This window comes from Lactuca virosa, chromosome 7 (genome assembly GCF_052849685.1).
Source record: "Lactuca virosa cultivar CGN04683 chromosome 7, Lactuca_virosa_CGN04683_v6, whole genome shotgun sequence".
Lineage (NCBI taxonomy): Eukaryota > Viridiplantae > Streptophyta > Magnoliopsida > Asterales > Asteraceae > Lactuca > Lactuca virosa.
The window spans coordinates 7,747,115-7,819,203 of NC_136432.1; the positions used below are offsets into that span (position 1 = coordinate 7,747,115).

A 72,089-nucleotide genomic window follows, 5' to 3' on the forward strand; every position below is an offset into this window, starting at 1 on the left:
TTTCCCGATTTCTGATTCGTGATGATGTAGGACTTCTAATCGAACACATCAATTTAGTCCTGGCTGGGCCCAGCACATAAGTCAACACCAAATCATCGAGGGGCCCACATATATCGCTTTTCCGGTTAGGGCAAAAGGAACGAATAAACGTTGACTCATATGCTTGTATCTTTTACTCATCAAATTATGCATGACAATACGTTTTATAACACCAAGTTACTGATGCGTTTTCGTATCACCAATGCATGACCGACTTGTAAATCACAACTCATCTATCTTCGTTTCAATATTACAAGATATTATCGTCTCAGTATTACTCGTGATGAATTCCATGAAGTAATACTCTGAGCGAGGGTATATCCAATACTCAAATCTCAATTTCTGAGTACTCATGAACGTTGCAGCAATTCTATTGCCATGTCTATCCTTAGACAATCTGCAATCCAATTCATGACAGTCTTAATTCACTACTTACTTCCAAGAGTACGAGCGACTGTGGAGTTTGAATAATCTCATTATTCAGGAAGTAAAACATGCAAAATGTGAAACACAATAATAAACAATTGACAAAAGGTAGTAGCCAAACTTATAAATAATACTTTATTATTTAATCACCAAAAGTCAATTACATTTACTTTGTTACAAGTTTCAAAAACTAATCTAACTACTAAAACTAATATCATCTTTCAGTCCTATGCTCCGAGCATGCTGAATATGCTTAGCCCTACTCAGACCCTTTGTGAGAGGATCTGCTGGGTTATCTTCAGATGAAACCCTCTTTACTATAAGATGGCCTTCTTCTACTCTATGTCTGATGAAATGGTACTTTCTGTCGATATGTCTGGTCTTACCATGATCTCTCGGTTCCTTTGTCAAGGCAACCGCTCCTTCATTATCGCAGAACAGTTCCATAGGCTCCTGGATGGTTGGAACAACTCCGAGATCCCCGATGAAGTTCCTCAACCAAGCTGCTTCTTTCGACGCTTCACTTGCTGCTATGTACTCTGATTCACAAGTAGAATCAGCCACCGTATTTTGCTTGGAACTCTTCTAAGTAACTGCTCCTCCATTCAGTAAAAACACCCAGCCCGATTGAGAACGGAACTTATCTCTATCCGTCTGAAAGCTGGCATCACTGTAACCATCTACTCTCAAAGTATCACTGCCACCAAGCACAAGGACCCAGTCCTTTGTCCTTCGCAAATACTTGAGTATATTCTTAACTGCTATCCAATGAGCTCTACCTGGGTTTCCCTGATAGCGACTGACCATGCTCAAAGCAAATGCCACATCAGGGCGAGTACATGTCATAGCGTACATGATCGATCCGACAGCGGAAGCATAAGGTACACGACTCATGTCATCTATTTCAACATCTGTACTCGGGCATTGAGTCTTACTCAATTTGGTATTGCTCTGGATAGGTAGCTCTCCCTTCTTGGAATTTTCCATACTAAACCTCTTCAGTACCTTATCCAAGTATGTGCTCTGACTAAGTCCAATTAGTCTCTTCTTTCTATCTCTCAATATTCTAATCCCAAGAATATAGGCAGCTTCTCCAAGGTCTTTCATGGCAAAACACTTTCCAAGCCAAGACTTAACTTCTTTCAAGGTTGGAACGTCATTACCAATGAGTAATATGTCATCGACATACAACACCAGAAAAGTTACTATACTCCCACTAGCCTTGATATACACACAGAACTCATCTTCACTTCTAGAGAAACCAAACTCTTTGACTTTCTCATGGAAGCAAAGATTCCAACTGCGAGATGCTTGTTTCAATCCATAAATGGATTTCTCAAGCTTGCACACTCTATTGGGGAACTTTGCATCAACAAAACCCTCTGGCTGACTCATGTAAACATCTTCAGCCAACTTCCCATTAAGGAAAGCAGTTTTGACATCCATCTGCCAGATTTCAAAATCATGAAAGGCAGCTATGGCGAGCAATATCCTAATAGATTTAATCTTAGCCACTGGCGAAAAAGTCTCATCATAGTCAACCCCTGGGGTTTGAGTAAAACCTTTTGCAACCAGTCGAGCCTTGAATGTATGCACATTCCCATCCATGTCTTTCTTCTTCTTGAAGATCCATTTGCACCCAACTGTCTTGCGACCTGGTGCACTATCAACCAAATTCCAAACTTGGTTGTCATACATGGACTTAATCTCGCTGTCCATTGCCTCTTTCCACTTGGAAGCCTCTGGGCCTGCCATTGCTTCCTTATAAGTGACTGGTTCATCTAAGTTTACCAGTGTTCTGTCACTTATGAATGTGTCACCATCTGAAGTAAAATGAAAACCATACAACTCAGGTGGCACACTCACCCTAGTGGATCTTCTAAGAGGTAATGAGTTATCAATTGGTTCAACAGGAACTGTTTCCTCTGGTTGAGTGCTAGTGTCATCTAAGGTTCCTTCATTGGCTGACTCTTGAATTTCTTCAAGGTCAATAGTGCTCCCACTGTCCTCTTTGAATATGAGCTCTCTTTCAAGAAAGACTCATCTTCGTGCTACAAAGACCACGTTCTCACTAGGCATGTAGAACAAATATCCAAAAGACTGCTTTGGGTAACCAATGAAAACACATTTCTCACTTCTAGCTGCTAGCTTGTTGTGAGTCTCTCGTCTTACGAAAGCTTCACAACCCCAGACTTTAATATGTGCTAACGAGGGAACTTTCCCTATCCACATTTCGTGAGGTGTTTTGGCAACCTTCTTTGTAGGGACAAGATTGAGGATGTGGGCGGCTCTCTCTAAGGCATACCCCCAGAAGTGAATAGGAAGCGAAGCCCGACTCATCATAGAACGAACCATGTCTAACAAGGTTCGATTGCGACTCTCAGCTACACCATTTAACTGTGGTGTCCTAGGAGGAGTCAATTGTGAGACTATCCCACATTCTTTCAGATAGTCGTTAAACTCGATACTAAGATACTCCCCGCCTCTATCGGATCTAAGTATCTTTATCTTTCTGCCCAATTGATTTTCGACTTCATGCTTAAACTCTTTGAACTTTTCAAAAGTTTCTGACTTATGCTTGATCAAGTAGATATATCCATATCTGCTATAATCATCAGTGAAAGTCACATAGAATCGATTAGCATTTCTTGTAGTTGATCTGAAGGGCCCACACACATCCGTGTGTATGAGATCCAACAAACCTTCACCTCTTTCACAAGACCCTGTGAATGGTGATTTTATCATCTTTCCCAAAAGACAAGATTCACGCATATCATCTGACTTTAGGTCAAATGATTCCAACACTCCATCCTTTTGGAGTTGGGCTATGCGTTTCTTGTTAATGTGTCCAAGACGACAATGCCACACGCATGCCTTGTCTACACTATTAGACAAGTCAATATTAAGTACACTATTTCCTAGGCTATCAACACAAGTCACTGTTTCATACACACCATTACAAGGCAAAGCTTCAAACATAAAAACACCATTCTTATAAATAGAAATTGAACCATTCAAATCATTAAAAGAATATGTAAAACCTTGTCTGAACAATGCATGAAATGAAATAATATTTCTCGTCATCTCAGACAAATAGCAACAATTTATTAAATCTAATCTAACATCATTACTAAGCAGAAGCTGATAAACTCCGATCTTGGTTACTGGTGAAGACTTTCTGTTTCCCATGATCAGGTTTATCCTTCCTCGCTCTATCTCCTCACTTTCCTTTAGACCCTGCAAATCAGAACAGATATGAAAACCACATCCTGTATCAAGGACCCATGAACGAGAAGATAATGAGTTATTAGCAGAAATAGTGTAAATACCTGCCGAAGATGGCTTCACTTTGTCATCCTTGATATCTTGCAGATATTGTGGGCAAGATCTCTTCCAATTCCCCTTTTGGTTGCAGTAAAAGCAAACTGCCTCTTTTGGATCAGAAACAGGGGGAGTGGAACCATTGGGCTTAGCCTTTGGGCCATTACTAGATGACCCAGCTTGAGCCTTGCTCTTCCAGTTTTGCTTGGGAGTACCTTTCCTCTTTTTCCCCTTTCCCTGTCCAATAGCCAAAACAGGGGCACTCGTAGGTGTGGAGGGTATACTTTTACCCTTCATCCCTGCCTCAGCTGTCTGCAACAAGTTGTGCAATTGGGCCAAGGTCTGCTCAGTATTGTTCAAATGGTAAGTTAGAATAAACTGACCATAACATTCAGGAAGTGAGTTCAAGACCATGTCAATGGCCAATTCCTCATCAAAGTGAATATTGAGCTTGACCAAACTCTCTATGTAGCGTTGCATTCTTTGCACATGTGACACAATCGACTCCCCATCTTTCATCTTGCAAGCCATGAGTGACTTGACTACTTCGAACTTTTCTTGACGAGCTCGCTTATGGTACTTTTCCATAAGGTCCTTATTCATCTCGAAAGGCCAGTAGTCCTCATAGTACCTCTGCAGTTCTGGGGACATAGTTGCCACCATGATGCATGCCACTTTGGTAGCATCATCGTAATGTTTCTTGTATGCAGCAAGATCTTCAGGAGTAGCTTCATTCTCATCAAGCTCTTTGAGCTCCTTTTCAAGAACATATTCTTTGTTCTCGAAACGAAGAGCCATCTTGATGTTGCGCATCCAATCGTTATAGTTTGAGCCATCCATAACGACTTTGGAGCAGATATTGAGCAAAGAGAAGTTTTGGTTGGAGGAGGATGAAGCAGAAGTGTTTCCAGGAGTAGACATCTGAAAAGAAAGAAAGTTTTAGTTAGATTTCAAGATACCTTAATAGAATAACCCAAAGATATAATATCAAGGTTAGGATCCAACTATGAAGATTCACAACTTAGAAATGGGATGCCGAGATCCAGGTGTAAATTTCATAAAGGTAGGTGAATGACGATTCACCAATTCCACCATTAGACGAAACAAACGAAGTGAAATTCCTAATTCTTTTGAGATACATTGAAACTATTCAATGGCATGTTTTAATCTCAGATTATGCTCTTCTATTTGTGACTGGGATGCCGAGGATCACAAACAAGATGTGAATAATCATGCAAATGTGCTTGGTAACCTCATTGTCTTTATCATTAACTATTGATGTGCTGGTAAACCACACACGCTCCATCAAAATGACAATTATGAGATACCCATTACTACTCTTTATTAGTGCCTTTTAGTGTGCTGGTTAACCACACACGCTCCACTAACGACCAATAAAGCATAATGTGCAATTTCATGGATTAGCATACTTTTCACATTTTTCCTAAAGTAACTAGAGTTGGGATTTTGAAAATAATGTTCTAGTACTTTCTTTAATATCATTATACTTTTAATGAGAAGTAGTTGTCCTATCAAATCCGTTCTGCTAACGACCCTCCACTAATCAAGGAAGCGGTGGGTGAGAGTGGACACCCATTCAACTACCATTTTATAGGCAGTTTCCTTATACCCCCCTTATAGATTAGCTTCGTGAATGAGGCATACTAGCGATTTGACTGACCATATTCTTATACATATATAATATTAAACTTTTAATTATAATATATATATAAGGTGTGTTTTAAAACATTTTAAAACTTCAAGGGTTTATAAATTTCGAAATTTAAGCTATTAAATTTAAATTTAAATAAACCAATTAACTAGATTTAATATTTATCTTTTAATTAACTATTAATCAAATTATTAAATCTTGTAAGGATTATCTAATTAAATTAATCCATTAATTTAATCCTAATCCTTATCCCTCTCAATTTCGAAAAATAGGGTAAGGATAATTATCTAATTAATCTAATTAAGTAACAATTATCCAAAACAAGAAACCCTAGTTATCCTCTAGCATATTTCGAAATTCACAAGGGAGTAGGCTAGGGTTTTCAAAACCCTAACCCTAATTTCGATTAGGGTTCTTTGGAGGCTAGGGTTTTCGAAAACCCTTCAATCCAAAACCCTAATTGCAAAAATTTGGCCTTTAGGGTTTAATGGCTATAAACCCTAATTTGCAATTCAACTATTATAACAATTCAATTTAAAACAAACAATGTCTCTGATACCACTGATGGGTTTTAGGTGAAACAAATAAACTAGAAAACAATTCCTAAGTTCACATGCAACCTACTTTGGATCTATGTTTTAACTATTGAACATATAACTTTGAATTGCAAAACAAGAACCCTAGAGGAGAGAGGCTATTTTCGAAAATAGTAAACTAGGGTTTAGGGTTTACATACCTTTCAATTGTTATAGCAAACAATTGATATTCCCTTGATCTTGATCTTGATCTTCTTGGAAGCTCTAGCACCACAAGTGTAATGCCTCTAATGGAATCACACCCAATGACTAGCAAGAAGGAAAGTAGAAGAAGAGAGAGGGGAGGGAGTATGCAATTTCGGCCACTAGGGTTTCTTCCAAAGAATGAGTACCCTAAAATGTGAGCCAGGAGGCTCCTTAAATAGTTGAGGGAACTAGGGTTTAGGGAAAACCCTAGTTATCCTTTGCTTAGGGCCTAAGCAAGACCCAAGGCCTTATATTGGACCCCTTGGACGAATTCTCTAGGGTTTCCCCTAGGGTTTTCGTCCACCCCCTTCCAAGGGAGTTCTGTATCCTTCCCTTCAACTATCAGTTAATTGCAAACTAGTCCCTGCACTTTATAATTAATTCTTTTAACCCCAAAATCAATTCTGATTAATTTCTGGCTAACAATTAATTAAACATAATGATTTCTAATTAATATATTAATCTTTTAACATATTAGTAAATCATTTATATTAATTTATTAATCTTATAAATTAATATCTCTCCTTTCATAATTTCCTTGTCCAGTTGCTAGGTTGAGGGCAACCCAAAAGGACTGTGCTGCTATCAATTCAAGTACATACCAATTATAGTTATGGGCTTAGACACCTAATCCAACACTAATGACCCTGAAACGGCTAGACGCAGGTCTATTTGAGTCAAACTCTAACACGAAGGATACCTTCCTTCATGTTCTAATGTGTTATAATCACATTCTAGTATGTAGCATTTCTACCTAAAGGCTGCTTAATCCTTAACGGCGAATGCGATTGATAGTTTCATTTTATTTACTTCTTTTTATAGTTTATTTTAGCACATTTCATTCACATTTTAGTTAATTTCCATGCATATTTTCCTTTTTGTTATTTTATGACCACCTTCGGGTACTTTCTAGTTTCGTGAGTATAATTGCAGATTTTAAGGAAACTAGCAGAGTGGGATCTTTGGGAAGCAATTGGACTTGAAGGACTACGAGGATTTTAGGCTTGATGGCTATGGAGGTGATGCATGGAGTGGGCCTGTCAATTACTTGAAGGCTTGGAAGAATTAAACTTTAAATTTGCGAGATGCGGGAGAATTTTCGAGTATGCGAAGATTGATGATCGGGCGATTACGGAAGCTATGGATTGTTTAGCAAAGAAAAATGGGCTAGAAGCTGTTTGGACTCAAACTGGGCCAAAGGGCTAAGCTGTGGATTCCCAACATTTGAAGAAGCCTAATCTCCTGTAACATCCGGATTTCTAGGTACTGTATTTATCTAATTGTTTTTGAGTTTTGGAGAGGGACTCGGCGAGTAGGCGCTTAGACTCGCCGAGTAGAGCCGCGCATTGTTGGACTGGATTAATGACTGGACTCGGCGAGTCCATACGTGGACTCGGCGAGTCCACGCTGTTTAATGAAACCCTAATTTCTTGGGTTTGGGACCTATTTAAAGGCCCTTAGGGCCGTCACTTGCGGCTACCAAACCCCAGAGAGAAACCCTAAAAGAGCTAGAGCGTTTGTGAGAGGAAAGGAGCCATTTCTTGATCTTTGTGATTGATTCTTACAAGAAGGAGGTGATTCCAGCTTGGAGGGGACCAAGGAGGTTGTGCATCTGGGGATTTCGAGCAAAAGACTTTATCTTTGAGGTATTATGTCGCCCCTTTATCTGTTCTATTGAAGGAATCCATAGATGTAGAGTTTTTATGTCTTTTATTGGAAGGAGTTGTGAGAATATGGCCCCTATTCACTTTGAGACTTCGGATCTGGACCCATAGTGGTCTAAAGAGCTTATTCCAGCTTGTTTTATGTTGAGCTATGGAGGCAATGAGCTCAGGTTGTTGTTTTTGGGGCTAAATCACCAAGTAAAGCCTCCTAGGCGTCACATGAATGTCAAGATCCAAGCTTTACGTGATTATCAGGCTTGGGAAGGTCAAATCTATGGTTCTAAGGAACAGATCTGACCTCAGGAGGTCAATTGAGTTTGTGCATGACATGAACTCGCCGAGTCCAAGGGCAGACTCGGCGAGTAGGGTTAGGGTTTCCCGTGAATCACACAGTGAGTGACTTGCCGAATTGGGGGAATGACTCAGTGAGTCAGAAGGGGGATAGAGGACTCGAGTTCACGACTGAACTCGCCGAGTCACATTTGTGCACTCGGCGAGTCTGGTCAAGGGTTGACCGTTGACTTTTGTTGACTTTTTGGGTTTGGTCAACAATGGAACTTGTGGACTGTTTGAAGGGTAAAATAGCCTTTTAGCCTTTTTAGAGGACATGTGAGAGTCTAGTCTAGCCTAGAGAGTCGTGATTGATTGAGATGATTATGTTATGTGTATAGGCAGAGGCTAGATCAGTATATACACGGGCGAGATATTATCCGAGACATCCGAGGTGAGTCTTCTCACTATACATTACCTAGAGTGGTATTTATGTGTAGACCAGAGGGTCTTGTATGCTATGTGTATGTATGAGATTATGTGCATTGTGTTATATGTATGCTATGTTTTGTATAGACCGGACCGGAGGGTCCAACGATATAGATCGAACCGAAGGGTCCAACGATATAGACCGGACCGAAGGGTCCAACGATATAGACCGGACCGAAGGGTCCAACGATATAGACCGGACCGAAGGGTCCAACGATACAGACCGGACCGAAGGGTCCAACGAGCTATGACCGGACCAGAGGGTCCAACGAGCTACGAGACTGGAGGGTCCCGCTGAGACACATCGGACCGGAGGGTCGTATTGTAGCCTCGAGTGGCGTATGTGTTGTATGTGGTATATTGGGGAACTCACTAAGCTTTTATGCTTACAGTTGTTGTGTGATGTGTTTCAGGTACTAGTGAGGATCGCGGGAAGGCGTCGGCATGATTCGTACACACGAGAGAGGATTTATTTATATGAGATCTTGGGACATGTTTTGTGATGATACAGAGATTTATTATGATTTTGTGATTTTTATGTGGTGGAAAGTATGTTTTGAAATGAAAAATTGGGTGTTACAAGTTGGTATCAGAGCCTTCGTTTGAGGAATTTGGGTGCATCTTCGGATGAATCCGAACTCAAACTGAGGAGATGAGAAAGTTTTCATAAAATAAACAATTTTTCTAAAAGAATAAAAGATTTTGAGAAAGGCAGAAGGAAGCAGTGTGTACGATCAGCCAGCGCCCGAACGGTGATTTCCCAAAATACCCTTACCTTATGTGTTATGAGATATTATGAGATATTATGCATGCTAGAGTAGGCTAGGTGATCATATTAGGACTAGAGTGGCCTGATCTGTGATGCCTTAGCCTAGGAATGATTTTGCTGCTATATGATGCTTGAGAGCGAATAGGTAGCAGTGAGGAGCTGTTGGGAGGCCTACCGAAGGGTAGCCTATGCCAGTGAGATGTAGTGTACTTGTGATCTGGAATCCAAGGAGGAGGACTTAGAGTGAATGCAGATGCGGTGTGGACGGTAGTATAGGGCCAGTACTACTAAAGACACCGGAGCAGTGTGCACCCTAAGTAAGAATCCATTGGGTACTAAGGAGCAAGTAGGGTTGAGTTATCGAGTGCGAGTATACTCGAGCGAGTCTCTGATATCTTGTGTTGTATTTCAGAGAGACATCATGGTTGGGACGCGCCACCGGCCAGGGACTAGCGAGGGGGTTGTGAGCGATGAGGAGCTCCGCCAGATGATTCATGATGAGGTGGCTTCTGCCATCCGCGCTGAGATTCCAGAGATGGTCGGGTCTATCAAGACCACGATGATGGAGGCTTTTGATGAGCGGTACGCCGCTCTTACTGATGCAGCTGTTACTGCGGCCACCGCAGCCGTTGCTGCTGCCATGCCGCAGGGGGGTGACTCGTTGCTGTACAGAGAGTTCAGCAACACGAAGCCACCAGAGTTTGATGGGACGCAGGATCTGATTGCTGCTATGAGATGGATTACCGATGTTGAGGGTTGTTTCTATACCTGCTCGTGTCCAGAGCATCTGAGGGTTCGGTTTGCGCTGAACCAGCTTCGCTTGGGAGCGAAGGACTGGTGGAAGTTTGTGACGGCAGACTTCACTACTGCAGAGCTGACTGCGGTGACCTGGGAGAGGTTCACCATGATGTTTCGAGATGAGTATGTTCCTCCGGTGGAGAGGGAGCGATTGGCTCAGGAGTTCTTGACCCTCAAACAGGGTACTGATTCGGTTACTGTGGTTACCCAGAAATTTCATGAGAGGGCGATGTTCTGCCCTGAGCAGGTGTCTACTGAGCAGGCACGTATGAGCCGGTACTTGGGTGTTTTGAGGAGGGATATACGGGAGTTCGTGTCAAAATCGACTTATCGGACATTTGCTGAGCTCCAGGCAAATGCCCGGAAGAGGGAGATTGAGCTGGAGACGCAGGCCAGGGAGGAGGCCGAGTCTCAGAGGGTGGATCGGCGACCGGTACAGTCTCAGCCGGCAGCCAAGCGGGCAAAGCCCGCTGATTCGAGATCTGGGGGTCCGAAGGGCCGCACTTGTGGAAAGTACGGCAAGAGCCACGAGGGGACATGCAGAGCTGGGGTGTGTTATAAGTGTGGGAAGGAGGGGCATTATGCGAGGGACTGCCCCAAGGGATTTACGGTTTGCTTTCATTGCAACCAGACCGGCCATCGGAAGGCCGAGTGCCCACAGCTACTGCAGAGATCAGCGCAGGGATCTGCGCCTGCTGTTCGAGCTACAGAGAGTCGGCCGGCGAAGGCCGAGGCGCCGAAGGCTCGCGGGAGAGCCTTCCAGTTGACAGCGGAGGAGGTCCGCGCAGCACCCGATGTGGTAGCTGGTATGTATTCTTTCCTCGGTTTATATTAAGTTTGTGATATTATGCTTATTTTGAGGTATGCATAGGTACATTTCTTGTGTGTTCTGTACCTGCTTTGGTGTTGTTTGACTCGGGTGCGAGTCGGTCATTTGTGTCGATTGCGTTTAGTCGACACATCAGTGTTCAGCGAGAGGCGTTGAGTCGACCTCTACGAGTTTCTATAGCCGACAAGCGAGCAGTGTATGCTACTGATGTGATTCGAGGATGTGTACTCGAGATCTTCGGTGTCGAGTTCCCGATAGATCTGGTCCCGATTGCTATGGGGGACGTATGTGTCATAGTAGGCATGGATTGGTTGAGCCGATTTGGGGCTGTGATAGACTGCGAGCGACAGTTGGTGACGATACGAGACCCCAGTGGGGGAGTACTTACGGTGTACGGCGAGGGTACCCGTTCTGGCTCAGCATTTTGTTCGGCCGCTAGAGCGAGACAGAGTCTACAGCAGGGCTGTAGTGGGTTTGTGGCTTATGTGGTGGATACGAGAGTAGATGCAGAGAGACCGAGGTCGGTCGATGAGGTTCCGATAGTGCGTGAGTTCCTGGATGTTTTCCCCGAGGAGTTGTCGGGTGTACCTCCCGAGAGGCAGGTAGAGTTCCGTATTGACTTGGTTCCGGGGGCAGCGCCTATCGCAAAGGCGCCCTATCGCCTTGCGCCACCAGAGATGCAGGAGTTATCCTCGCAGCTTCAGGAGCTGCTGGGGAAGGGGTTTATACGGCCGAGTAGCTCGCCGTGGGGAGCGCCGATCCTTTTTGTCAAGAAAAAGGATGGTTCACACCGGATGTGCATTGATTACCGGGAACTGAACAAACTGACGGTCAAAAACCGTTATCCCTTACCGAGGATCGACGATTTATTCGATTAGTTGCAGGGAGCGTCTTGGTTTTCCAAGATCGACTTGAGGTCTGGATATCATCAGATGAGAGTACGAGATGAGGATATCCAGAAGACAGCATTCAGGACTCGTTACGGGCATTACGAGTTCGTGGTGATGCCTTTCGGGTTCACCAATGCACCGGCGGCATTCATGGATCTCATGAACAGAGTATGCAGACCGATGTTGGATCGTTCGGTGATCGTGTTCATCGATGACATATTGGTGTATTCGAGATCCAGAGAGCAGCATGAGGAGCATTTGAGAGAGTTGCTTGGAGTTTTGAGATCGGAGAGGCTTTATGCCAAATTCTCCAAGTGTGATTTCTGGTTACGAGAGGTCCGGTTCCTAGGGCACCTCGTTAACCAGAATGGGATTTTGGTCGATCCGGCCAAGATTGAGGCAGTGATGAGTTGGGAGGTGCCGAGATCCCCCACCGAGATCAGGAGTTTCCTCGGGTTGGCCGGCTATTATAGGAGATTTATCAGGGATTTCTCCAAGATCGCCGTGCCACTCACCAGATTGACCCGGAAGGGTGTTGCTTTTTCATGGGGCCCAGAGCAGTAGGCCTCCTTCGAGACACTTTGCCAGAGACTGTGCGAAGCCCCGGTGTTAGCCCTTCCGGAGGGAATGGAGGACTTTGTGGTGTATTGTGACGCATCGATATCGGGGCTGGGAGCGGTGCTAATGCAGAGAGGGCATGTGATAGCATACGCATCGAGACAGCTGAAGCCTCACGAGGCGAGGTATCCCACCCACGATCTGGAGCTGGGGGCAGTAGTGTTCGCCCTCAAGATCTGGCATCACTACATGTATGGGGTTCGGTGTACCATATACACGGACCATAAGAGCTTGAAGTATTTGATGGATCAGCCCAACCTGAACATGCGTCAGAGGAGATGGTTGGATGTGGTGAAGGACTATGATTGCGAGATCCTGTACCACCCGGGCAAAGCTAATGTTGTAGCTGATGCCCTGAGTCGCAGGGTGGAGAGTGCCCCGATACGAGATGTTTGTATGAGATTGACAGTGATGACTCCGGTGTTGGACACCATTCGAGGGGCGCAGGCTGAGGCCATTAGGCCGGAGAACCGGAAGAGAGAGCGGGTTATCGGACAGGTATCGGAGTTTGTTACCGATGGTCGAGGACTTATGACCTTTCAGGGTCGGATTTGGGTACCGTTCGTGGGTGGAACGCGTACCATCTTGATGGAGGAGGCGCATAGATCGAGGTTCTCGATCCGTCCCAGGGCCACTAAGATGTATTTGGACCTGAAGAGAGAGTATTGGTGGCCCTGTATGAAGAGGGATGTTGCATGGTTCGTAGAGAGGTGCTTGACCTGTCGCAGAGTTAAGGCCGAGCACCAGAGACTGCATGGTAAATTGCAGCCGTTGGAGGTTCCCGAATGGAAATGGGAACAGATTACCATGGGTTTTATCACCAAATTGCCGAGGACTACTAGAGGCGTCGATGCAATTTGGGTGATTGTGGACAGGTTGACGAAGAGCGCTCACTTCCTTGCTATCAGTGAGAGCTTTTCTGCTGAGAGGTTGGCAGAGTTGTACATGAGGGAGGTGGTATCACGGCATGGAGTGCCGATCTCGATCGTCTCAGATCGAGATGTGTGTTTCCCTTCCAGATTCTGGAAGAAGTTTCATGAGGAGTTGGGTACGAGGCTGCATTTTAGTACCGCATACCACCCACAGACAGACGGGCAGAGTGAGCGGACGATTCAGACGCTCGAGGACATGCTTCGGGCATGTGTATTGGACTTTGGTGGGAGTTGGGACACATATTTACCCTTGGCAGAGTTTTCCTACAACAACAGCCATCATTCGAGCATCGGTATGCCACCCTTTGAGCTGTTGTATGGGAGGAGGTGTCGGACTCCCATTTGCTGGGGTGAGGTCGGGCAACGTGTGATGGGTAGTACGGAGATTGTGCTTCAGACGACCGAGCAAATTCAGCAGGTCAGGCAGAGGTTACTGACAACCCAGAGCCGTCAGAAGAGTTACGCGGATAGACGACGGTCCGAGCTCGAATTTCAGGTTGGTGACTTCGTCCTCCTGAAGGTATCTCCTTGGAAAGGAGTGATCCGATTCAGGAAGAGAGGCAAGTTGGGGCCTCGGTATATTGGTCCTTTCAGGGTGATCGCCAGGGTGGGCAGAGTAGCGTATCGTTTGGAACTACCTGCGGAGTTGAGTCAGATTCATGATACCTTCCACGTATCTCAGTTGAGGAAGTGTATCGCCGATGAGTCGGCAGAGGTTCCCCTTGAGGACATTCAGGTGGATGCGAGCCTGAACTATGTTGAGAGGCCGATCGCGATTCGGGATAGGAGGATCAAGGTTTTGAGGAACAAGGAGGTGTCATTGGTTCAGGTCCAGTGGCAACATCGGAAGGGGTCCGAGCTGACTTGGGAGCCGGAGTTAAAGATGCGTGAACAGTACCCAGAGTTATTTGCTGAGAGAGACTTCGAGGGCGAAGTCTGATTCTAGTGGGGGAGAATTGTAACATCCAGATTTCTAGGTACTGTATTTATCTAATTATTTTTGAGTTTTGGAGAGGGACTCGGCGAGTAGGCGCTTAGACTCGCTGAGTAGAGCCGCGCATTGCTGGACTGGATTAATGACTGGACTCGGCGAGTCCATACGTGGACTCGGCGAGTCCACGCTGTTTAATGAAACCCTAATTTCTTAGGTTTGGGACCTATTTAAAGGCCCTTAGGGCCGTCACTTGCGGCTACCAAACCCCAGAGAGAAACCCTAAAAGATCTAGAGCGTTTGTGAGAGGAAAGGAGCCATTTCTTGATCTTTGTGATTGATTCTTACAAGAAGGAGGTGATTCCAGCTTGGAGGGGACCAAGGAGGTTGTGCATCTGGGGATTTCGAGCAAAAGACTTCATCTTTGAGGTATTATGTCGCCCCTTTATCTGTTTTGTTGAAGGAATCCATAGATGTAGAGTTTTTATGTCTTTTATTGGAAGAAGTTGTGAGAATATGGCCCCTATTCACTTTGAGACTTCGGATCTGGACCCATAGTGGTCTAAAGAGCTTATTCCAGCTTGCTTTATGTTGAGCTATGGATGCAATGAGCTCAGGTTGTTGTTTTTGGGGCTAAAGCACCAAGTAAAGCCTCCTAGGCGTCACATGAGTGTCAAGATCCAAGCTTTACGTGATTATCAGGCTTGGGAAGGTCAGATCTATGGTTCTAAGGAACAGATCTGACCTCAGGAGGTCAATTGAGTTTGTGCATGACATGAACTCGCCGAGTCCAAGGGCAGACTCGGCGAGTAGGGTTAGGGTTTCCCGTGAATCACACAGTGAGTGACTTGCCGAATTGGGGGAATGACTCAGTGAGTCAGAAGGGGGATAGAGGACTCGAGTTCACGACTGAACTCGCCGAGTCACATTTGTGCACTCGGCGAGTCTGGTCAAGGGTTGACCATTGACTTTTGTTGACTTTTTGGGTTTGGTCAACAATGGAACTTGTGGACTGTTTGAAGGGTAAAATAGCCTTTTAGCCTTCTTAGAGGACATGTGAGAGTCTAGTCTAGCCTAGAGAGTCGTGATTGATTGAGATGATTATGTTATGTGTATAGGCAGAGGCTAGATCAGTATATACACGGGCGGGATATTATCCGAGACATCCGAGGTGAGTCTTCTCACTATACATTACCTAGAGTGGTATTTATGTGTAGACCAGAGGGTCTTGTATGCTATGTGTATGTATGAGATTATGTGCATTGTGTTATATATATGCTATGTTTTGTATAGACCGGACCGGAGGGTCCAAAGATATAGATCGAACCGAAGGGTCCAACGATATAGACCGGACCGAAGGGTCCAACGATATAGACCGGACCGAAGGGTCCAATGATATAGACCGGACCGAAGGGTCCAACGATACAGACCGGACCGAAAGGTCCAACGAGCTATGACCGGACCAGAGGGTCCAACGAGTTACGAGACTGGAGGGTCCCGCTGAGACACATCGGACCGAAGGTTCGTATTGTAGCCTCGAGTGGCGTATGTGTTGTATGTGGTATATTAGGGAACTCACTAAGCTTTTATGCTTACAGTTGTTGTGTGATGTGTTTCCGGTACTAGTGAGGATCGCGGGAAGGCGCCAACATGATTCGTACACACGAGAGAGGATTTATTTATATGAGATCTTGGGACATGTTTTGTGATGATACAGAGATTTATTATGATTTTGTGATTTTTATGTGGTGGAAAGTATATTTTGAAATGAAAAATTGTTTTGAAAAATTGGGTGCTACATCTCCGTCGCACATACGCAGCCTGCGTAAGATACCCACGCGGCCCGCGTGGGTTCCTGCTGGGGGCATTTTTGGAATTTCATTTGAAGCTCTATATTGGGAAAATTGGTGTGCCAGTTTAGCCAACTCTTGGACATCCAAAATTTGAACAATCCTCTAGAGATTTTGGAGCTTTTTGAAGGCCAAGAACCCTCAAGAACTTCATCATTTTGCTCTTAATCTTATTGAATGTTTGGTACAATATCTTCTAACTTTGTTTTCTTGTGTTTAGCCATGTTAGGCTAACGAAAATTGGTTTACTTTGGAGAAATCCTTTGACTAGTTGTAACGCCTGATTCTTGGTATGCACTTAAATTATTTATTTATTCATTTTGGAAGGGCTACTCGACGAGTTGGTGGCCCTAACTGGTCGAGTAGAAGGCAGAATATGCACGGGTTTTTAAGTGAACTACTCGACCAGTCGAAGTCTTGACTCGACGAGTAGGATAGTCTGGATGAAACCCTAATCTTTAGGGCTTGCACTCTATTTAAGCATCATATCTGGCCTCCACCCTAGCCTCCATCACCTCCAAAATCTAATCTCGAAACCCTAATCAACCTTCAGTGATCATGAGCTATTTCTTGCCATTTTTGTGATTTAAAGCTAGAAGTAAAAAGCAAGGACTTGGATTTGCAGAAGGAAGGCTGGAGACCCATAGCTAGGGACTCATTTCTGTCTTGATAGATGTATAAAGCTTATACCTTGGCTTCTATTCACTTAGTTCTGCATTTGAGCTTGTATATTGTCACTTTTGTGTCATTTTCCAAGGTTATTCCTAGATTTGAACTCTTGGGAATGTAAGGACTTCATATCTGGGCACTCTTGAGCTCTAGGAGCTCAAAGTTGCGACCTTTATTCAGCCATGTCCCTATTCCATGACTTAGACCTCCATTTAGCTTGTGGTGGGTGTTTTATCTTCATAACACCATGCATGCACGTACAGTTAGCAACTTTACGTGTAATGCTATTCTAAGGAGTCCAGATCTATAAGTTGGAAGCATTAGAACTTATTAGAATCGACTGTATGGATTTAGTATATAAGGGACTCGATGAATTGTTCTTGTGACTCGGCGAGTCGGGTCGTGGACCCCTAACCCTTTTCTGGTTTGAGTGGAACCATTGAGTCTAGGATATGACTCAGTGAGTTGGGCAAGATTAGGACTCGGAAACTGAAGAACTCGACGAGTCCAAGGAGGGACTCGACGAGTTAATACATTGTGTCCCGATGCTATGACAGGAAGAACTCAACGAGTCTGGGAAGGGACTCGACTAGTTGACTCGTTTGACCACGAGTCTGAGTAGTACATGAACTCGCCTAGTTAGGAGATAACTCGATGAGTTGTGGTTGACTGGGAGTTGAACTTGACCTTGACTTTGACCTGGTTGTTGACTTGAATCAAGGGTAAAATGATCATTTTACCCTGAGAAGGATTATCAGATTTCTGACTAAATATTATTGTGATATTAATAGCCGGGGAGTCTTTGGAGCAGCTATTAGATATTCCTCACTGCGAGTTTTTGCAGACAGCCTTGCAAGGTGAGTTTCCTTTAGTAGGAATGGGTCTACGGCACCAAGGCCGACCCGTATATGTGATTATGATTGTAGCTGAGTATGGGCAGGGCCCGAATCTTATAGCAACCGAGTGTGGGCGGGGACTGAATCTCGCAATATTATTTTAGTATAGTTATGTGACTATTTGATAGGAGTAGATATACTTGTTTTCTGTGTGGTACTTGTATGTATGTTATACAGCGGAGTGTGGGCGGGGCTCGAATCTCCTAGACAACGGAGTTTGGGCGGGGCCTGAATCTCCCTGACAGCGGAGTGTGGGTGGGGCCCGAATCACCTAGACAGCGGAGTGTGGGCGAGGCCCGAATCTCCTAGACAGCAGAGTGTGGGTGGGGCCCGAATCTCCATGAGAGTGGGCGGGGCCCGTATCTCTTAGTTGCATGTTATGTGTATGGTATGTGGTGGTTTGGGGAGACTCACTAAGCTTCGTGCTTATAGTTTTCAGTTTTGGTTTCAGGTACTTCCACTAGCAAGGGGAATGGCTCGGGATGATCGCATGACACACACCACAATTTTAGTCTGGGGTGTTTAGACTCTGATATTTCTCTCATGTGTTTTTGTTACAGTATTTGACATGATGTTTTGAGTGACATGATTCTTGATTTTCTTTATGATGATGGATGATTTATTGTTTTACTATAAGTTTTTAAAACGAAAATTTTGGATTGTATTTTTGGGATGTTTCACTAGTTGTTGAATATTGAAGACTCCATAAATTTGTTCTTGAATCTTTATGGAATGTTTTGTGTTTTAACATATTATCACTACTTATATGTTTTTATTCATGAGTTCAAATGTGTTTGTGGTGATTAGTTGGCTAATTTCTTGATTAAGTAAAAGATCCTCAAATTAGCAAGCAACATATGATTTTTGTGTTAGTTTTGCTTCACACAATCATAAAAACATTTCCTCCAACATGGTAGTGAAAGCATTTGACTCCTCTTGGATTTGGTGACTTTTTTGGTTCTTAATGCTAGTTGATTTTCACTAATTACATGCTTAATGGAAATTGTGACTTTGACTAAGGAAATTGTTATGAGCTTCTCTAACTATTTTAATAACTAAGAAAAGTCTAAGTAATCTCAAGCTTCTTGGATTATTATATCCAAATTAAGAATTTAAAACAAGTATTGCACCATTGGGTTCTAATGATATGTTCATCAAAAAGTCAAAGTGAGGAAACCTTTAGTCAACCATCATTCCCTTATTGATTTTACATCAAACTCTTGTTTTTGTTGAAATTGTCTATTTAAATCTTAGTTTAATCCTAGTTTATTTCACGTATTTCAAAAGACCACCCCCCCATTTTTAATTTATTGTTATTTTACAAGTATTTTTACAAAGAGATTTTCATAGCGTTATAAAATTGAACCAATCTTCGTGGATACGATCCCTTTACCACTATACACTATTTTAGTGTGCAAGATTTAGGGTTATTAATTTTGTTGGCCTCGACAACCACCAGCGATACTTCTATCAATCGCTTCAATTATCTTTTCCTAAAATTTAAAGTCGGACACTACGTCGAACTTACTTCGTAGATTAGTCGAACGTGATTCAATATGACCACTAAGGTCGGAATATTTATTTGTGTAGTCATTACTAAACAACGGTAATGTTGGAAATGAACAAAATAGCTCAACTACTAATGTCGTATTAACCTTGTGACTTTCGTTAATCCATGCGTGAGTCTTGTTCTTCTGGTAGTATAGGCCTCTACTACCTTTCACACATACTCATACTTGTCGCAAGTATTGTCTCGCAGTTCACTAAGTTACTATTTCCTAAGGATCAAAAAAACAATTTCTAACACATATAGATGTGTTATACAATAAATTTCCTAGACTCCACTATGATTTCTTCCAAGCGTATCTTCGACCACAATTCTACTTCCCAACTTTTGGTATAAATTCTTTCTCGTGTAGTGTCCTGCCTACAAGTCACACTATACCAAAATTTATTCTTAACCAATCCATAATGTTGAAACCATAATTACTTATTGTACATCACACAACAAACTATGTAACATAATTAGGGGTTTCATTACTTCCTAAAATCGATTACAATAATTATTCATACTATATGCCTATTACATCAGGATACACAGTCTAATCCTATCTATATAGGATATCTGCTTCAATCTTGGGTCTTAGAGAAGTGGCTCTTCTTCTTTTTTCCTCTAATGTCTCATTCTTCACCCTCTGGTGCATGCCTGCGTGCTCCACCTTACATTTTTCAACCACCTTCCCTCCTTGTTATATCCAAACTTATTGTTGGGGGTGGACTTTGAAAACTTATTCTTCTTCTCTTTGTTGTTTTTGTTTCCCGAAGACCCATCAATTTCCCTCTTTTCTCCGACTTCAGTCTTGCCGACAGCCCTTAATTTAATCATGCTTTCAACAACTTTTGCAGCGCAAACAACTGCCTCAAAAGTAGGAGAATGTTTAAATGGTACAATGTACTCCCATGGTAGTCCATTGGCGTACGTGTCAATTTTTGCTAGTTCGTATGGGAAAATGCGCATGGCGAACTCTATCTTGTTGGTGAAAGCACTGGTGTACTCGTCAACAGTCATATTCCCCTTCTTCAAAGTTAGGAATTGGTTCTCCAGTTCTAGTATATTCTAAGCAGAACAATACTTCTGCTTGAAATGCACTAGGAAATCTGCCCATGTTAGTTGCAATGGGTCATTTGGGCTTATTATTTTTCTCAAGGTGTTCCACCAGCAAACAACCGATCCCTTAAATTGTCTCACTGCGTAGATGGTTTGCAACTTTCATGTGCAACCGCAAGTGATGAAAGCTAGTTCCATCTCTGAAATCCAATCCATGACTCCAATTGGGTCTTCCATTCCATTAAAAGATGATGGCTTGCAAGTCATAAAATATTTATAGTTGTAGTGGCCTTTGGGTTCATCATCTCTTCGGACCTATGGTTCTTTTGGTCCTTAATAACTCTCTGAGTCCTTGTGTCCTTCCTGGACCGTTGTTGCATGAGAATGGATTGTTCCATTGTTGACTCACTCAACGACTATCGGTTCGTTAATCACTGGCGCTTTGTCTCTAGCGTTTGCTAGTCCCTGATGTAGCACCCGATTCCTGGTACGCATTTAAGTTAAAGAAAATATTGCATTTTACTCTGGCACTCGACAAGTTGGAGGCCCAACTCGTCGAGTAGACTCGACTGTTGATCAGGGGTTTAAGTGACCTGCTCGACGAGTCGGAAGACCGACTCGACGAGTAGGAGCTGTTTGGACAAAACCCTAATATTTAGGGTTTGCACCCTATTTAAACACCTTATCTCAGCCTCCATCGTCCCTTATACTCCCAGAAGACATCATATCGAAACCCTAGCCGTTTTTGTGTGTTCTAAGGCCATTTTGGTGCTTTTTGGTGGGTTGTGAAGGTTGAGAAGAGGAAAGGAGCTTGTGAGACCAAGGGGAAACAAGAGGATCCAGAGTTTAGAGCTCATTTTCAGCTTATTGGAGGTATGAAGTTGAACCTTTGTCTATAGATTTTGATTTTGGGCCTTTTCCTTTATCTTTCTAATCCCTAGAGAGGTAGTATTCGAGATTTAGTGTTGGATGTCAGTGTATGCTTTAGATCCAGGTCTATTAAGGGGTATTATGGCACAAAGGTGCTCATTTTGTTGCCATGAACACCCCATGCACTTTGGAGGCCATCTTTTATGGTTTTTTGGGCCAAAGACCCCTTGCATGTGTACCAAGTTTGGAACTTTACGTGTAAAATGGAAATTGGTCAAGGATGGACTCGACGAGTTGTTCTTGGGACTCGGCGAGTCGTGGTGTATTGACCACCAAATCCTTTCTATGGATGGACTAGTTGATAGGGAGGAAGTCATGTGGATGTTTAGACACGAAAAAGGACCTGGGAATCATGGGACTCGACGAGTTTATGAACAAACGCGGCGAGTCCAAGGCAATCTCCCAAACTTATGAAGACGGACTCGGCGAGTTCAAGAGGAACTCGGCGAGTCATCGACTGAACATCTTCTGGATGAAGATGAACTCGGCGAGTTCAGGAACGAACTCGGCGAGTCGGTTGAAGATTTGTCCGATGTGCTGTTGAAGGCGAATTCGTCGAGCTCTTGCTAGACTCGACGGGTAGAGACGGGTTTATAACATTATGTGGTTATGGGGACTCGACGAGTTGGCGAGCCAACTCGGCGAGTCGAGTCAACCAGATGTTGACTTTGACCAAAGTTGACTTTGACCATGGATTTGACTTGGACATCGACTGGGATTGAGTGACCATTGTAAGGGTTACGAGTATGAGTTCATAACTTGAAGAGTTGTCGTGTAGGGATTGAGGAATCGGGGAGAGTCGATTTCCACACCGAGATCAGTGCAGACACTACGCGACAGCGAGGTGAGTTACCTTCCAGTAGCAGTGGGTCTACGACCACAATGCCGGCCCACTAGTAGGAGATGTATGTTAGATGTTTGTCTTTGTGATATTCATCTAGGTTTGCTGCTACCTGTTATGTTTTATGCGCTGGCATGATATGATGTTATGTGATAGTGGTGGTAATAGGGGGAGATAGTCCCCAAATTATCGGTCGATAGGACCGAAGGGGTAGATTAGTACCCAGCTATGCTAGACAGATTATGATATATGTGATATGTTATTATGTTGTAGTAGTAGGTGGTGAAATAGTCCACGGTTACCGGTCGATAGGACCGAAGGGGTAGATTAGTACCCAGCTATGCTAGACAGATTATGTTGTATGTAATATGATATTATGTGATAGTAGTAGGGGTGAAATAGTCCCCAGTTACCGGTCGAGAGGACCGAAGGGGTAGGCCAGCACCCAGATATGCTAGGCAAGGTCACCGGTCGAGAGGACCGAAGGGGTAGGCCAGCACCCAGGTATGCTAGGCAAGGTCACCGGTCGAGAGGACCGAAGGGGTAGGTCGGGCACCCAGATATGCCTGGCAGCATGTATGTCATGTGATTGTATGGTATGTGGTATGATGGGGGAACACACTAGGCTTCGTGCTTACAGTTTTCAGTTTTATTTCAGGTACCTCCTCGGCGAAGGGGAAGGAGCCGGCGCGGTAGCGACACATCACACACACGTAGGATTTCCGCACTACGAGATTTCTGGGGATTGTACTCTGACATTGTTACTATTTTATGATTTGATTTTGAGACATGAGATTATGGTTTTATGAAATGAAATGACTCACTTATGTTTTCTTATAAATGTTTTCTGAATTGGTATATCAAAAATGATTTTTTTTGGCCTTGAAATATTGGGATGTTACACCTGATTCAAGAGATCCATAAGCTCGCGCCTTTGATGATCTAGCATGTTATGCATCATTCGTCGAACTTCTTCTATCTGGATTTGAACAATAGCTGCTCCGATGTTCTGAGGTGCGGGACCTTCTTCATTGTTGACGACTCTACCGCTCCTAGTAATTGTCATGACATTCTATACACCAAAGAAGACGTTCGGCGTACCGGGTTTATTATGATAGGGAAGGTTTTTGTTATGTTTTGATACATAAAACTTCCTCATCACTCTCAAAGTTATATGCCACGTCTAATATATTACTTATATTTTTAGAATCTTAAACACATAAAGTTTTCTAGATCTGGTCGGCAATAGACCAAAGATCTAATAATAGCAATTTTGATAGGCAACCTAAGGCATGCTATTCTCTAATTAAATTATCACATAAAAGAAAATTAGGCATCTTATCCTAAAGTAAGCTAGTGATTGAGTTAATTTAGGTAAACTACCTAAAATATAATAGACACACACCTCCTGATCATTGCTTAGCATTCTAAGTTTAAGTCTAGAAATTCCCTAATATTCCTAGTTCGCTTAAACTATTGCTCTCATACCAACTATGACATCCCCATTTTCACGGCCACAAAAGACCGATTTTTTATGCTTATTTAATCACAATATTCTTTTAAAAAGATTAATTTTGCATAATTTTGTCCCAAAAACATGATAATAATATTATCGAAGCATTCCAAGAAATGTGCTTTATTTATAAAACTCGGGATGTCATCGTCAATACAGAAACATAAACATAAACGAAATTGACCTTACAGTAATTATACTAATGGCCTAAAAAGTAAAAACTCCTTGAATCTCTCAACATAATGTACCTTCAAACCATTACCTGTGATACAGAGAAACTGAGTGGGTCAGGTTGGGGAACCTGGTGAGTAAATAGGGTTTTCAACCCACAATAATGTAGTTGTATATTTTATTTTACACAATTAACCCAATTACCCATTCCTGTTATTCTCACTCCCTAATCCTAAGGTGATGATCTTACTTGACCTATCCTAAAGGATCTCTCTAAGCAGACAATATTATTATGGGGATTCCGTAGCAATATATATATATATATATATATATATATATATATATATATATATATATATATATATAAGGCAACCCTGAGGGGGATAGTGTACCCGAATGAACATCTTTTATTTTTAAAAGTATGATCATTAACACCCCCAATTGGTGTTCCACCGGACTACCTAGAATAGTCAGTGGTCGCCATCTATACTCTATTAGATGACTGGTCCCGGTAATACAATGTGTGACCTCTCATTGTTATTTTTTTTCCTAAAACCCGCTACTACCCAATATGAATATTTTTTTTGTTTTTTTTAGAGGAAATTATAATTCATTAAAAAGTTACAAAAATAGACATTTTAGTTATCATCATACAACGAATGAGAAGGCAAACGGGCAACAAGTTGTGCCGTTAAACCCTTTTGTATGGTAAAGCCAATTCTTTTGAAGACTACATCCATAGATCTAGGGGATATAACATTGCTATGCATGATCCGTTGTAGTCTACCAAGAAGCTCCACCACATCCGAGGCAAGGAAGCCAAACGTATCAATGCAAATGGTATGAACGCGTGTTGATTTTCCATACACGGTTTCTCATGTTTGGTGACCTTGCATGTAGCAGCTTGTCCCGCCGTGAAACCCCCGGCCCTCAAACTTATGAGTGGGGATACCCCAGTAAGGTTCATACATGCGTGTTTCCCTCCAACCCATCCAAAAATCAAAACGTCAGCCGGTCTAAGGGTTGACCTTCCTTCTGTCGGGTCAGTTAGGAAATTCACAGGAGCCTCTTTCTTGGCGGAAACCCCGGCACGCTTACATATGTCGACCAAAACCTCCCTAACCATATCGTGCTTGTATTTGAACCCCGGGAGTTCTTTGCAATGAACTGCATGCTCACCAAAAGAATCCAAACATGCCTTGCGGCACACCGGACATATCCCATCGGCTGGGAATATTGGAATCATGAGTCGATATCTGAGGATGGTACGATACTCCACTGGAGACATATGTTGGCCAAGCCCATCTATAGGGATAGCTAGAAGAAAATCTTGATCATGTGGTGCACGTAAACACTAGAAAACTGCTTTCTGCCGAGCCGTCATATGAGTATGATATAGTAATTTAAATAAGTAAAATCATATTATAGCACAAGTATCAAATACAAAAATAACAAGCACATATTGTTGGGTTTTGAGCACTATAACACTCTTATGGTGCACATGTAACCCTAGATGCTTTGGATCTATGTTTTCTCTAATTATACATACATTTTCAATTTTCCAAAGCATACATCCTAACTAGCATACAAATTGACAATTGAAAAATACAACTAGTTTGATAACTTACCTCTTAGTAGGACTTGTAGTTCTTGGCCTTTGAAAGCTTGAGCACCTCAAGTGTGATGCCTCTAATGTGTCACAAACACCAAATGCAAGAGGAGGCTTGAGAGAATAAGTTACTTAGCACAAAATCAATATCAAACTCTTAGAATGATGTGGTAGCCGATTTTAGCTCTAGTGGAGTCCTTTTATAGTGTAGCAAATGTTAGGGTTACACCTTGCAAACCCTAATGACCTTTCATATTACTTAGACTCCATGGGTTAAACCTCCATGGACTATCCATGAATTATCTCATTGGTTTAGTCCATCCTAAATAACCATGGATCATTAGCCCACACTATAAGAATCAATGATACACATATTTAATTAGTCTCTTTTGATCACAAAATTAATTCCAAATTAATTCTTGATCAATACTAATTAAATAATATGATTTCTCAATTAATATATTATACTTATAATATATTAATAAATAACCTTATTCTCAAAAGTCCATCCTATCAAATTGCACTGGTGAAGTCAACCCAAAAGGACCATGCTACAATCGGGTCAAGTACATCCCAGTTATGGTTATGGGCTTAGACACCTAATCCAACAGTCCCCCACTTGGATAAGTCTAATAACTATAATTGCCAATGCAACTTCAAAATTCGATTAGCAATCGTAGCTCTCAAAAGCCGCTGTCGAACTCTGACTCAGTCAGTGACGCGTCTTTTAGATAAGGGATCATATATTCCTCTGTTCTCAAGATATCTATGCGGATAAATACATGGATCATAGTCATACTTATTGTCCTGCAATTTGTTTCTCAATTTCTGATTCGTCTGACATAGAACATAACTGAACACATCAGTTTAGTTCTGACCGGGCCCGACACATAGTTAAAACAGAATCATCGAGGGGCCCAAGATATCGCTTTTAATCCTCTTAGGATAAAAGGAACAGATAAACTTCGACATTATATGCTTGTACTAACTACTGATCAAATCATGCACAACGACACGTTTTATAACATCAAGTTACTGATGCGTTTTCATGCCATCAATGCACAACCAAATCATAGTCAATAACACATATATCTTGGTTTGAAGATTATATGATATTATTGTCTCGCAATTACTCGTGATAAATTCCATGAAGTAATTCAGGTGAGCGCAGGTTGAATCCAATACTCAAATCTTATTTCAGGAGCAGTCATGAATGGTGTAGCAAACTTTTGCTATGTCTAACGCCTTAGACAATCTACAAGCTAACTCATGACAGTCTAGCCTCATTACCTACTTCCAAAGTATGATCGACTGTGGATGGTTTGAATAATCTTATTATTCTGGAATTCAAAACATGCAAAGTGAAACAATAGTAAATAATTGACACAAGACAGTAACTTTACTTATAAATAAAACTAATTTTATTTAATCATCAAATGTCAATTACAGTTTAGCTATTAAAAGTTTCTATTTATCTAAATACTAAAACTAATATCGTCCGTTAGCCCAATGCCCCTTGCATGCTGCAAGTGCTTAACCCTAGTCAGTGCCTTTGTAAGGGGATCTGCTGGGTTGTCCTCTAACGATATCCTCTTCACCACGAGGTGTCCTTCTTCTACTTGATGTCTTATGAAGTGGTACTTTCTGTCGATATGCTTGGATCTACCATGATCTCTTGGTTCCTTGGTTAACGCAACTGCCCCTGCATTATCACATAAAATCTCCACAGGCTCCTTTATAGATGGTATGACTCCAAGGTCTCCGATGAAGTTTTTCAACCATATTGCCTCCTTCGATGCTTCGCTTGCTGCTATGTACTCTGATCCGCACGTTGAATCAGCCACATTCTCCTGCTTGGAACTTTTCCATGTTACTGCTCCTCCATTCAGGGTAAACACCTAGCCCGACTGAGAGCGGAAATTATCTCTGTCGGTTTGAAAGCTGGCGTAACTATACCCTGTCACTCTCAAGTCATCACTCCTACGGAGGGTAAGGACCTAGTCCTTAGTCCTCCACAGGTACTTAAGAATATTATTAACCGCAGTCTAATGAGCTTTACCAGGATTCCCTTTATATCTGCTAACCATGCTCAAAGCAAAGGCCACATCAGGGCGAGTACAAGTCATAGCATACATGATCGAGCCAACTGCGGAAGCATATGGTATTCGACTCATCTCTGCTATCTCATCCTCTATACTCGGACTCCGAGTCTTACTCAGTTTGGCATTGCCTTGGATAGGTAAGTCACCTTTCTTGGAGTTCTCCATGCTGAAACGCTTCAACACCTTGTCCAAGTAGGTACTTTGACTAAGTCCTATTAGTCTTTTACTCCTGTTTCTCAATATCCTTATCCCTAGGATATAGAAAGCTTCTCCAAGGTCCTTCATAACGAAACACTTCCCAAGCCAAGACTTAACCTCCTGCAAGGTTGGGATGTCATTTCCTATGAGCAGTATGTCATCTACATACAATACCAGAAACCTTACTATACTCCCACAAGCTTTGACATACACACAGGACTCATCATCGCTTCTCGAAAAACCAAACTCTTTGACTTTCTCATCGAAACAAAGATTCCATCTGCGAGATGCTTGTTTCAATCCATAGATGGATTTCTCAAGCTTACACACTCTATTAGGGTACTTTGCATTGAAAAAACCCTTCGGCTGACACATGTAAACATCTTCAGCCAACTTTCCATTAAGGAAAGCAGTTTTGACATCTATTTGTCATATTTCATAGTCATGAAATGCAGCTATGGCTAGCATAATCCTTATACATTTAATCTTCGCTACTGGTGAGAATGTCTCATCATAGTCAACTCCCTGAGTTTGAGTAAAGCCCTTCGCAACCAGTCGCACCTTATATGGGTTTACTTTCCCATCCATGTCAGTCTTCTTCTTGAAGATCCATTTGCACCCAACTATCTTTCGACTCGGTACATTGTCAACCAAGTTCCAAGTTTGATTGTCATACATGGAATGAATCTCGCTGTCTATTGCCTCTTTCCATTTAGCGGACTCGGGGTCTGCCATGGCTTCCTTGTAGTTAGATGGTTCATCCAAATTTACCAATGTGCTATCACTGATAAACGTATCACCTTCAATATTAATATGAAAGCCATAAAACTCAGGTGCCATCCTAACTCGAGAGGAACGTCGAAGAGGTAATGACTCGTCAATAGGTTCAACAGGAGTTTCCTCCTCGGGTTGAGTGCTAGTGTTTGAGGTTCCTTCATCACTTAACTCTTGAAGCTCTTCAAGATCAATTTGCCTCCCACTGTCCCCTTGGCCTATGAGTTCTCTCTCTCGAAAGACTCTTCTGCTTGCAACGAAGACAACATTGTCACTCAGTCTGTAGAAGATATATCCAAAGGATTTCTGTGGGTAGCCGATGAAAATACATCGCTCACTCCGAGGTTTGAGCTTGTCGTGAGTCTCACGTCTCACGAAAGCCTCGCAACCTCAAACTTTGATGTGGTCTAATGAGGGAACCTTCCCTGTCCACATCTCGTGAGGTGTTTTGGAAACCTTTTTGGTAGGGACTAGATTAAGGATATGGGCGTCAGTCTCTAAGGCATACCCCCATAATGAGATAGGTAACGAAGCTCGACTCATCATGGAACGAACCATGTCTAGCAAGGTTCGATTGCGCCATTCAGCCACACCATTAAGTTGTGGTGTCCAAGGTGGTGTCAATTGTGAAACAATTCCACATTCCTTAAGATAGTCTAGGAACTCGATACTAAGATACTCTCCTCCTCGATCGGATCGTAGCATCTTTGTTTTCCTGCCCAATTGATTCTCCACTTCTTACTTAAACTCCTTGAACTTTTCAAAGGTTTATGACTTATGCTTGATTAAGTAAATATACCCATATCTACTATAATCATCAGTAAAAGTCACATAGAAGCGGTTAGCATCCCTTGTGGCGGTTCTGAATGGTCCACACACATCAGTATGTATGAGATCCAACAGACCTTCACCCCTTTCACAAGTACCAGTGAAGGGTGACTTGGTCATCTTTCCAAGTAAACAAGATTCGCAAGCATCATCCGACTTCAAGTCGAATGACTCCAAGACTCCATCCTTTTGGAGTTGGGCTATGCGCTTCTTGTTGACATGTCCAAGACGACAATGCCACAAGCATGCCTTGTCCAAAATATTTGACGAATCAATATTCAACACATTATTTCCTAGGTTATTTACAACCATCACAGTTTCATGTATACCATTACAAGGTAATGCTTCAAAATAAAAAAACACCATTACAATGAGCATAAATACCACCATTTTCATTATTAAAAGAAAAGGTAAAACCTTGTTTATACAAACTGTGAAAGGAAATAATATTTCTCGCCATATCGGCCGAGTAACAACAATTATTCAAATCTAAATTTAAATCATTACTAAGCAATAAAGAATAAACTCCAATCTTCGTCACATGCGACACTTTCCTATTTCCCGTGATTAAGTTTATCTTCCCGTGCTTCACATCCCTACTTCCTTTTAGTCTCTACAAATCAGAACAAATGTGAATACCACAACCTGTATCAAGGACCCAAGAATTAGCATGTGATGAGTTATTAGATTGAATAGTGTAAATACCTGCAAAGGAGGGCTTGATCTTGCCATCCTTTATGTCCTGCAAGTACTTGGGGCAGCTTCATTTCCAGTGCCCTTTTTCATGACAGTGGAAGCACTCTGCATCCTTCAGATTAGAAGATGGATTAAGAGAACCACCTTTGGTCCCACTGGAAGAGGATCCATCAAGAGACTTTCCCTTGCAGCTCTTGTATGGAGTCTTCCTCTTCTTTCCCTTCCCATGTCCAATTGCCTGTTCAGGGACAAAAGTAGTAGTAGTAGGAGTAGACACAACCAACTTGCCTTTCAAGTTGCTTTCTGCAGTTCTTAGAAGGCCTTGAAGCTTGCTAAGAGTGACCCCCTCCTTGTTCATATGATAGGTCATACGAAACTGATCATAACAAGAAGGTAAAGAGTGTAGAATGATATCTATGGCCAACTCTTCATCAAAATTGAAATTCAATTTAAGCAAGCGGTCCACAAATCTCTGCATCTTTTGCAAGTGGGCCGTGATGGGTTCTCCATCCTTCATATTGGTTGTGATCACGGAGGCAATGATCTCATACCTCTCCTGCCGAGCACTTTGATGGTATCTTTCCATCAAATCTTGATACATTTCAAAGGGACAGTAGTCCTCATAGGACTTCTGCAGCTCAACAGTCATGGTAGCTATCATTAGACACGACACCTTTGTCTCATCCCTCTCATGAGTAGTATGTTCAACGATCTGTTCGGGAGTAGCAGTGGTGACATCAATCTCCTTAAGCTCTTTATCTAGGACATATTCTTTGTCCTCATAGCGAATAGCCATTCGGATGTTTCGAATCCAGTCATTGAAGTTCGAGCACTCAAAAATGACCCTCCCATATAGGTTCATGAGGGAGAAAGAGCCTGAAGGGATTGGGTTGGAAGCATTGTTTAGGATAGACATCTGAAAAAGAAGAAGAACAGAGTTTAGATTAGATGATAATCCTTAATATTACACCCAAATGAAATATTAAGGCTAGGACCCAACACAATATTCTACAATTGCGAAAAGGGATGTCGTAATCCAATTGTAAAATATTTGAAGGTAGGTAAATGACGATTTACCAATTTCCACCAAGAAAAAATGAAATAGATTATTAAGTTTTAATTGGATTGAAATTCCTAGATCCTTTGAGATTCATTGAACTTTTCAATGACATGTTTAAATCTCGATTGTGCCCTTCAAGTTTGTGACTGGGATGTCGAGGATCACAAATAAGGTGTGAATAACTATGCAAACTAGCTTGGTACACTCAATATTACAAATCACCTAATCAATGTGCCGGTTAACCACACACACTCCATTGATCTATGATTAACATCAAGCTACCCTTTGCCAAAAATTGTCAGTCCCAAATTAGTGTGTCGGGTTAACCACACACGCTCCACTAACGACTTAAGAAGGTGCAAAGTGTAATTTCATGGATTAGCACCATTTTCACATTTTCCTAAAGTAACTAAGATTGAGAATTTAATAAAAGTTTAGTTACTTTATATTTATCATTATACTTTTAACGAGAAATAATGTCCTATCCTACCCGTTCGGCTAACGACCCTCCACCAGTCAAGGAAGCGGTGGGTGAGAATGGACACCCATTAAACCACCGTTTTATAGGCAATAATCTTATACCCCCTTATAGACTGGCTTCGTGAATGAGGCCTACTAACGGTAAGACTGACTTGTCTTATACATATATATATATATATATATATATATATATATATATATATATATATATATATATATATTAAACTTAAAATATTATAAAGTATAAGGGTTGAATTTTAACTTTTAAAACTATAGGGTTTGGAATTAAAGTTACATTAGTGAGACTTTACAAATTCCAAAACTTGAGGGCAAGTTTTGAAACTTGTCAAAACTCTTCAATTCTATAACTTATGAGTTTAATTGCATTTTAATGAATGAGACCTTTCATTTTCCATTACTTGAGGAAAAGTTATGGAGGTCATTAAAAGCATTAAGATCATCATTTCAACTAACCAAAAATATCAATTAATTTTTCTATGATCTAGTTAAACTCATACGTCATGATAATTCATATCAACAATTTAAGAAATTAGCCTAATCATATAAACTAATACAAATCTTGAAATTTTGACAATTATCTTTTAATTGGATGAGCATGATCATTACCATATCAAGAAAACAGATTATATGTTTCAAAAAACAGTTTGTGGTAATGTAACTAATCCAATCCTGGCCAAAAACTCAAAATTCTGCACACAGACCCATTAACTCGGCGAGTGCATGAACATGACTCGTCGAGTTGGTCATGTACTGAGTGGACTCGTCGAGTCAGCCAGTGGACTCGGCGAGTTCATCAATCAGAGGCCAGAAAATCGATTTTTTCAACTTTGGAAAGCAATAAGCATCAAGTATAACAAAAAACAATCCTAGGCTCTGATACCACTGTTGGATTTTGAGCACTATAACACTCTTATGGTGCACATGCAACCCTAGATGCTTTGGATCTATTTTTTCTCTAATTATACATGCATTTTCAATTTTCCAAAGCATACATCCTAACTAGCATACAAATTGACAATTGAAAAATACAACTAGTTTGATAACTTACCTCTTAGTAGGACTTGTAGTTCTTGGCCTTTGAAAGCTTGAGCACCTCAAGTGTGATGCCTCTAATGTGTCACAAACACCAAATGCAAGAGGAGGCTTGAGAGAATAAGTTACTTAGCACAAAATCAATATCAAACTCTTAGAATGATGTGGTAGCCGATTTTAGCTCTAGTGGAGTCCTTTTATAGTGTAGCAAATGTTAGGGTTACACCTTGCAAACCCTAATGACCTTTCATATTACTTAGGATCCATGGGTTAAACCTCCATGGACTATCCATGAATTATCTCATTGGTTTAGTCCATCCTAAATAACCATGGATCATTAGCCCACTCTATAAGAATCAATGATTTACATAATCAATCCCCACATATTTAATTAGTCTCTTTTGATCACAAAATTAATTCCAAATTAATTCTTGATCAATACTAATTAAATAATATGATTTCTCAATTAATATATTATACTTATAGTATATTAATAAATAACCTTATTCTCAAAAGTCCATCCTATCAAATTGCACTGGTGAAGGTAACCCAAAAGGACCATGCTACAATCGGGTCAAGTACATCCCAGTTATGGTTATGGGCTTAGACACCTAATCCAACACATATAGCATTTAATAGATACTTCATATCTATGTGTAAGTTGAAAGTAACTATGCACTCATTTGACCTGGTGATTGGTGAATCGGACAGAGCTTCGCTTTACACGTTTTCCAAAAGACCTACATGTACATAACACTATGTCTTAGTCTAATTTCATATTTCATGGAACTTATTATCCTAAGGACTTAGATTCCTCAACAAGCCCACAGTCTACATCAAGATCTATCTAGTAAGGATCAACCTGGTAAGACAGTCGGGAGGCAAGATCATTTTTCAACGTATAGCCTTTCCGAAATCCAACAACCAACCAACATGACCATTCTAGTCACCTCTCTTGTAAGTAGATCAATCAGTATAACGACTTGAAATCATTGATAAATCTTAATTATAAGTTCCTAGTAACGACTTATAACTATAATCATAAATTATATTGAAGCAAAGTAAGTGTAGCTCGCTTACAAAGTACTTTTGATGAAAACCGGGATCTAAATGGGTAGAACACTGACTCGGGAACTTCTACTCGAAGATTACAACTAGCTGAGCACTCTTGGATGTCGCAGGGCTTCTCCGTAGGCCAAAAATGAAGGAAAAAGGGCTAAAACCGAAGAACTATCGAGAGAGAGGCTCTATGGGCTGGATGTGAGGAGCTTATACGACATGGACTATTTATAGGTGATTTTTCCAGGTGCGCCACATGCATCTGGGGTGCGCTTCTGTGACGTCGCTCCCCTAGCTCGTGACACGTGTCGCCATATAGGTGGTCCACATACGCCTCTTCTAAAAGGTGCCACGTGTCAAAATCTCATGGAGCCACATCAACATGTCTCTCGGAGGATGGCGACTCCCGATCTTGCCACGTGTTACCCTCTCGTGGTGGCATGTCATCGCAAGTTCCGCGCACTTTGCGTGTGTGATTTTCCAGATTTTCAAAATGGCGGAACTTCTTCATACGAGCTCCATTTTCGACGTTCTTTATATCCTGGCAAGCTCTTGACGAGATCTGCAACTTTCCTTTAGGTCCCAGCAGCTAATTCTCACTCTATCAAAAATTCATCTTTTTGATAAGCTTAGACTGTTAGAGATCGTGGCAGAAAACATAACCTATATAGGGACTCCGTTCTCAATGTTCTATATATCGACATAATCATATTCACGATATCCTCAATGCTCGTTTAGATTGTTTCGGCTAACAATCAACCGATTAGAATTTCGATTTCTGTGTCTGCACTACTACGCTGAAACTTCCAAATCCACAACTTCCCCTTACGAAGTCAGGTTTTTACGTTCTCTATATGCACACTCTCGGTTTAACGAATATTATGACTTTCGTTTAGATCTCTTACGCTAAAAAGAAATTGATCAAAAATTCAGTTTTTACGATACGTAGAGCCATGCGGGTTTAATCACGAAACTTCGAAGAAGCATAACTTCTTCATACAAGGTCAGATTTCAACATTCTTTATATGTACGGAATCTTTGTGACATATTCAATGACTTGATTAAGATTATTTATCCTAAATAATCTTCTATCAAAAAGCCATTTTTAATGTTTATTCTGTTTTAACTGACTAGCCCGAATCTACGTGCGTTACAAATTATATGAAAGTATAAAAAAAATTCAGGGCAATGTTTAAAACATTGTATTAGAAAATTCTATAAAAATATTGTAATAAATTATAAAAAGTCTTTAGAAATTTTAATTTTTTTTTTCATATTTAGGCAATTTTTTTGTATACATTCGCATGTGACAATGGTAATATGTGAACATATTTAATAAGTTAAATGGTCAAATGTGAACAAATAAAGTTGCCTAAATATGAAAAAGACGAAAAAGATAATTACCCTTACAAGACATTTTCCTATATATATATATATATATATATATATATATATATATATATATATATATATATATATATATATATATATATATATATATATATATATATATATATAACGTCCCAAAATTTAAAACCAAACATTTCGTTTTCATAATAATAAAACCATCAACCAATACATCAAAGTCAAATAAAGCGTAAATCGTGGTGTGTACGATACGATCATCCCGAACTTTTTCCCGTCGATCAGGAAGTACTTGAAACATAAACTGAAAACCGTAACCACGAAGCTTAGTGAGTTCCCCAAAATTTCTCATACCATACATATCAAACATATAATGGGCCATGCTCGACAGCCATCGGGCCCCGCTCTGAACAAATATGTATGTATCATGTGATAGGCCCCGTCCATCACATCCATCAGGCCCCGCCTGACATCGCGCCCCGCTCGACATGCATACAATACATACACACATGGAAAGTCACACAGACAACTAGCATATAGATAACTATAATCCATGGTTCGGCACTGGTGCCTTCGACCCCTAAGCATTAGGAGGAAACTCACATCAAACTGCTAAAAAATCAGATAAAAGCTCGGGCTGTTGATCCGGGAAATCTCCGCACTAAATATCATCAAATAATACCATAATTAATAATTAGGGTCATAAACCATAACCGAGACTTTAAATTCATAATCCTCGACTCCAAGGATAAAAGGCCATTTTACCCTTCCTCAAATGGCCCAAACTAAGTATCACTCAAAGCTTTAAAATGGACCAAGTCCATAAGATATTCAAGGTCCAAAATTCTATAGCCCATGAGTGACCCAAAATCGAAGGAGGCTCACAGCTAGGCGTACGCCCCGCGTACCCAACACGTAAGCCCCGCGTTGACCCAAAAGTGGGCTGTTGACCCAGTACGTGCAGCGTACTAAGGAGTACGCCCGACGTACTTGCCAGAGTCCCAAAAGCTAATCAAGGGTCTTAATCCCTTAAGACCTTAACATCTAAACCTCAGACCTACATCATTTTAAGGTCTTAACACGTAAAGTTTGTAACTTTATATTTTTGCATGACTTGATGGGACCCAATACTCGGTTTATACCATTCATGTTCTGTGTATGACACTTTTTTTTTTGCGCCAAAGGTTGTTGAGCTCCTGAATATAGTATAACGGGTCATGCATAGTAACATTATGACTCCAAAATCCATGGACGTAACTTTTGAAGGAACTATTTTTGCAATTCAAAAAAAAGTTATCGATGCAACTTGCTGCATGTTTGTCTTCTATCTCGATGTAAATGTTAATTTTTTGGATAATTTACTAACCCTATATATGCTATTAAATAAATATTAATGTCGGATTTGAAGTGAAAACCTTTAAATTATATGGAATCAAAAAGTGTTATATGCAAAACACGAATGATATAACGTAACATCTTTCATATGGACTTGTTAAAAAACTCATTAAAAATTAAAAATAAAGAATAAAGAATTCGTATTATTTGGTAAAACATCATTGTCCGATTTGAAATTAATAGTTTGTTTATTATTATCGTTTGTGTACCTATAAATTTCACTTTTTTCAAGTAATTAAACTAACAAATGTTTTCGGTAACAACACCTAAATCCTAATATAGTATATTTTTTCATAGCAATGCTAATCCGAAGACAAGATACTTTTCCCATTTGGTAAAAAGGACTCATCGTTAAAAATGATACATTTCACTTCCTTTTTCTTTACTATATACTTAGTTTATAACCCGTGGGAAGCACGGGTTATAAAATTATTTAAACTTTTATAATAAAATTTATAATTATTAATCAATTACTTTAAATAAATCATTTATTAAGAGATATATCAAAATTTTAAAGTTGTTATAACTTCAAATTTAACATATAACTAGAAAATGTAAATTTGAATTTTGAAATGAGTTGCCTAATATATCTACAATATTAATCAGAAGTTGTATTAGAGTGACACTTGGCAAAAAAAAAGTAAAACTATTCATTTATTAGAATAGGGATTAAACACTACATTAGATAACTCCAACAATAACTTTTTTTTCTTCACAGTTATAGAAAGAAGAAATCAATATACTTTTATTATAATTATAAAATATTAACCTAATCTTCAAACCACCACACTCTTATATTGCCAACATGGCATAGTCAAAACTACACACTAATAAGTAATAAGATAGTATAACACTCAAACATGTCCTTTACAATTCTCCCAAAAAAATGATTCTCTTTTCGTTTCCAATATACTTATTGGAGGTTTTTTAGGATCTAAAATATACGCATTAATTAATAGATTATTACGATATACAAAATCAATAATAGAAGTTCACAATTTGTCAGAATTTTGGTTATTGATTTTGGGTAGGGGCCGGAGCTGTCCAATATTGCTTTGTAGCAATGAGTAGTTTCTCCCTCACAAGCGGCCCTTCTTCATGATCAACCAATCTTGTTTCCCATTTGAGTTCATCAGCAATCGTCTTTGCATTGACCAAAAAGTCAACATCATCACGTATTATTACACTTCCTTGTGGTCGTAAAATCCTGTCCATTTCCAACAATATATCTTCCATTTCACACCTACAATGTCAAGTACTTACATTCTTCATCACCAGAATACCACAAATAAAGAACATGTATATATGACAATATGACAGATCTTAGCAAAAGGTTACCTGTCTTTATATAAGCTAAAAATCGCATCAGCATGAATGAAATCATATGTTCTTGGATAAGTAGACATCGCCTCGCACCTAGGCAACAAATAATGATCATTAAATATGACAATTTGAAAGATAAGAACCATATAAATTTATGTAAAACAAGGGAAATATTAAAAAAAAAAAATACCAATTTTGTAAGAATTCATATCTAGTAAATTACGATACCGCCCCTTCTCTGCTAGTTGTTGATCTGGTGTCTTGTAATATGATAACCTTGTCCTCCAAAGATTTGTATCGTTTATGTAAACCTCTTCTGTAATTTCTCCAACACTACCAGAAATGATTCTTGGTGGGGTTGACGTTAATCTTTGTGGCCATTTTGCCACTGGCCCACCACCGGATGTCTCTCTGATATTGGAGACATCCGGTAGTGGAGTTAAACATGTCTCCAACTTCGTATACCTACAAAGGATAATTTTGTCATAAATAACACAAACTACATGTAACATATATATGAAATTAAAAGGTAAAAACTACTCTTAGTGCCTCCACCAATGGTTCCATGATCAACATGGATATGTAAAATAAAGTGTCATCAAGGGGATGCAATAGTCTGAACCTGGGACCACAACATATAACATATAACATATAATCGATCAAAGTTTTGTTGATATTACCAAGCCATGTCGGGATCTTGATCTTGGCAAAATTGTGGTTTCTTGAAGATTTTACGATTGATTTTGCCATGAGCATGATTCGTAGGCTTTTGCCAAATGGCAATATCGTCCTTTTTGAATTAGCTTTTTCCAACATAGGCTTTTCGCCACGCTTTCAATCACATCTTGTTCTCCTTTGAATTGTTCCGCTGTTTTGTCCCAACCCTTCCAATGCCTTTCCCAGTTGATAGGTGGGCCCGAGAGGATCCAATATCCTCCTAGACGTAAAACTCTATCAACTTCTATTAAATACAAGCCATCTGCAAAACACATTAAATCATAACTTTTTTCCATATCTTACGTATAAACTATCTCATAATATATGTAGAGGTGGTTAATTACCGTACTGTCCCCATGGGATGAGGCAACGAGAACAATGTGCCATATCAAAAGCTCTAGAAGGGTAAGGTAACCGAATCGAAGCAAGAATGCCAATTAAAGCAGGAACTCCTCGTTCAAGTGCGAATTGTACTTGAGCAATATGAGTGTCTTTTGGTGCAAATGACATTGTTAAAATGTTTCTAGATAAAAGGTATGCTCCTAAACTAGCAACCTGCAAAAAGAAAAGAATATTAAAGCACATTGTGACATGGAAACAATTAACGTGGAAGTAGTAACCATTTATACCAAAAAGAAAATATTAACTTTCGCCTTAATTTAAAATTGAAAGTTGTGATATCGTATAATAGTTGAAACAAATATCTTTTATAGAAGGTTTCTAGAGACTATAAAATGACAAAGTATTGCTATTAAAGTATATATTATACTCTTGAAATTGTAGAGTAATTATTAACTACTTATTTTCCTTTTCATTATGATATATAATCAACATTGTAATCTCAATATCCAAAGGGTAAATCCTATATACTAATGTATGGGGCGAAGTGGACTTTTTACGGATTATGCAACGATGCTACCACTTTTTTCTAGCAATATATGAATTATTGTTGCTTTTTTTTTTTTTACTAACTTATGCATGCATAATTTGATAAATTTTCAAATAATATTAAAAATAAAGTTGTACAAATTTCTAAAAAAAAAATTGTTTATAATAAACAATGACAAAAATAGAGTATAACTGACAGCCCTATTTAAGAAGATATAAAAGTGAGTAGTTTCCATTTCCAATTTGCTTTCCTTCCAAATGGACATTTAAGAAGATATAAAAGTATAATTGACAGCCCTATTTAAGAAGATATAAAAGTATAATTGACAGTCCAATCCATTGAACCAAACACTTTTCCAAGTTTTGCAACAAACCATTAAATTCAAAGAATCGAACCTAATTCAAATTATATATAGAAAAAACATCATAAATGGTCCCTGTGGTTACCCAAAATCTGAAGTTTAGTCATCGGTTTAAAAACCTTATAGATGGTCCCTGTGGTTTCAAAACTTTTAACAAATGATCATTTTCGCTAACTCCGTTAGCATTTAACCGTTAAGTGAAGGACATTTCTGTCATTTCACAACCACAGGGACCGATTCTGATGATTTGCCTTATTTTAAAAAAAAAGAAAAAAATATAATTATTTAATATTAAATGGCTCCACCCTCTCTCTCTCTCATTCTCCTTTTCTCTCTCTCTCTCTCTCTCTCTCTCTCTCTCTCTCTCTACCCTCACTTCTCTCTTCCCTTCCCGTTTTTCTTCACCACCGGCCAAGAAAAGGCTGCCTCCATCCCGACGGTGTAGTAGCCTACCTGATCCCCAGCTCTTCCCTTCGTGATTACGACCAACCCCGACCTCCCATACCACCCTTCGAGCTCACCAACGTCGCGTAGCACCCTCCCTTGGTCATTATTGTCTTCCCTTCGTTCCCACAGTCCCATTGTTGGGTTAAATACCAAGGAAGAAACGAACTCGTCGGACAAACAGGATCGCTGGTCTCGACAACAGATCTTCCACACCAAACCTTTTCTGCTTCTTGCGTGTTTTTTTCCCTTCTCGAATTGATGAAGACGATGGCCCCATCCCCTATTAGTTGTAACCTGTGAATACAACCTTGTAAAGGTAATCATATCATCAGATTTCTAATCAAGAAAAAGAAACAATTGATTGAATGATCGGTTGCTTCATCAAGTGTAGATTCACAGAGTGGAATGATCAATCAAAGTGGAAGGAATACAATAAGATATCGGGATCAAATTAACCAGATCTTCCAAATTGAGTGAATTACTCACGAATTCCACAACATGAAATCTCAATTTTCGAGACTAGGATTGAATCGATGATGAGCAGTAGTAGTAGAAGATTGATAATAATAGTTGAAAATTTGATTGAAGACTCGCAAATTCCACATCATGAATCTAGATTAGGAGGCAGAATCGAGAAGTCGAGGAAGGAGGTGACACCGTCTGGAGGCGATGCGACAATGGGAGGAAGGAATGAGAGATCTCAGTCACCATTATTTCTTGTGTGGAAGACGGAGGCGGCTAAGGAATTCTGGGTGGTGGTGCCTTTTAGGATCTGATCGAGGGTTTAGAGAGAGAGAGAGAGAGAGAGAGAGAGAGAGAGAGAGAGGGAGAGAAGGAGAATGAGAGAGAGAGAGGGTGGGGAAATTTAATATTAAATAATTATATTTTTTTTCCTTTTTTTAAAAAAAAATAAGGCAAAACATCATAAATGGTCATTGTGGTTGTGAAATGACAGAAATACCCTTCACTTAACGGTTAAATGCTAACGGAGTTAGCGAAAAGGACCACTTGTTAAAAGTTTTGAAACCACAGGGACCATCTATGAGGTTTTTAAACCACGGGGACTAAACTTCAGATTTTGGGTAACCACAGGGACCATTTATGATGTTTTTTCTTATATATATATATATATATATATATATATATATATATATATATATATATATATATATATATATATAGGTTCAAATGTTTTTGACAACTATTGTGTGCCTGTGTGCACCAATGAGAATTCAGAAAATAATAAATCATTTAAGGGTATTATAGTAATCTTGGCATATTTAAATATGGTAGATAATTAATATATTTATCATCCCTTTAAATATGGGATATCAAAGTCAAACCCAAAAAACCCTACGCTTGAAAATTACAATTGCCGTCAATCCCTTCACCCATTTTCCATTCTCTCCGGCTTTCACCCAACACCGATCGACTCCGCCACCACCGTTGAACGCTGCCACCGATCAAGAATACAGGCATGCTTTCTTTCTCTACAGTTCATAGCACATGGAATTTGACTCTGGTTTTTCTCTCTTCCAGTTATTTCTGTTGATTGTGATGATATAGCGATGAATCCATTTCATGTCGTGTGGATGAATCTGACCCTTTTTATGAACGATTGAATGAGTTCGAATTTGACAAGTGATTTCAATTTTATTTATTTGAAACTGCAGTTGGGAATGCGCCTGTACAAAGGAGAAGACAACATGTTGTTTCAGTGGCGAAAGAAAGAAGAGAAGCGATGTTCAGAACCAAGCGATAATGTACGGAAGGAGTTATCAACTCCATGGATGTTTCCATCAATGGCGACATGATGATTGCTAAGACTCTCACTAATTTTTTTTGAAGAAACTGAAGAAGCACACCACGTGTTCGATAAAATACATAGTTGAAATCATATTATGTATATCTATGTATTTTGCCAGAATATATTCTATGTATTATATCATATTCTGTATATTCTGTCAGAATATATAAAGTCATAGAAATTGCAAGTAACATGAAAGGATAAAACCCATGGTTAGATATCTGTTATTCATTTGATTGTTAATAAATTGAGAGGATAAAAATTTGTTAATTTTTTTTATTCATGTCTTCCGATTATGGTTTTGGTTAATTATTTATATGTTGATAATAAATTCTGCTAGAATTTTACTGTTTTATTTTGATAAAATTTTAATATTTATATGTTGATAATGTATTCTAACAGAATTTTACTGTTGCATTCTAACAGAATTTGTGATAGAAATGGCTTGAAGAATGGTTTGAAGAACTGATGGTAAAGGCTTGGAGAATGAATTAAAGAATGATCATACTCAATGTTTAAGAATGTTGTTATTTTTTAAGAATTACATTTGTTATTCTTTCAGAATATTGTTATTATTCAAAGAATCACAATTAATTATTTGGTATATTATTAGTTCAAGAATCTATTTTGTGTATTCTTTCAGAATGTATTTAGTAGTTTACGATTGGCATTATGTTATTCTGACAGAATAAAATCGAAAATATATTTACTAGTTCATGGTTGGCATCTGTCATTCTGACAAAATAAAATCGGATTTTTAAACTTGAATTAATTAAAAATATTCAAAATTTTAAAAATAAAGGAATTAATTATCCCTAAAAATTCGAAAATTTCCTTTTTTAATATAGGTTAATTGACTAAAATTTCCCTTATGCTGAAATTTGTGTGATTATATGGTACATGTTATCATATTCTAGTATCATAGACCCTCAGATCATGACCTTTGATTCTATTCCGTCCGGTGGTCCAGATCTGTGCATTCTGGCACACAATAGTTAGTAAAAACAAAATAACCCAAGTCATATAGAGATAAGTTCAAATGTTTTTGACAACCTAGACAGCCGATTAATCAGAATCGGGTAGGGGCCGAAGCGCCTAATTAGGAATCGGCCAAAAAGTTCAGAATCGATCAAATTTGGTCAAAATTGGCTCAAATTCGGTCAAAATCAAAAAAACTCAGAAAATTTGACTTTTTTTTAGAAAAAAATCTATAATTGATATTGATATTAATTTATTTTGTTATAACTTTTAATAAACTTGTTATATAAATAATTTTTCTAAAATTAATTTTATATAATTTATTAAATCCGAATATTTTCCGCCTAAACCGAATACTCGTTAGACGCTAGTCGGCCACCCTGAGAACGCCTAATGAGTTCTGCAATATATATATATATATATATATATATATATATATATATATATATATATATATATATATATATATATATATATATATATATATATATATATCAATGACAGTAAAAATGAGATATTTTTAATTTTTTATTCCTGAATTTTTGTTGTTTGTATGATTTGGGTGTTAAGTTTTTTCTATTTTTTTTTATTTTGTACCTAAGTTTTCCTCTCATGTTTTTGTCCTGACTTTTTCAAATCTTTTTAATTTTTAACCCCTACGATATTTGGATAGCCTGATTGCACATGTGTCAGCCTCATAACTGATCAAGTATAATTATAATCCAAATTTACTCAACAATCCTTATAATGTATTGATGACATATGGACACTGATCTTTACTCATGATTCTTTTTTTCCATTTTAATTTATTAACTAAATACTTTAGATATTTAATTTACCTTATGAAATGACAGTTCTGCATTTAATTTATTCACCGACTACTCTCATTAAAATATGTGTAAAAATAAAACTTGTATATTTTATATTAAAAATAATGAAATAATAAAGATCAACCACTTTGACTAAATTTTCCATGACTAACTACTACCACATCCATGATTACCTACGATTTTTATTTTTTATTTGATGATTTTATGTGAAATTTAAATATTTAATTAAACAATAAAAATAGAGAGAAAATGATCAATAACTATATTAATAGTTATGTATTTTAGATATCTACTAGTATATAACTATATTTTGGATATACAAACAACCAAAAATGCATGCGTTTAAGTATAATCTAAGTGTATGTACTTTAGATATGCATGTTTACTTTTTAATATATATATATACTTTGTAAAAATTGAATGTTTTAAGCATGGTATTTATTTTATACAACAGTCAATAACAGTTTTGCCAACCACAAAAAAACATTACATAAATACGTAATAATCGTATGATGGGTAAACCCTTTGAACAGGCAATAATTCTCAACATCGGCATGCGATAGATAACGATGTTTATTAAAATTAAAATGTGTGCCGTCTCTAGTATAAACTGTACTTAAATAGAAGAATATAAATAGATTATTATCTACTTCAAAATCAAACATATAAAATTTACAAAAATAAGATTATTAAGTTTCAAAAATATCAATATGTATAACCTAAAGTTTGGTTAAAAGGGATATTTGGTCATACTTGAAGTATAAATATAGTTTTAAACAAAAAATTATATATATCTTACTCATAATTCATCACACTTCTGATCAAATTTCACCAAACTCCGTATTTTTCTGATAAAATAAAGTTTTTATAATATTTTCATATAATTATTGATTAAAAAAATAGGTTTATCAAACGTATCCGAACAAAAAGATTCGAGTTACATACCCCACAACCGGTATCAATGGCAGTTAGTGGCGGAGCCAGCTTGTTAGAGGTGGGGTCCAAGCACCCCACTTGGAAGAGGATTAGAGCCATAATATTACCATATGTACCCTTAAATAATTTTCCTTTTACTAAGAAACACCCTCAATGGCACCCACTCTTACAAGAAAAGTCTCTCATTGAATTTTTTTTGTTGAAAAAAACTATAAATATCCTAAAATTTCAAAGTGTTGTAATTTTATTATTATTTTTTTTAATATGATGGACCCCGGTTAATTTCTATCTTGGATCCGCCACTGATGGCAGTCCTGATCGACCCATCCCGGAGATTGATCAATTTTCCAATATCGTCAATGTAGGCGTCGGCGCTGTTCGGGAACATGGTTCCGCCGCCGGGGAAAGTAAACCGGTCGCCCTTAAACCGCACCCAATTCTGACCGGCCATCTCCACCGTCAAATGCTTATGCGGCACGTTAGCATACCACGCCGCGTCACGGCTCCCCGACCACCGGAATGGTTGCCGGTATCCGTACGGCGCCAGAATTCTACACTTCAACACCTCCGATTTCTCCGGACAGTGTCTCTCTCTATACACCAGTCTCTCCCGGTCAAACTTTAAAGATCGGTCAACATCCTCGCACGACGTGTACTCGCTGAATTTCGGTATACACGGCGGGATATGTTTCACACGCGCCACCGGTAAAGCGTTTAAAAGGTCATCGGATATGTGGTGCGGATTGAAATCAAGTGGAGTTTGTGTCCTGATGGCACTGATGGCATTTGAATGAATGTTCCAGGGAGTAGAACGGCGGAAGTCGGTGGCGATGTTGGCGAGTTTCCAGTTTCCGAGTAGATAAGAACACGAGCATAAGACGGTGGTGGGAGCCATGAAGAATATATTGATATGTTAACAATTGGTATATTTGCTCACACGAATTGAATGCTTTATTCATGAGGCCAAAGTGGCTTTAAATACAGGGAAGGAAATAACTAAATGACAAGAAAATAGGAACAGAAAAAGCTAAGTAACAAAAAACTAAGACTAGGTAAACCCACGTGCAGTAGCTAGATACACGTGCATAGCTAAGGACCAAGTAAACACACTAGCAGCACACGTGCAGCTGTTGTTGACTGGTCAGCTTTATTTTGAATTCTTTTATTTGCCAATATAAATACTCCAACAAACCTTCCCTCAAACTAGACATTCATGTCTTGTTTGTCTTCCAATGAACATACTCCAAGCCTTTCTCTCAGCTTCACAAGCATATCACGGTGCAGAGGTTTAGTGAAGATGTCAGCCATTTGTTCTTTAGTTCCAACATGCCTCAACTCTACTGTTCCTTCTCCAACCAAATCACGAAGAAAATTAAATTTTACCCTAATATGCTTGCACCTGCCATGAAAAACTGGGTTTTTTGACAACTTAATTGTTGAGGTATTATCACATTTGATCACTGTGCTTCCTTCTTGCTTTGCTCCAAGTTCTTCAAGAATTCCTTGAAGCCAAACAACTTGACATGCACAGGCTGTTGCTGCAACATACTCAGCTTCTGTGGAAGACAGAGCAACAATTCTCTGTTTCTTTGATGACCAAGTGATTGCAGCTCCATCCCACAGTACCAAATATCCGGACGTACTCTTCCGGTCATTCCAATCTCCAACGAAGTCACTATCTGTGAACACTTCCATTCTCCCACTTCCTCCTCTTTTGTACCAGATGCCATAGTCTAAGGTTCCTTGAAGGTATCGTAGCACCCTCTTTGCAGCTGCAAAGTGAAGGTTGGTTGACTTAGACATAAAGCGGATAATGTAACTTGTCACAAATTGAATATCCGGTCTAGTGGTGGTGATGTACATCAGGCTTCCCACCAAGCTCTTGAACATGGTCTCATCAACAAGGTCGCCTTCTTCCAGTTTCAACTTACACCCAGGAACAATTGGATTTATTAATGCATTGCAATTTAGCTTGTTAAAACGACTAAGAATTTCAACTGCATATTTTTGTTGTGAGACATGAATTCCAATTGTGGTTTGTAACACTTCTATTCCCAAGAAGTATCTCATCTTCCCTAGATCTGTCATCTCAAACTCACCCTTCATTGAACACTTGAACTCTTCCATCATCTGTTCATCATTACCTGTATAAAGAAGATCATCGACATATATGTTTACGAACAACAATTTTCCATCTGATGTTCTTTTGATGAACAAGGTGTGTTCTGAACTGCTTCTTGTGAAACCTTCACTGATAAAGTATGCTTCAATTCGACTAAACCAAGCTCTAGGGGCCTGTTTAAGCCCGTATAAAGCTTTTTTGAAGTTTGTACACCTTGTGCTCGTGTGTTCTTGATTATGTATCCTTGTGGCTGATGTACGTAAACATCTTCTTCCAAAGTTCCATGGAGAAAGGTCGATTTTACATCCATCTGATAGATGTTCCATCCCCTTTGTGCTGCTATAGCTATCATCAATCGAATTGTATCCATCCGAGCAACTGGAGCATAGACTTCTACACAGTCGACTCCGTATTCTTGACCATACCCTCTCGCAACCAATATTGCCTTATATTTCTCGACCTCTCCTTTTTCATTTAGTTTTGTTTTGAACACCCACTTAACACCAATACATTTAGTACCCTTTGGCAGATCTACCGGTTGCCAGGTTCGATTTTTTTCGATTGCTTGAATTTCGAGATCCATGGCCTTCTACCACTTCTCATCCTTAACCGTCTCTTCATAGCTAATGGGATCTTGGTGGATGAGATCAGTGATGTTCAATTCATCTTCATCAGAGTTTAATTCTAGATCATCACCTGCAAAATAGTTATTTAGGTAAGTGGGAGGTCTTCTTAACCTTTGTGGCCTTCCTTCCCCGATTGTTGGACTGATAGTACCAGAATCAGCAATCACAGGACTGGAATCTTCAATGTTCTCATCTTGCCAATCTTCATTAATTTGATATTGATGATGATTATTCACGAACTCATAATCATCTTCAAGAAAGTCATAATCACCCCGCATGATTTCTTTCTCATCTTCACCTTCTTTTGTTTGATTCCAGTTCCAGGACTTGTGTTCTTCAAAAACAACATCCTTGCTTACAATCACCTTTAGTGTATGTGGATCAATCAGCCTATACGCCTTTGATTCTTCACTAACTCATGTTAGAATAAAAACAAATCTTTTATCATCAAGTTTAGTTCTTTTTTGTTTAGGAATGTGCACATGAGCTAGGCATCCCCAAACACGAAAATGATGAACTGTTGGCTTGATTCCACTCCAAGCTTCTTGAGGGGTCATGTTTGAAAGAGATTTTGTTGGACATTTGTTCAAAACATAAAAACTCCACAGTGTTGCCTCTCCCCAAAACTTCTTTGGCATGTGTTTGGCTGCTATCATCGACACTACCATGTTGATAACTGTTCGATTTTTTCTTTCAGCAATCCCGTTTTGCTGAGGTGAGAAACTGGTTGTGAGTTGTCTCTTAATGCCATGTTCTGAGCAAAACGCTTTAAATGCATCTGATAGGTATTCTCCACCTCTATCTGTTCTAAGAGCTTTAACAACCTTCCCTGTTTTAGTTTCAACTCTCCTTTTGAACTGCTTAAAGCTTTCGAGGACTTGAGATTTCTCTGTCAGAAAATACACCCAACCCTTGCGACTGTAATCATCAATGAAGCTTAGAAAGTACCTATTTCCAGTATGAGATGCAGGGGTTATTGGCCCACAGATATCCGAATGTATTAGCTCCAGGGGTTCTGTTGCTCTCCAGTTGCTTGTCTTTGGGATGGCCTTTTTGGCATGCTTTCCTACCATGCAATCTCCACACATAGTTTTATTGATAGGAAACTTGGGAAGGTCACGAACCATACTCTTCACTTGAAGTTTCTCCATGCTTGTATTGTTGAGATGCCCCATCCTTTCATGCCATAGTTTAGCATTACCTTCATCACTAGTATACATGCATCCTTCTGTCTTTTGTTCATTGACAACATCTAACTCCTCACTGATTGGGAACATTCGATTTGTGCTCATATAGCTTTGAAAAATCAGGCCTTTATCTTGATGAAACACTTTACAGACATCCAATTGAAAAAGAAAGGATAATCCCTTTTGCTGAAGTTGCCCTATGCTGAGAAGATTATTCTTGAGGTCTGGGACATAGTACACATCATTAATCACGTATGTTGATCCATTCAGGAACAACCTTACACTTACTTTTCCAACTACCATCATACGTGTGTTATTTCCCAACTTAACAGAGTTTGAGAAATCAGAGTCAAGATTAATGAACCTGTCCTTGTTTCCACACATGTGATTAGAACAACCTGAATCCAAAAACCACAACATGCCTTTGTTCTCCTCACTTGAATCTGCCATGAGTGCAGTCTTTTCTACATTTATTTCTGCCATGAGCATGACTTCTTCCTTATCATCAAACCCAACATAGTTTGCTTCCTTAGGGTGAGGGCATTCATAGGAATAGTGTACCAACTTGTGGCAATTGTAACATTATATCGTTTCTTTGTTGAATGACAACCGCCCTCGTCCCCTTCCTCTTCCTCTACTGTTGGACCGACCTCTACCTCTTCCAAGACCATTTGGACTACCATTTGGACTGAGTCCAATTTCAACCTTCAATGCTTGATCGTCTTCCCTTTCAACCCTTTTGAATTTCTGCTCGTGGACCACCAAGGTGCTCTGCAGTTCTTCAATGGACATTTCTTGAACGTTTATTGACTCTTCAATTGAAACCACCACATACATGTATTTGTCAGCTAGAGTTCTAAGGATCTTTTCGACAATTTTGACATCAGCTACCAATTCCCCATTGCTTCTCATCTGGTTCGAAATTGCCAAGACCCTACCAAAGTACTCAGAGATGGTTTCACTGGTCTTCATCTCGAGAACTTCAAAATCCCTTCAAAGTTTCTGCAGCATAGACCTCTTTACTCTTTCATTCCCTGCGAATCTTTGTTTCATGGAGTCCCACACCGACTTTGAAGTCTTTCTATCCAAGATCTACTCGAAAGTGACTCGATCGATTGCCTGATACAGGTAGTGCTTGACCTGCAGATCCTTCATTCGTAATTCCTCCAACTTCTTCTTCTCTGCTTCGCTTTGGGCAATTCCGACGACTGACTCTCTAATTTCTGGATCGATTAGATTCCACACTTGTTTTGCACGCAACAAATTTTCCATCATCTCACTCCAGTGTTCATAGTGGCCGTCAAAGACATGTACCTTCACCTTATCATCATTCATCATTGCTACTCTCTTTTGTGATAGAATTTGCTCTGATACCAAATTGATATGTTAACAATCGGTATATTTGCTCACACGAATTGAATGCTTTATTCATGAGGCCAAAGTGGCTTTAAATACAGGGAAGGAAATAACTAAATGATTAGAAAATAGGAACAGAATAAGCTAAGTAACAAAAAGCTAAGACTAGGTAAACCCACATGCAGTAGCTAGATACACATGCATAGCTAAGGACCAAGTAAACACACTAGCAGCACATCGTGCAGCTCCTATTGACTGGTCAGCTTTATTTTGAATTCTTTTATTTGCCAAGATAAATACTCCAACATATATTGCTTTTCTTCATCCTTAAACTGATGAAATACGATACATATACGATACATATCTGTTCGACACCATTGATGAAACATGTAAAGGATAAAAAAAAAACCCACAAATAAGTTCGTATGATTATAGTTTGGTGATGTGTTGTTGTTCGTTACAGTCACATGTGTTGTGTTTTTTAGAGAGAGAGAGAGGGAGAGAGGGGGGCGGTGGAATACCGGATGTGACGATTGAAGCTTTTTTATGCCAGTTTTTAGTTTTTCTGTTTTATTTGGCAAAATTTCCATGCGCTGCAGCGCGTAATGCTTCTTCTCGTGAATGTTACTAATTTTGGAACTATTAATATGTAGGTGTGGTTTTGCGGGATGACAACTTGCCTCCCTCGTAATTTGTAAAATTGCACATTACCCCTTTCAACATTTATTGGAAAAAATAATAACGTTAATTCTCCATTTTTTTATTTTTTTTAATGACACATATATATTAACTATCGTAGATGTATATATGGCTATCCGCTTCGAATTCGATTAGTAGTGTATAAACTATTTTTAGCTTAAATACTAAATAAAGTAATAAACATAATAATTTAAAAAAATTCAAAAAATAAATTAGTTATATGTATGAAACATAGGTACCGTTTGTTTTTTTCGAAACAAAAATGTTTGAAGTCTGCGGATCATCTCTGCAACCCTCTGTAGCAGAAGAGGGGGACCAAACGGCTGCAACATTTAATAAAAAAAATTGTTTGTTTTTTAACCTCTGCAGACTGCTAAAATAAGTTAAAGTAAGGTGTGAAGAGGTTTGAAGCAGAGAGTCAGGTGTTGCGTCACGCAGCACACACGCAACAGTTTTTAAGTCAGAAGTCTTCTAAAAAACAAACAGTTGCAAATGATCAAGTGCTGTGCGGCGCAACAATAAGTGGTCAGAAGTGGTTTTTTAAGAAAAACAAACAGCACCATAGCTTTTATATATATATATATATATATATATATATATATATATATATATATATAAACTAAAAGTAGAACGTTGAATAAAAAAAAGGATGATATTAGGGTTTGTGAATATTCACCACACTTGGTGATATTGTATTGATCTCTATAAATAATACAAAGATTACAAGATAAGGAAATAACAAACTTTTCTACTAATAGAAGCTATACAATATAATTGCTAAACTTATCATGATTTTGTTGAATCATGTCTATTCCCCCCCCCCCCCCCCCCCCGGCAAGCAAAGTGGCGGTGGTCCAACACGAAGCTTGACTCTAAATTCTTCAAACAGCGGACGAGGAAGACTCTTAGTGAAGATGTCAGCAAGCTGGAGATGTGAAGGAACAAACTTAGTATGAAGTTTCCCAAAAAGTACCAATTCCCTCACAAAATGGTAGTCAATATCAATATGCTTGGCTCGTTTATGTAAAATTGGATTTTGACTGAGGAATAAGGCACTTTTGTTATCACACAAAAGAGTAGGACATGATGTAGATAAAACATGCAGTTCGCGTAATAAATGAGTGATCCAAATTATTTCAGCCGTACTATTAGCTAAAGCATGATATTATGATTCACAACTAGACCGTGAAACAGTGGGCTGCTTTTTAGTACTCCAAGAAATAAGATTACCTCCGAGAAAAACAGAGTAACCATAGGTGGAATGGCGAGTCTCAATGCAGCGTGCCCAATCAGCATCAAAGTAACTAAGGATAGAGGGCGTATGAGCATGAGAAAAGGAGAGACCATAAGACAACGTCCCTTTGACATGCTGTAGGATGCGTTTAACAGCCTAAAAATGATCTTGAGTGGGAGCATGGAGAAATTGACTAACCTGATTAACAACATATAAGAGATCAGGTCGAGTAATAGTCAACTATTGAAGTGCACCAACAAGAGAACGATAGATAGTAGGATCATGAAAGGGAGTATCAGTGTTGGTAAAATAATCGGATGTGGAAAGAGGAGTTGCAACCAGTTTGGCATCCAAAAGTTTTGCTCTTGTAAGTATGTCATGGGCATACCTAGCTTGACTTCGAAACAATCCAGTGTCAGAATATGAGACTTCTAAGCCAATAAAATAATTCAATTTGCCCAAATCTATAATAGAGAATTCTTTATGAAGACGAGAGATAAAGTCCTTAATAACAGCCGAATCATTACCAGTCAAAATGATGTCGTCAACATAAACAAGTAAATATAGAATGCAAGAGCCGCGTTTGAAGATAAAAAACGAAGTGTCAGCACGACTGCAAACAAAACCAATTGTAACCAAAAAGGTGCTCAAGCGTTGAAACCATGCCCTCGGAGCTTGATTTAAACCATATAAGGCCTTTTTTAAATGACAAACTTGAGTAGGAAAACAAGTGTCAATGAAACCCGAAGGTTGCTCCATGAAAACTGTATCAGTAAGATCACCATGCAAGAAGGCATTTTTGACATCTAATTGATGAAGAAGCCATTTGTGTAAAACTACAAGTGAAAGAACAATGCGAACTGTTGAGGCCTTCACTACCGGACTAAAGGTTGCAGAATAATCTAAACCAGGTACCTGTGTAAACCCTTGAGCGGCTAAACGTGCTTTAAATTTATCAATCGTGCCATCAGCATGAAATTTCGTCTGGAATACCCATTTATAAACCCACATTATTAGAATTTTTGGGCCTAGGAACAAGTTCCCAAGTATCATTTTTGTAAAGAGCAGCCATCTCATTACACATCGCCGAATACCAAGCTGGGTCCTTAGAGGCAGATATGAATCCTCTCGGTTCTTTAGTAGTAAATAAAGTATGATGAAGAACCGTTGATGATAAATGAGATAGATCAGCCCGATATTTTAGTTTTAAAATACCATTTCAGGAACGTGTTAACATCGAATGACCAGGTGTTTGTGGAGGAGCAGTTGGTTGCGGCGGATCAACAGGTATAGGTTGTGGCTGATTGACAGGTGTGGGATCATCTTGGACAGGGACATCATGAACAAGCGAGTCGGTATAAGATACGTTGGTACAACAGCAGCATGCGCTGGGCAAATGTTGCATGCTGTTGATTCGGTTGATGATGGTGGTGGAGCAGTAGGTTCCGAGATAGGTGATGGGGGGATCACGTAATGAATGGAAGGAGAACCATCATTATATGTAGAGAGGAGCAACTGACCAGAGGGCGTTTGTGATGAAGATCCAGAGTATGGAAATAGATTTTCATCAAACTAAGCATGGAATGTGGTATAAATCCGACCAGTATAAGTGTATAAACAAAAATACCCATTATATTGAGTATTGTAGCCAATAAAGACACATGGTGAACTGCGAGGAGCAAGCTTATTTGAAGCATAATCCCGAAGATATGGATACACCCGACAACCAAACAACTGAAATTTCCATAATTTGGAGATATTTTGAAGAGAAGCTCATATGGAGACTTGTTATCCAATAGTGGTGTTAGCAACCGATTTATAATATATGCAGCAGAATTGAATGCATGTGGCCATAAGGTTGCGGGTGTATTGGATTTAAACATCATTGCTAATCCAGTTTCGGTGATATGACGGTGCTTTCTTTCAGCACGAGCATTTTGTTGAGGCACATAAGGGCATGATAGGCGATGATGGGTGCCATTATTTAGAAATAATGTGCGTACACGTTCATTGAAAAATTCGGTACCACCATCGAATTGAAAAACCTTACGCTTGCATGAAAATTGTGTTTGGATGAAAGTGACAAATGTAGTTAAAACATCATACAAATCAGACTTCTTTTTTAAAGGATATAACCATGTGAATCTTGAGAAGTCATCAATGAAGAGAATATAGTATCTATATCCATCAGTAAACATGACGAGAGATGGCCCCCATAAGTCACAATGAACCAAGTCCAAAACACATGCAGATCATGTAAATTGAGGGTAAAGGGCAATCTTTTACTTTTAGATAATTGACAAGAACTACAAACAATTGCCAATGGCAAGACAGAAGTAATAGACATGCAACCGAGTTTATTTAATAATGAAATAATGTCAAAATTAACATGCCCTAGACGACTATGCCATAAACCATAAGATGCTCGTAGTCTTCTTGAAGTAAGATTTGCAAGAAAAGCATGCTTCCCTTTTTCAAGTAAAAATAAACCATCCTTACGTCGCCCTCTTGCTAGTGTTTCCTTTGAAAAGCGATTCTGAATAATAAAGGTTTTATCAGAAAACAAAACATCAACAGGATTGTCCTCGATGAGCTTGCTAACTGAGAGCAAAATTTCAGTTAAATGAGGGACCACAAGAACATCGATTAAATTGATTTGTGGAGCCATGTGAGAAGTACCAATATGAAATATATGAGATGTGTGACCATTACCAAAGGCTACATAATCATTACCTGAGTATGCAGATGAAGAGTCTAAATGAGATGAAGTTGGTGTCATATGAGCTGAGGCTCCAGAGTCAACAAACCAGTCGGGTGTGGAGTCTAAAAGGTTGGACTGGGCATGAAACGATTGAGCCAAATTCGCATCAAGGGATGGTGAAGGACGAGCAAAAGAGTGGAGATCAGGACATTGGTTGGCATAATGGCCTTCTTTACGACACAGATGACAGTGTGGTGGGCGTCTACCACAATCCCGACCACGAGAGGAGGCTCCACGGTTGGAAGATCAACCACGACCTCGGTTAGAGGAAGTGGTGGTGTTGAATGCGACAGAGGGTGTGCTCGAACCAGACAGGGAGGAGACAAACAATTCATGACTTTCGGCTTGTGATACAAGATCACTAAATGAGGGAGGGGGTTTAATGAGGCGTTGTGCAATGGAGAAGGTCTCAAACGTGGGGCCAAGGCCACAAAAAAAACCATTGTGTTTTATGAGTGGCATCAATAGGATGTCCAATGGAAGACAATTGATCACATATTTCCTTGTACTTTCTTGAATATTTAGTAACAGTAGAAGAACCCTTTGTGATTTTTCGAAGAGAATCCCTTAGAGTATGCAGGCGATCAGTAGAGCCGTTGTTGTAGGTTGCTTCCAAAGCAGCCCAGACTTCATGAGCAATTTTGTGATCTAAGGTTTCGGCCATAGCCTCTTCATATATATATATATATATATATATATATATATATATATATATATATATATATATATAGAGAGAGAGAGAGAGAGAGAGAGAGGATTGGATGAGGATGAGTGCGCATTGATCAGAGGCTACCCAGGAAGTGTAGGCCAGATTCGGTGAGGGATCACTTGAGCCGGCAGCAGTGACAGTGGCGGAGGGAGCTTTAATGGAGCCATCGACATATCCAATAAGGTTCTCGTAGGATAAGAGTGGAAGAATCTGCTTCTTCCAAAGGAGATAGTTGGTGGATGATAGCTTAATGGTAAGCATATGAAGGAGAGTGGAGAGGGGAAGGGTGGAGTCAGCCATGGTGTGATCGAAGATGAAGAAGAAAAACGGTCAAGAGAATGGTCGGCCAAGAAGTGTTTAGGCTGATACCATATTAGAGTTTGTGAATATTCACCACACTTGGTGATATTGTATTGATCTTTATAAATAATACAAAGATTAAAAGATAAGGAAATAACAAACTTTCCTACTAATAGAAGCTATACAATATAATTGCTAAACTTATCATGATTCTGTCGAATCATGTCTATTAGATGACCAAGATGCATTGTGACATTTTTGTAAACAATGGGAACAATAAAGGGATGTGGGCATAGAAATTAAATGGCATTAGGGGCATTTTAGGGTTATAGGAATTGACTACTTACACATATGTCTGATCACCATTCCTCATCAGATCTCTCTATCTTCTCCCTCCCATCTCTACCGTATCTCCTTCCTTCCATCGACTGTATCCGCCCTCCCTCAATCGACAACCTCTACTCCGACTTCGTCGTCATCAACGTCGTCCTTTTGCATTCCCTAATCTGCTTCCTCGGTCTCGTCGCAGTCACTCGATGCACCTAGATCTATCGGATCTCTGACATAATCTCCTACACCAAAGAAACAATGACAGAGAAATTCCCCGAATGTGCTATTTGCTTAATGGAATTCGTCTTCAGTGATGAGGTCAGATCATTGCCAAGGTTCGGACATGGTTTCCATGTCATGTGCATTGACACTTGGTTCGGATCTCACTCCTTCTTTCTGTCTTGTCGCCATATCTTATTAGCACCACCGAGATGTAAGAAATGCGGTGAAGTTCTTGTCAATGAACCCACTGCAACTCAGACAAATGCTTCAATCGACTTGTTTTTTCCCTAGTTTGAAAAGTACCGATTTGATTCATTTCAATTTGTAGTTAGGTTTAGAACTGTACAATAATTAATTAGGTCGAAAATTATTGTTTTATTTAGTTCATCGGAAGTGACATCTGTTATTTAGTTCATCGGAAGTGAGATCTTACTGTTTCGTCAACGATTATATTGAATTTTGTTGCTTTTTTGTCTTAATTCGTATGATTATCAATTAGATATAAGTTTGAAATCGTGTTGACCTAGTTGAACTTTCCTGAACTGGTAACTGAGCTTAATTTGGGGGGAATTAGTTAGGGGTTTTGTAATTAAGCATCTAATTAACTTGTTATTGAAATTTGGTTGTAGATTAATCATGTGAATGAGTAATTTTGATCCAATCTTGGTTAATTATCAGCTTCATTTCGTAAATTACCCAAATTTTAAGGACGATAAATCGAAGTCATCATAAACAAGAGACTAAAATGTTTCATTTTTTATTATTTCTTTTGCAAACGTGTTATGCATGAGTAGTTTTATGCTACTTGCTTCAATTCCTATTTCTGTAGTTCCAATTTGAATACATGCATCATATTTTCTTTTTTAATTTACATTTTCTAGACATGGTGGATCATGAAACAATAATTTTTGACGATTGATAATGGAAATTTATCAAAATTTATTTGCTTTTCATGTGCAAATAACTGAGAAGAAATCTGAATTAGTAAAACTTGAAGCCATTGATAATGGAAAACCACTTGATGAAGTAGCATGGGATATAGTATGTTAAACATATTGTTATTTTTTTATTAAACTTTTAAAATTTTGATATATCTTTTCAAATTCAGGATGATGTGGCTGGATGTTTTGAATATAATGTTGATCTTGCTGAAGCTTTGGATGCAAAGCAAAATGCACTTATTGATCTTCCAAAGGATACATTCAAATGTCATGTGAAGATATATTTTCTCTGGTTTATACTCGACATACATACCGTTTGTTTATTTTCTTTGTCCTTTTGGTAAATCATACGTAATTCACATATGAATCACAAGTGACTCACGTGTGCATCACAAGTGATTCACGTGTGAATCACAAGTGATTCACGTGTGAATCAAAAGTGATTCACGTGTGAATCAAAAGTGATTCACGTATGAATCTAAATTACATGTGATTGACATGTAAACCACAAGTGAATCATCTGTGAATTACATATATATGCATACATGCATTTTTGTGAGAGTTCTTCGTTATTTTTTTTAAATTTTCTTTTGAATTTTACATTTGAATCTTAAAATATACAATCACATGTGAATATCACATTATATAATCACATGTGAATCTTATATGATATAATGACATGTGAGCCTTACATGATATATACATATGCATTTTTGTGAGTGTTCTTGCATTAATCATTTTTAAAAAAAAATTTTCTTATAGATTTGGAAGAATTTATGGAAAATATTGAAGATGTGAAGTGATAATTTGAAGAAAATATGGAAATCTTGGCACGAAGACCTGAAAACGCTTTGACATTTTGTAACATTTTTTTATATTAGAACAAATTACTGAAATCGTCCCTGTGGTTAGGTTAAAATTACGCGTTTGGTCCCTAACTTTTATTTTGCACTCGGACCATCCCTATAGTTTCTTTTTGTAACGTTTTTCGTCCCTACTAGACATAAAAAGACTATTATACCCTTACTATTTTTTATTTATATTTAAAAAACTCTTAAATATTATTAAAAGTATTTTATAGATTGTTAAAAATGTTGGGTTCCACACGTCCCCACCACCCCAGTATACCCATTCCCCTATGTAACTTGAAGATATCGATTGTGGTTCAAGGCTTTAGGATATACCTCTCTCCCTCTGAACCCCACCTTAAATCAACGATCTTCACCTCAACTCCCCATCGGAGCCTTCTCCTCCCGAAATTCGCAGCCTCCATCAGCCATCATGTGAACAGCTCCTCTAGATGATTGTAACCCTAACGCCTGAAACCTGCAACTGTAAAGATGTTGGAAACCTGCAACCCTAACGCCTCCGGAAACCTGCAACTGTAAAGCCACCACAAACCTGTAACTCCATTGTTCTTCTCCGCCTTCGTACGTTCCCGTCTAATCCAGTTTCTTCTTGTTCCGTTGACCTTGTGGATTTCACCTGGAAAAATCGATTTAATCATCTGGAAAATTGGTCTTTGATTTATGGGATATCTGGTGAGGTGTTTCATTTTCGGATTAATCCCAATGTGTTTAATATGGCGACGTCATCGACTTCAAATACAAGAATTTGACTCCAATTGTTTTTCGATTTGATTTTTGGGATTTCATCACCGATTTTAGGTTAGGTTTACATTTTAGGTTATGATTTTTGAATTTGATTTTGATTTCCGTTTATGTTCTGATTTTACGGTTTCAGGATTTGACTTTGGCTAGGTTTTTATTTCAGAATTTGATCTTTGTTTGGTTTTGATTTATGTGTTTTGATCATGGTTTTGGTTTGATTTTGATTTGGTCAAGGTGATGATCAATTGTGTTTTGGTTAAAAATATGCATATATGCACGTAAAACGTTGATTTTTTGGTTAATTTTTTTTTTTAATATTCCATAATTATTTTTACAAATTTATTATTAAATGAGATTGGTAAGATGATGATCATGCCCTTAATGAGTTAATTTTGATCTAACGCTCCATCTTTAGTTTTCGGGTTCTCGGGAAACTATGAGCTCAACGGATCTCATATATATATATATATATATATATATATATATATATATATGTATATATATATATATATATATAGCAGTCTATTTCAAGGTGTTTTTCAACCTTCTTAGTTTTAAATGAGTTTCAAGATACGATTTGTAGTTACTAGAGAGTGACTCTACAACGAATTATGACTCATCTTTTGATTGAACCATTTCAATAATATTTGATTCCTCTTCTTAGTCATACAATTGTTCTCAGATGTTCTTCGATGATCAATTGTGATATAGCTCCACAATCATTAAGATGATCATAAAACATGATACTAAAACATAATCCTTTCTTATCAGATAAGAGAATCTTTTATCTTTCTGCCTAATTGATTCTTGTTATTCGTTCTGCTACTCTTTGAATCTTTTCAAAGTATCAGAATTATGCTTAATCTTATAAACATAACCATATTTACTGAAACATCAGTAAATCATGACGAATAGAGTTATCGTCCTTTGTGGTGGATCTGAAGAGTCTATATCAATATGTACTAGATCCATAGTACTTCATTTGACTCACATAAACATGTGATCAATGAATTAGTTATAATTTTCCAATGAACAAGATTCTCATATACTATACAATACGACTTGTACAACACCAGGTATTTGTCCAGGTGGTGATGAGATTTCTTTTCACTTGGTCAACTATAACAATACGACAAGCGATATCATAAGAATCAAATCCATAACTAACATTGATAATATTAGAAACGTGACCAATACTTTCATAAATGTTATTGCAAGGAAATAAGAATAAGGCAACCAAATAAAACAAAATTTCACTTTTATTGAAAATAAACAAAAAATTGGAACTTCTCCTTACAATGTATAAAATGAAAAATCAAGTTTCTAGAAATCTCCTAAGAGTAATAGAAATCTATTAAAATATCGTAACTTTTAAGTAGTAGCTCAAAATTATGATCATCGAACTATGTGACCGAAGTCCATCTCAAACGATCAGATTTAACTCTCTCTGCTTAAGCTTCATTCTCTCTCTTAGATCCTGCAACAACATCAAAATGTTATCATCACATCACGTATTAAGAGTCTACGAATAGGAACTTGTTAAAACAATGAAGTTGGATAATGGATGTTCTTGAAGTAGAGTCACACAACTTGACTTCACTATCTTTGAGATCTTTGAAGTACTTTGGGAAGCTTCGCAACCAATGTCATTTCAATTGGCAATAAAAACATATGAACTCTTTGGGGTTAACACATAGAACTATCTCATAACTAGCCTTTCTCTTTACCATACAACCAAATTGTTTGACCTTGGCCGACCCCTTTCCATTTGGAAGAAAAATATTTTTTGGACCACCATTTTCACCATTGTCAATGTCCATGGAAACTTTGGAATCAGGCCCTTTAGGCACCTCTGCTTTAGATGTGCTCTTAAGCATTTCCGCTTCAGAAACAATAAACATTTGAGTCAGATCAATTAGGTCAACGTCGATGTTCATCATATGAAAGTTCTTAATGAACTGTTCGTATGACTTTGGAAGCGAAAGAAGAACCAAAAGGAACTAGAATGAGCAAGTTTCAAACTTTATACCTCCAATGAGCTAGAAATGATGCACACCCTCTGGATCTACAAGCTTATTCTTTTCCTTTGATTCTCCACAAGCCTACTTATTCTTCAAGATCACAAAAGGAACACCCAAAACTCTTAGTAAGCTCAATAATGCTCTTCAAGGTGGCGAGGGTTTCGAGATTAGTATAAAAGGCAATAGGGTTTGATAAGGTTAAAGGATTGAGGGGTTTAATGAGCTTAAATAAGGTGCAAACCTTAAAAATTAGGGTTTTCACCTGGCTCGCGTACGCATGGGTACGCCCAACGTACATAGGGGACGCCCCAACTTTGTGCATGAATGAAAGTATGTCGTGCGTACCTTGTGTACGCCCAACGTACTTAAGCCTAGTCCACCAGTAATAAGAAGTTTAAGGCAAAAAATTTACTTAGCGAATCTGGACGTTACAACTCTCCCAACTTGGGTCAAACTTCGTCCTTGAAGTCTACTGTCGCAAATAAATCAGGGTAATGCTCCCTCATTTCTTCCTCTGGCTCCAACGTCCACTCAGAACCCTTGCGGTGTTGCCACTGCACTTTTACCAACTCAACAAGCTTGTTCCTCAAGGTTTTCGTCTTCTGGTCAAGGATCGCTACCGGTCTCTCGATATAATCCAGGCGATCGACCACCTGAATATCCTCCAATGGAACCACTGCGGAATCATCAAGCAAACATTTCCGCAGTTGAGAGACGTGAAACGTATTATGGATCTGACTAAGCTCCTCAGGAAGATCCTGTTGGATTAGGTGTCTAAGCCCATAACTATAATTGGTATATACTTAACCCGAGAGTAGCATGGTCCATTTGGGTTGCCTTCACCAGAACAATCTGATAGGATGGATATTTGAGAAAGAGCCTATTTATGATTTACTAATATATTATAAGTATAATATATTAATTGAGAAATCATAATATTTAATTAATATTGATCAAGAATTAATTTGGAATTAATTTAGTGATCAAAAGAGACTAATTAAATAAACGGGGACTGATTATGTAAATCTGTGATATATATATATATATATATATATATATATATATATATATATATATATATATATATATATATATATAGTTTGGGCAATTGATCCATAATGGGCTAAGTTTATGTAAGTATCTATGAAGAGTATACCACATGAGATATGGATCATAACCTAAGTGTATGGATTAGGGTTTACCCATGACTCTTGGAATCCTACACTATATATGTGTTATCCCTTAGCTAAAATCGGACCACCCTAAGTCTTCTAGGAAGAGAGATAGCCGATTTTGGAGTGTCTAGCCTCTCTCTCAAAGTCCTCCTTTGTTCATGGTGTTTGTGAACCATTTGAGGCATCACACTTGAGGTGCTAAGCTCTTGAAAGGCCAAAACTACAAGCTACAATAAAGAGGTATTCTTTTAACTTGACTTTATGATTTATATGTCAAAATTGTATGCTAGTTGTAGGCTTCATGCTTTGGAAATTTTATTGCGTGTATAAATAGAGAAAACTTAGATCCAAAGCTATTAGGGTTGTATGTGCACCATAGGAGTGTTATATTATACAAAACCCAACAGTGGTATCAGAGTCATGGGTAGTTTTTTGTTATATAGTTGCATTGTTCATTGTTCAAAGTTGAAGAAAACTGAATCTGCCAGGCTGAACTCGCCGAGTCCATAGATGAACTCGACGAGTTCATGATGAACTCAACGAGTCCAAAGCCTGGCTTGACGAGTTGCACTGGCAGATGGCAGATTTTCGGGATTTTTGGCCTGGATTGGATTGGAATCGCTACCACAAACTGTTTTGCATCATAAATTTTGTTTTTTTATATGGTTGTGATTATACTCATCCAATCAAAATATAATTGTCAAAGTTTTAAGATAATTGTTGGTTTATATGATAAACAAAGTTACTTGTAAATTGTTTATTTGATATTATCTTGCTATATGAGTTTAGTTAGATCAATCATGAATTATATGATAATTTTATTTGTTAAAATTGATCTAAATGGTTTTAATGAGTTCCATAACTTGTCCTCAAGCTATAGAACATGAAAAGTCTCATCCATTAAAATAACATTAAACTCATAAGTTATGGAAATGAAGAGTTTTGAAGAGTTTCAAAACTTGCCCTCAAGTTTTGGAATTTGAAAAGTTTAATTAAAATGTTTTAATTTGAAATATTGAATTTTAAAACATCTGGTAATTGAAAGGTTTCAAAAGATGAAACTCTTTGGTTCATAACTTAAAAATTAATTAAATAGTTTTAATTTTGAATTTTTAAAAACCTAGATGCTTTGAATAGTTCAATTACACCTTATGGACTTTATTAAATTGATAAAAGTGTTTAATTAAAAGAGTATTAATAAATCCATAATTATATGGTTTGAGTTTAATTAAATTAAAAGTCTAGTTTAATTAAAATATTAAACCACCTAGTATTTTAAATGTTTAAAATACACCTATATACTATATAAAATTAAAAGTATAATATATTATATATGTATAAGTAAAAGGTCAGTCTTACCGTTAGTAGACCTCATTCACGACGCCGGTTTATAAGGGGGTATAAGGTTACTGCCTATAAAATGGTGGTTTAATGGGTGTCCACTCTGACCCACCGCTTCCTTGACTGGTGGAGGGTCATTAGCCGAACGGGTAGGATAGGACACTAAACCTTCATTAAAAGTATAATGAATTATAAAGTAACTAAACCATTAGAAATTCCCAATCTTAGTTACTTCAGGAAAAATGTGAATTTGATGCTAACCCATGAAATTGCAAATTACACCTTATTAGTTGTTAGTGGATCGTGTGTGGTTAACCGACACACTAATCTAGGACTAATGAAGGATGGCAATGGGTAGCTCGTAGTTTGTCATAGATCAATGGAGCATGTGTGGTGAACCGGCACATTGATTAGGTGATAAATGACTTCGAGAGTACCAAGCTAGTTTGCATGGTTATTCACACCTTGTTTGTGATCCTCAGCATCCCAGTCACAAACTTGAAGGGCATAGTCAAGATTAAACATGCCATTGGAAAAGTTCAATGAATCTCAAAGAATCTAGGAATTTCAATTCATTTAAAACTTAATGCTCCTTTTCGTTTTTCATGGTGGAAATTGGTAAATCGTCATTTACCTACCTTCAAATATTTTACAACTAGATTATGGCATCCCTCTTCCAAATTGTAGAATATTGTGTTTTGTCCTAGCCTTAATATCTCATGTTCGGTGTTATATTAAGGACTTAAATCAACTAACTTGAATTTCTCCCTTGTAGATGTCTAGTTCTGACAACTATGCTCTACCTTATTCTTTTGGAAAAAGCCTTCTTTATAAAGATGATATTCCACAAGACAATCAAGGTGAAAGATTAATCCCTTATTCGTGCTGTAGTGGAACTTCACTTCCTCCACCTCCTCCAATAGTTCTCCCTGACCCACAAGTTCAAAGACTTGAAAAGCTCAAGGTCACTCAAGCCCTATTGGGTAGAAAACACCAAGATGGAAGGTCTGTGTGTGCACATGTCTTGGAGATGAAGTCACACATTGACAGACTGGGAATGTTAGGAGTCGTTGTCTCGAGGAAGTTAGCTGTTGACTGGGTTCTTCAATCACTTCCTGAGTCATATGGCGAGTTCATTAAAGATTACTATATGACAGACCGCGACATGTACCTTATCGATCTTACATATTTGCTAATTGTTGCTGAATCAGCAATGATTTGGCACACTGGTAATGCAAATTTTATTGGAAGATCTACTTCCCAAACTTCCATGGACATTGACAATGGAAACATTGGAAGTCCAGAAAATATTTCTCTTTCCAAGGGAAAGGGAAAGGCTAAGTCTGAGATTGTCCCATGTACCGTTCCGAAAGAGTCTGTTTGCTTCTATTGCTAAGAGAAGGGGAATTGGTTGCGAAGCGGCCGCATCTACCTGAAGGACCACAAGGATGGTAAAGTCAAAATGTTCTACTCTGCTTCAGGTAAGCCGACTATCTAACTCTACTAAGTTCCTATTTGTAGATTCTTAATACATGATGTGATAAGATTACATTTTGATGTTTTGTGGGATCAAAGGAAGCTTAAAGGAAAAACATGCTGAGTCTGATCGCGAAGAGATGGATTTCGATCGCATGGTTCGATGATCGGATTTTTGAGCTGATGCTAGTAGTTGTGATAGATTTCTTAGGAAACATAGTTTTCATTTGTAATTGTATTGTAAGGAAAAGTTTTTCCTCATTTTTATAAATAAATAAAATTTTGAATTTTATCTTATTTTACATTTCCTTGCAATGGCATTTGTGAAAATTGATGTTTGTATGTTTCTATTTTTTAGCAATATAGATTTGATTCTTTCGTTTGTGGTAGTGTCAAAATTTACCAAATAAGGAAAGATTTTCATCACCAACTTGAAATCATGCGACTTGTATTGTATGATGAATGAGAACATTCATCTTTGGGAAATTAAGACTAATTCCTTGTTCACATGTATATGTGAGTCAAGTGAAGGACTAGGGGATTGGGTACACTTGGTTGTGCACTAATCAGGTCCACCACAAAGAACAATAAGACTATTCATCATGATTTACTAAAAGCATAGTAAATATTGTTATGCTTACAAGTTTAAGTGTAATTCTGAGTCATTGAAAAGGTTTCAATGTATAGAAGAACGAATAAGAAGAATCAATTAGGGAGAAAGATAAAAGTTTCTCCAATCTGAAAGGAAAAGAGAGTACTTTAGTATCGTGTTTTATGATCATCCTTATGATTATGAAAACCATATCACAATTGATCCTCTAAGGAGACCTTAGTGCATTTGTATGGCTAAGGAGAGGTATCGAGAATTGTTAAAATGGTTTAAATCAAGAAGATGAGTCATACTTCGTTCCAAGATCAAGTCTTAGAGTCGTACTTCAAGATTGTACATTGAGTGATATATCCTAAGTAGGTTTACGACACATCATGAAATATGGAGTAGAAAAGTTTTATTACCCATGCACATTTGTAATTGGTAGTTGTGATGTCTTGGGTAAGACAAAGACCAATTGAGATCAATTATATGAAGTGTCATTCTTGATAAGGATCCGCACTAACTCTTGGATATTTGTTTGTCTAGGAATGGTTCTTGAAAAGAGAATATTATATATCAAGAGGTCAATGGGAGTCTTAAAGACCTTGAAAAGCTTCAAGAACTAATCAAGAATAAACATATTGTTTATCACTAGCACACGGCTTGAGGTTTGTAACCTATCGTATTGACACATTCTTGTTTCTGTGCTCATTCCAGTTAAAGTTGACTATGCATATGAGTTCTATGAGTTCTCAGTTGTTTGCATAAGGCAATGCACCTTGATCAGTGGACGTTCATTGATCAGTAAGGGTGAGCTGCTAAGCAACTTGGAAAACATGGCAGACCCTTGTGCTGCCAAGTGGCAAGAAATTTAGATTGAACAAGTTCAGTCCATATGAGTTTGAATCTGCCATAGACCTTATCTAATAATAATGGTTGGAAATGGCAGTTTCACATGGATAGGAACACATACACCATAAAGTCTAAGTGTCATAAGGTTTTTCTACGCTTCATGAAAATGATTGTGAGGAAACACTTTCACTAAGTAGATTTTAAAGAGTTAGCAATTGTGATATTTGCATTCTCAAATTCGATTATGATTACGGCATCCCTCTTCATAGTTCGAATTGTGAGAAATGACAAAAGGTCTAAACATTTGAGACTTATTGCTGTAAGTTCTAAAATTGTTTAGACACACATGTGAGCTATCTAAGGAAAGGTGTATGAGTTTGAGAAGCCTAGATAAAGTATTATCGAAGCGTCTTGTATCAGAAATCTAAACTTTGGTAAGAAAGTCAAAAAGTATTGATTTCTAGAAGTCTAGCTTATTTCTGTTGGATTAGTGTCTAAGTCCATAACTATAATTGGTATATACTTGACCCGACCCGGCATGGTCCATTTGGGTTGCATGGCATCATGCATTTGGATAGACTAAAATGAGAGAAATAACACTTAAGGTTTATTAATATATTATAAGTTCTAATATATTAATAAGATTATTTAATTAGTATTGATCAAGAATTAATCTAGAATTAATTAAGTGATCAAAAGAAGACTAATTAAATATATGGGGATTGATTGTGTAAATCATTGATTCTTATATATGTGGGCTTATGATCCATGATTCCTTATGTTGGGTTTAACCCATGTGGTGGCCCATGGATACTCCATGGATGTTAAAACCCATGGAGCATAAGGAATGGGTAAAGTCATGGGTTACATGGTGTAACCCTAATGTGCACACTATATAAAGACCCCATTGGTTAGTGAAATTGGCACTAGTGCATAATATAGAGGGCAAGCCAATTTCTATGAACTCATATCTTCTCTCATGGTTATTCCAAATGTTCATGGTGTTGTGTGAACCATTTGAGGTGTCACATTTGGGGCACTAGGCTCTTGAGCTCCATGGAATCAAGCACCAACAAAGAGGTATGTAATTCTACTAGTTTTATATTACTTGTACTTCATAATATGCTAGTTAGGATAATACATTGGAAAATTGATATTTGCATGTATAATAGAGAAAACATAGATCCAAGGTATTTAGGGTTGCATGTACACCATAGGAGTGTTAGAATGCTCAAAACCCATCAGTGGTATCAGAGCCAAGGCTTGTTTTCACTTATACTTGATGCAAACTGCTGAAAAAATGAAGAATTGTGCTGTCTGGACAGGGGACTCGACGAGTCCATGAAGGGACTCGACGAGTCCAGGGCAAAGTTCATCCAACTCGCCGAGTTGGTTCATGCACTCGACGAGTTGGACCCCCCTGACAGCATATCTTCGTGTTTTGGTGCTGGAATTGGTCTAGAATCATTAACTTTAACTGTTTTGGACTTATAAAATCTGTTTTTAATGTGGTAATGATTATGTTAAACCAATTTCAATGCTATTGTAACGTCCGTCTCTCGAGGTATTAATTATTTAATTTTTCTTAAATTATAGTTAGGCCTAGTATGGAAGAAAAAGAGTATTGGATTTGGATTTATGCACTTGGGCCAAGTCTTGGGCCGCCCATAAGACGTACGCGGGGCGTAGCGGACTGCGGTTTGAATCGGGGACGCACACACTTACGCGCAGCGTACCACTAGGCACACGCAACGTAAGTGAGCAGATATGAAAACCCTAATTTAAGGGTTTGGGACCTATTTAAACCCCATTATAGCCTCCCTCTGGATTATTACCAGTCTCCTCACCCCCAAGAAAACCCTAGCATGTCCTTACTCTCTCTTTTGTGTGATTTTGCTCTTTGTGAGAGTTTTTAGTAAGGAAGAAGTTGTGAAGAAGGAAAGCAAAGGTTGGAGAAGAAGCTTGAGCTTAGAGATCTGGACTAGACTCACTCTTTGTCACCAAAAGAAGGTATAAAGCACTGAACTTTCTTCCTCATATGCTAGATCTAGAGTTATTGAAGTTTTGGACATCTTTAGGTCCAAAGGTTGGACCTTGATCATGAAGATTCGTTTTTGAGCTTGGGATTGCCATCCTTTAGGCTCAAAACACCTTCTTAGCAATAAAGTTTCGAACTTTGAGGTTTGCATGAAGCCATGCATGATATCTAGCCATTTCTATGGAGTTAGGTTATTGCTTTTTGAAGTTTGAGCCTCCTTGAGCCATCTAAGCCATCAAGTAAGCAACTTTATGGCTTGGGACATAGAATAAGACGTGGATCTGTAATTGTAGCTTCTAAATCGATGGATTAAGCACTTAATAGGAAGTTAGCTTAACTGGGTTGTACGTTGGGCGTACAAGGAGGTGCGCACGGCGTACAAGCCAACAGCCGGTACGCTCAGCGTCCCTAGAGGTACGCCCCGCGTACGCTGCCAGATTGGGCTTTCAGCAATTGGGCCTCAGTGTGGGCTATGCTTTAGACTTAGAGTCTTTGGGTCTTAAGGGCCATTAGGAGTCTGTGAATATGGGCCAGGTTTAGGTGTTGGGCCGAGGGTAAGGCCCAATAAAGGGATTTGGGCCCAATATAGAAAATTGGGTCATTAGTGGGCCTCTAGAGGGTCATTGACGGACATAGAAGAAATTAAGGGTTTGGGCCCATGTTTGTAACCCACACCATAGCAGGGGTAAAATGGTCATTTTACCCTGAGATTAGTTATCAGTATTTGATTTAGTGTTTATGGAATTTATAGCCGGGGAGTTCCGGAACAGCAGTCAGACAGTTCAGATTTAGCATCTCAGCAGCCAGCGTCACGAGGTGAGTCTCCCTTCCAGTAGGAACGGGTCTACGACCACAATGCCGGCCCGTTTAGTCAGCAGTAGTCCCGGACTTCAGTCCGATGCAGTAGCTCACAGTGTTTGAGGTCTTTGTGATTCAAACATGTCTTTGTGTTAGGTGTTTCGGACCTCGGTCCGATGCAGTATGCAGTATATGTGTTTATGCTAGTAGTTATGATTATGCTATTCTATGTTCAGTCAGTTTCCGGACTTCGGTCCGATGCAGAGGGCAAGGCCCTGGTTAGTTCCGGACTTCGGTCCGATGCAGTTTCTGGACTTCGGTCCGATGCAGAGGGCAAGGCCCTGGTTAGTTTCCGGACTTCGGTCTGATGCAGTTTCCGGACTTCGGTCTGATGCAGTTTCCGGATTCGGTCCGATGCAGTGGGCAAGGCCCAGTATGTGCGTTCTATGTTATTGTATGGTATGTGGTAGATTGGGGGAGCTCACTAAGCTTCGTGCTTACGGTTTTCAGTTTTGGTTTCAGGTACTTCCGCTAGCAAGGGGAAGAGCTCGGGTTGATGGCATGGCACACACCACAATTACAGTTTTATCCTGGGTGTTTTATTCAGATGTTTCGATATGATATTAACTTCAGTTTGATTGGATACATTTATTATGGCATTTTGAGACATACGATGCATGGTTTTATTATATAACATTCGATGTCGTGGTTTTTAATAATGTTAAAACAAAAATTTTTGGGTTGTATTTTTGGGATGTTTCAAGTTGGTATCAGAGCCTTGGTTTGAGGGATTCGGGCACACTCTCGGGTGTGTCTGAACTCAAACTAAGGAATTGGTATAAGGTTTTCAAAAGAAAAACATTTTCGAAAGAAACTTTTGAAAAAGAAACTTAAAAAGAAAAGAGTTTTTGGAAAAAGCAAAGAAAAAGGTGTGGTGCATGCGATCAGCCGAGCTCAAGTAAGTACTCCCAAACTACACATACAAGTTTATGTTATCAGTTTCAGTTTCAGTAGAACAGCATGTTAGAATAGGGCTAAGGATCTAGGAGGATGCCTTATGTGCCGGCTATATGTGTTCCAGCTTTATGAGAATTGCATGCTAGTATTGAGTAGACAGTAGTAAGATAGCCTGTTTAGGTTATGCCTGATAGTATGAAGCTCAGCATTGTATGCTAGTACAGTTTCTCGTTATGAGGATAGATTTGCTTGAGTAGTTTCCTGTGTCCGAATGATGCTTGCTTTGTGCCTTGTGGGACTCTGAGTGATGGGAGTTAGCCATTAGGTGAATACGTCACGTCACATGTGATCAGGGTTGAATAATCTCAGAGTGTTGGGTTTGGCCCTATTGCGCAGCTCTCGTCTGAGTCTAACCGTTGTAGGGACGAGTCTTTTACTCGAAGGATTATCTGAGCCTCGTCACATGTGATGGTATTCAGGTAATGGCTAATTGGCATTACAATGAGGCCTTCAGCAGCTGAGGACTGGTTTGGGTGGAGTCAGAGATTTCCCTAGGGCAAGCCTAGGATGAGAGTAGCGGAGATCAGTAGCAGTAGAAGTGACTTGGTGGAAGTCAAGGCAATTCTTGAGGAAAGTACGGATAAATGTGGAAGGTAGTATGGGCCCGTACTACTGAAAGCAGAGGATCCGTACTTGAATCGAGGAAGGCTGAGATGATGTGACATCCCCATTTTCATGGCCAGAAAAGACCGATTTTGTTTATGCTTTATAAAAATCAGAGTACCTCTTTTAATAAAAATGTTGCGGAATGGGAACAAAACATGATAAATACGTTATCAAAGCATTTCCGAAGAAATGTATTTTTTATTTATTTTAAAACATTGGGATGTCATCGTCAATACAGAAATATAAGCATAAACAGAACTTACATTCATTATTATTAGTGATTTACATCTCCTTAATCTCTCAGTGTAATGTAACTTCATATCGACACCTGTGATACAAATAAACTGAGTGGGTCAGGTTGGGAAACCTGGTGAGTACATAGGGTTTTCAACCCACAATAATATAATTATTATATTTAAACATCAAACAATCAACCCGATTACCCATCCCCGTTATCTTCTTTAATATTCCTTAAAGAATTATCTTAAGGGTCGTCCCCTATATCATATTTACCTCTCATCTTTTTACCTCACATTTCCTTATATGCTCGTTCCTAAGGCATGAATACGTAGTTACAGCGTCGCCTGAACTCGTAATTCATAGTAAGGGTTAGAGTATCATCACATGAATATACAGTCACAACATCACCTGGACTTGTAATTCATCACCTACAGGATATAAGTGTCCTGGTGTTTCCACGGGTTGTCTAGAATAGTCCGTGGTCGCCATCTATACTCTAGTAGATGACTACATCTCCAAATTGCCGGACAAGGAAATAGTATCTTTCATCCTACATCACCGATTCATCATCACCTATCCATCACCTAATTATCATCACCTTCCTATCATCACCTATCTCTCATCATTTTATTTCATCACACACCAACTATTTCATCTACCCATGTTTTATCCCAACATATTTGTAGATATAAAATAAATATATATTTAAATCATTTAAAACATGTATAAAATCATTCATCCATCGTAGACAGAAAGTATTCAGATAATATGCACACATAGCACGCAATTTATATAAAATACTTCATATCTATGTGTAAGATGAAAGGGACCATGCACTCACTTGAAAAGGTGGTGAATCCGAACTCAGACAGCGCTTCGCTTCTTAAAAATAATTTCCTTCGACGAAACCTAGTATTATTACCACTAGAGTTTAGTCTATTATTCGCCGAGACTAATTAATAGTCTAGATATTATTACTATTATATAAGCGTTAAACAATACTTATATAACCCATAATAAT

At 38.8% G+C, this 72,089-nt stretch overlaps 1 protein-coding gene across 1 annotated transcript; it reads right to left on the reverse strand.

Annotated features, from left to right (window-relative positions):
• Positions 1-38,053: 38,053 nt before the first annotated feature.
• LOC145124568 (putative methyltransferase PMT15) lies at positions 38,054-45,739 on the reverse strand. Its single transcript, XM_079059970.1, has 5 exons — positions 45,121-45,739; positions 44,825-44,840; positions 38,912-39,122; positions 38,531-38,829; positions 38,054-38,315 (listed from the first exon to the last, which is right to left on the reverse strand). Exons 1-4 carry the CDS (start codon positions 45,708-45,710, stop codon positions 38,582-38,584), a joined length of 1,065 nt encoding a protein of 354 aa, XP_078916096.1. The 5' UTR covers positions 45,711-45,739; the 3' UTR covers positions 38,054-38,315; positions 38,531-38,581.
• Between the last annotated feature and the right edge of the window lie 26,350 nt (positions 45,740-72,089).

Coding starts and splice junctions, on each gene's coding strand:
- LOC145124568 (XM_079059970.1), bottom strand. CDS start 45,710: ATGGCTCCCACCACCGTCTTATGCTCGTGTTCTTATCTACTCGGAAAC. Junction 38,830..38,911: donor CATCCCATGGGGACAGTACG/GTAATTAACCAC, acceptor TGTGTTTTGCAG/ATGGCTTGTATTTAATAGAA.